We start from the raw sequence: 72,089 nt of genomic DNA on the forward strand, positions 1-72,089 counted from the left end.
AAAAAAGGAGGATGACCCCATGACAGCTAAAAATTGGCTTGATAGAACTGGAAGAGTGTTGAAACAGCTTCATTACACCCCCGAGCAAAATCTGGAGGGTGCTATGTCCCTATTTCAAGATGATGCATACCAGTGGTGGGACACAGTATCCAGTGAGGTGCAACCAGATCAGATTACTTGGGATTTCTTCCTCACAGAGTTCAGGAAAAAATATGTCAGTAAAGTGTATTTAGAAGAGAGAAAAAGAGAATTTATCAGTCTGAGACAGCGCCAATTATCAGTGGTAGAATATGAGCGTGAATTTGTCAGACTGAGCTGGTATGGGATGGGAGATAGTCCCTACAGAGGCTGAGATGTGCGGAAGATTTGAAGAAGGGCTAAATGACAATATCAAGGTCATGATAATAGTATTAGAGATTACGGATTTTGCCAAATTAATTGATGCTGCATTGAAAGTAGAAAGAGTCAAAATAAATGAGCAAAACAGAAGGGGAAAACAGCAGAGAGGAGTCCAGGTCAGTCCAGTTCATTCTTTGCTCCAAGTAAGAAGCTTAAGGGTCCTCCTGCTCAGAGTTCGGGTCAACCAAAGGTCGTGGTCGGTCCCGGGGCCTGCACCACGCTCACACCTAGGAGAGGCCAGTCCACACCATCAGTGGGCAGCTCTCCAGGGACGGTGTTTAGGGGACCAGCCCCAGCATCTTCTGCCTGTCCATACTACTAGAAGTGGCATAAGGGATAGTGTTGGCGAGTGATTAGTGTTTGCTTACGGTGCGGGTCTACAGAACATCAGATCAAAAATTGCCTGAAGAGGACTGCTACAGTTGCCCCAACACAAGCAGATAGGCCTGTCCTTGTACCACAAAGGGGTAGGAAGTCCTGTAAATCTAAGGCAGCTGGTCCATCACTAGGTCTACATCTAAGTCAGCCTAGAGGCCAGAGGCCAGAGTACTAGCCAGAGCTTATGCCATGAGAGTCCAAGAGGAGCAAGATGCCCCAGATGTTATCAGGGGTATGTTCTTTCTCTACACTTTACCTGTGCATGCATTGGTGGATCCAGGATCTACCCATTCATATATCTGCATCAAGCTACCTGTAGAGAGGGGAGTTTCAGTAGAGGAGAGTGACTAAGACATTCTAGTCACAAATCCACTGGGCCACAGTGTGGTAGTGAATAAGGTGTATAAAGGTTGCCCATTAAGGATTCAAGGGTATGAATTCTTAGCAGATCTAATTCAATTACCCTTCCACGAGTTTGACGTGATTTTGGGAATGGACTGGTTATCACGTTATCAGGCAATAGTTGATTTTAAACTGAAGAGGATTTCTCTGAAAACTCTTGAGGGTAATGAGATTTCAGTTGTGGGTGAAAGGACAGATTTTCTGTCCAATGTTATCTCAGCCACAGTTGCAAGAAGATTGATGAGAAAAGGCTGTGAAGCCTAACTAGCACACGTGATTAATACTAGACAGGCTAAGCTAAACCCGTGTGATATATTCACAGTAAGAGACTTCTCAAATGTGTTTCCTGAAGAATTGCCCGGTTTACCACTAGAAAGGGAAGTCAAATTTGCTATTGAGGTAATACCGGGTACAGCACCAATTTCTATTGCTCCTTATAGGATGGCACCCACTGAATTGAAGGAGCTGAAAATTCAGTTGCAGGAGTTACTAGATAAGGGGTTCATACACCCCAGTGTGTCACCATGGGGAGCTCCAGTGCTGTTTGTGAAAAAGAAGGATGGAACCTTAAGATTATGCATTGATTACTGGCAGTTGAATAAAGTAACTATGAAGAATAAATATTTGTTGCCCAGAATTGACATTTTTAAAGTCATTTATTCTTCAATAGATATTTATTTAAGTCTTAAAAATATTTTCCAGGGTTCCCCGCGGTACAGGGCTAGTCAACAGTCCACTCCGCAACTTCCCGGTGCGGTCACCCATCGCTACGGTTTTTAGCTCGTTTAACTTAGTTATATTTCATTGCTCTTATTTTTCCTTTATTTTTCTTGTATTTTTCTCTATTGTATTTTATTATTTTATGTCTCCTCACTCCAAGCATCCTAGCTGTCCGGACAGGCACCGGTTGTCACACCTTACCCCTCTGTAAGGCATAACATGATCTCGTAGAATACCTAATGAACTTCCGAACTTTACCTACCGATAACTCATTAAGTACCCTACAAGGGATTTTAAAACAATTTTCATACTTTTACAAGTGGTAAGCATTTTTTAATAGGTATTAAAATCATTTATTTAAAGTTGAGAACTAGTTAAAATTTTTTGCCCATTTTATTTTTTCGTAAATTTTATAAAAATTTGAAGGAACAGAAGCGTGAAAAATATAAGTTTATACCATTGAATTCAAAAATTTTCACCTAGGGTCACATGCATCATGCAAGATTTATTTTTATCTATTTGATTTCAATGATAAACAACATATTAAAACTCTTTTAATATGTTTTTGGATCTATATTTTCCATTTAAGATTTTAAAATTAATCAGATTAATTTTAGAACCCTAGATTAAATCAAGAACGATTACACTAACCTCTTAATGCAATCGCAAATGTCTGCCTTTGAGATTTGTCTTTAGGACACCAGATGTTGTCCCTCTAGTTTGTCCACACCAAGAACACCTATGGCAGCCCTTGAACAGCTTGTAAAGCTTTTTCTATTAATTAGAAATTCAAGTTCTGCCTTTTAAGAGATTAGAGATATAAATAGGACACTAGAAACAATTTCTAGTATTCTTAATTCAAGAGATTGATGGCTAATCTCTTTGAATTGATGAGAGATGAAGAAGAATAGATGGAGAGCCTCAAAATGGCGTGACAAAGGAGAGGAGTGGCTGCTGGTTGTTTTTCTTTTTCATAACAACACTTATATAGCTAGGTTAACACATTAAACCCTTGCCACATGTCACCATTTGATTAGCTCTAGGTTTAAGTGACTCAATCACATTGTGCCAAGTGTCAAACCTATATTTAATCTTGATTTTAATCATCTTACATGATTAAAAAAAAATTTGGCAAGCTTATGTGTAATCCCATGTGTCACCATCTCATGGTGCCACGTGTCACACTGTGAAATGACCAAAATGCCCCTGTGTCTTAATTTAGAGTTCTTAACCCAAAATAATTATTTTTTTTCGTTCTTCTAATTTATATCAAATATAAATTAATTAATTAATCTCCATTAATTAATTTCTCATTAATTAAATTCATATTTAAACACTTTAAATATAAATTTAACTTATGCTATACATCCAATAATCTAGATTTGGTTTCAAGTCATGCTAGGGACTTTGCAAATTAATTGCAAACCAAACCTATTTAATTAATCAATTAAACTCTTTAATTAATTAATTAAATCATATTTAATTAAGTGATAACTTGTGTATGTGTGTGACTTACTAGGCTCATCACTAACTGGCAATGAGACATGATATCAACTCTTAATATCATCAGAACTCTTTCTTACCATAAATGATTTCTCTAAATCATTTTATGAACCTCATAGACCATGGTTAACACCTAGCATAGCATGCCATGGCCACCCAATTAGTAATAAGATTTACCTTAAATGAACCTATAATCACATGTTACCATGCACTAGAATCTCTCTGTTATAAAATCCCAACTCAAGCTGGAGTCATGGTTTATGTCAAACTCCATTTGCTATGAATATTATGTTCTCTTTTAATTCCAGTTCTTGATTAAAAAGATTTCTCATCAGAAACTCTTTTCTCAATAAATCTATCTGTCCTGGCCAGGAACTTGAAACATCAAGAACAATTAAATGAACATAGGATTTTATCTCTATTTACTTAGAGGAATAGATTCCATCTTGATCAACACCTACCTCCATATATAACTAGTAGGAGCCAACAGATGCCCATATACCCATACACAGTACAAGTATGAAATTAGTATTAAACTCAAACTACCTATATACAAGATAACTATGCTATCTCAGGTCTAAAGATTATATGCACTGATATGATTTATGACAAAACATTGACAAGAGTAAACTCCATGTGCTTATCATAAGTGTCACTGGTTCGGCCTACTTATCATTTATAAGTGCCTATCATGTTTGTTATATGGCATGAGACTCACCATTCCATCTTATTTATATCTCATATAAATAACTTAGGAACAAACATGAATACAATCTTTCTGGATAAGTCATGTCCTTATTATGAAGTATCCTCGATTGTGAACCTATTTATGATACTTTGTGCTAGAAATATTGTCACTCATATTCTTAACAACTTAAGAATAATATTTCTAACAAAATATCAATGGACCTTTTCTATTACACATAAATATATTATGTAAACAGAAAAGTGGAAATACCTTTTATTAATAAAAATATGTACAAGATACATACTAAATGATATGCTCTAGGGCATAATACTAACAATCTGCCACTAGCACTAGAGCCATTCATTACAATATCTTAGACCTATCTTCTCAAGATGTCGGTCTAACTGAGTCTGTGACATAGGCTTAGTGAATGGATCAGCTGGATTTTCAGCTGATGCTATTTTCTACATGGCTACATCGCCTTGCCCAACTATTTCTCTGATAATGTGGTAGCGCCTTTCTATGTGTTTGGATTTCTGGTGAGACCTTGGTTCTGTAACACCCCTAAGTTCGGTAGTGCGTTCTACTGTTCCTATGACCAGTGTTGTCCGGACAGCTAGGATGCCTAGAACTACACTTTGATATGAGTGAGGAGACATAAAATAATGAAATACAAGAAGAAAAACAAAGGAAAAATAATAGCAAAGAAATATAACCAAGTTAAGCGAGCCGAGAACCCTAGCGATGGGTGACCACACCGGGAAGTCACGGCGTGGACCGTTGACTAGCCTTGGACCGCGGAGAACCCTGAAAAATATTTTTAGCAGTTAAAGAGACATCAATTGAAGTAGAAATATCATTAGAAATATCAAAGAAAAATTAAATAATTAGTACAAAGAAAAGCAAGAAATCGAAAAATGGACAAAACCCGGTGTTATCGAAAAATCGGGAATGTAACCCGAACAGGGGCATTGTGGTCATTTGACACCCCGAGTTATCTTTTTACCTAAATGTCCATTAAAAATAAATAATATTACACTTGGAAAATGTCATGAAAAATTAAATTGGTGGTACCTAATGTAAATAGCAAAAATTGGGAGTTAAATGTGGAAAAATGGAACCTTAGAATAAACAATGATTTAATTCTTATATAGTGGTCCACTAACTCATTTAAGTGGACAACTAAAGCTTCATTTGGACAGAATATACATCTTCATCTTCAACCTTAGAACCAGCAGAAAATTTGCTCCCAAAAAACTCCATTGACGCATGGTTGAAGCTCCATGCATATGAGATTCAAGCTTCTTTTCTTCTACCTTCCTTCATCAAAGTTAGTCTACACCACTTGGGCAGTAGATTGGCAGCAAGAAGACCAAGTTTTGGTGAAGATTTAAGAAGTCTCATCCATAGGTAAGTTTGAGTTTTTGATTGTTGCTTTGTTAAAGTTTGTAAGGGTGTTATAGGTGTTTGATTTATGGAGAAATTTTTGAGTTTTGATGTTGAATGGGAATGTGCACTTTTGGCAGCCATGGAAACACCTTGAAGGCAGTTTAATTGTGCTTGTAAATGGTGAATTAAATGATTGATTAAATGTATATTGTGCAGGAAATTATTTGGATAATGTATACTTAGTATATGTAAATGTAAAATGAGATTTAAAGCTTGGAAAGTAATGGAATGTAAGTGTACCATTGTGGCAGTTTGTTAACTCTTGAAGAATTCTGGAATTCATGCTTGGTTTATGGAATAATGATGTTAAAATGTGTTGGTTGTTATGGCAGTTTGAATGTATGTATAGTGGTGTGAAGGTTGGACATGTGAATGAGCTTGGTTATGGAGTTAAATTGTTGTAAATTGAGTTGGGCAAATTCTGCACTTGTTGGTGCACATTGAATGTAATTGTAAGCTGCCAAAATGACCTATAATGTGTTGTGAATTATGTTTAGGTCATGGTACAACCAGAATTAGTTTGAATGTTAAGTTTGGTGAGTGTTAAAAGTGATGTTTGATATGTATGCAAGAATTGCAATAAGGCAGTTCGTATTTTAGGCCTATAACTTTAAGTGTGTGGCTCCAATTGGTATGAGACCAATTGGAGGTGAAACTAGGCACAAAATGTGCCAACTTTCATGAAGGAAGCTTGCCAAAATTCTGCTTGCAAGGTAGCTTGAAAAATGACCAAATCCGGATTAAGTGCAAATGAGGCCTGAAAATTGACCATTTGGGCAGCAGTTAGTGTTTAGGCCATAACTCACTCAAAATAGGTCCAATTGACCTGAAATTTAACCATGAATAGTTAAGACCCATATCTACAAGTCTTATGAAGACACAAAAGCCCAGAAATGACCATAAGTAAGTCAAACAGCTTGCACAAGTTCGGGTCCAAAAAACTGGCCGAACCTAAAATGACCTAAAGTGACCTAAAATGACCAATTTTGGTGCAATTTGACCAGCAATAGTAAAATGACCATAACTTGGCCTACATAACTCAGAATGACCTGAAATTTTGCCCCGCATTCCATAAGACATAGATCTATAAGTTTGTAGTTTTGACCGAAATCCGAAAACTGAGGAAACTAGGTCGTCCAGCTAGGTCAAACTAGTATCTCGGAATCCAGCAAATTGCAAGAAAATGCAGTATACACGGAACTGTAATTGGTAACATGTACCAACCCTAAAAGACTATCGAATGTGACATATTAATGACATTAAAACCTAAATTACCTAGAATGTACCAAGGGTCGACATAGTCGGTTGACTAAGCGAATAAATGAATTCAGTGAATTAATTATCAAACATTATCGTTAGAGACAGTTTAAATGAGTACTGAAACACTTCAAATTGTGTTTCTCAGTTAGCAAAGACTCAGGGAGGGGAAGGAAACACTGAGTCAGAGCCAAGAGACAGTTATCAGAGGTTTGTGCACAATAAGTATTTTTTTTGAATTTTTCAATTGAAATAAATTACGATTATTTATATGTTATTGTTTTAAATTATGTTTGTGCATAATAAGTATTTCTTTTGAATTTTTCAATTGAAATAAATTATGATTATTTCTATGTTATTATTTTAAATTGTGTTTGTGCACAACGGCTATTTCTTTTGAATTTTTCAATTGAAATGAATTATGACTATTGTACATTATTGTTTTAAATTATGTTTGTGCACAACAAGTATTTCTTTTGAAATTTTCAATCGAAGTAAATTATAATTATTTGTATGTTATTGTTTTAAATTGTGTCCGTGCACAATACTTTTATATTCACTGCTTTTACTAGCAAATTTATTTGCAGAAATGAGTTATGAATAATTTTTGATTGCTTTGTTTTTGGGAATGTTATTTGGAACTTATTGTGTTGCCAACTTTGCAAATGGAAATTTTGAGATAAAATGTGATTTATGGTTTGTATGAAATATTGTGATTTGAAATTGTTTTGATTCACACTTGGCATGACACTGTTACTATGTTCCTCCTCCATTTATGGGGTGAGTGTGATATTCCTCCCTCTTTGACGTATCAGTCTGGGGTGAGTGTGATTATGTTCCTCCCTCTTTGACTTGCCAGTCTGAGGTGAGTGTGGATGGGTACTCATTATTCAGCTAGCTTCCTCCCTCATTGATTTCGATTATTGGGGTGAGTGTGTCTTGTCGTGGTGTACAACACGGCATGTGTAGAAAAAATTGTGTCATGGCCTAAATTATGTTATCGATTGGCAACATTGTATTATTCAGTTATTTGATCGAATTGTGTTATTGATTTGCAAAATGGTATTATTCAATTACTTGATCAAATTTGTGTTAGATGAATTTTGTAAATTGTGAAATGGAATTGTGAATCATTTGATTTGTGAATCACAATAAAAGATTTATATATCGCATTTCAAATTGTTATTGTGCACCATCGAGTAAATTTTACTCAATGATAGCTTTCATTCTTTGCCGCAGGTAGACAAACTGATAGGGCAGCAGACTAGGCTGCTAGTACATTCAGCGAGAAATCATCGGGTATATTGAGTATACCATATTCTGCATTTTATATTGTAATATATGTTCACTGTATGTATATAGTGTTCTTGGTTTTGAGCAGTTGTAAATTAAAATTGTACATTAAAGTTGTAAAATAAATTATGAGTTATTTGGACTTGTAAAAATTGTATTATATTTCTTGTATCTCAGTCTTTGAAAAATTATTGTGGATTTGTGTTGAATTATGCTAGAGTTTGAGATTGAGAAAAATATTGAAGTGCTTTTTACAGGTTTCTGAAGAACTGTTTTATCCAAAATACAGATGGCACTCTGCAAAAATTTTTACAGAAATTCCAAATAATTCAAATGTGTTAGTTTTATCACTTTAGTTCAAAAAGGTTTTTAACACCTGTAAATAGTGCTCACCACTGTAAAAGAAGTAAGAAAAGTTTTTAAAATCCCTTATAGTGTATTTAATGGGTTATCAGTAGACAGAGTTGGTAATTCATTAGGTATACTACGGGATCATGTTATGCCTTACAGAGGGGTAGGGTGTGACAGGTTCCTTAGCCTGTATGACTGCTCCATTGTTGTCACAGTGTAGTGTAACTGCTGACTCAATGGAAGGAACTACTGTAAGCTCTGTCACGAACTTCTTTATCCAAATAACTTCCTTTGCAGCATCTGATGCAGCAATATACTCAGCCTCTGTAGTGGAATTTGCAGTCGTGCTCTGTTTGGAACTCTTCTAACTGACTACACCTCCATTACAAATGAACACATATCCAGAGGTAGACTTTCTATCATCGATATCTAATTGGAAGTCAGAATCAGTATAACCATCCAATTACAAGTCTCCACCTCCATAAATTAAGAATAAATCCTTAGTTCTTCTCAAGTACTTAAGGATATTCTTGACAGCTATCCAGTGTTCCAAACATAGATTGGATTGATACCTGCTAGTTAAACTAACAGCATATGCGATATCCGGCCTAGTACACAACATTGCATACATTAAACTTCCAATATCCGAAGCATATGGAATCCTGACCATTTTATCTCTTTCTTCAGGTGTCTTTGGAGACATCTCTTTAGAAAGGTGAATACCATGTCTCACTGGTAACAATCCTCTCCTGGAATCAAGCATGTTAAACCTCTTTAACACCTTTTCCAAGTATAGACTTTGGGATAAACCAATTATTCTTTTCACTCTATCTCTATATATGCGAACCCCAAGAATATAGGTTGCCTCCCCTAAGTCTTTCATTGAGAATGTATTTGATAACCATACCTTTATAGTTGTCAACATACCTGTGTTATTACCCATCAACAGTATGTCATCCACATATAAGACAAGGAAAGTGATAGCACTGTCACTAACCTTCTTATATACACATGGCTCACCCTCATTTTTGATAAAACCAAAGGATTTAATGGCTTCATTAAAACGAATGTTCCAACTCCTCAAAGCTTGTTTCAACCCATAAATGGATCGCTTTAGCTTGCATACCTTGGAACCATCTTGGGATTCAAAACCCCTAGGTTGTTCCATGAAAATGTTTTATTCAATTTATCCATTGAGAAAGCTGTTTTAACATCCATCTGCCAAATCTCATAATCATAGTATGCAGCTATTGCTAATAAAATCCTAATTGATTTAAGCATGGCAACAGGTGAGAAAGTCTCCTCATAGTCGACTCCTTGCCTTTGGCGAAACCCTTTCGCTACTAGCCTTGCCTTATAGGTCTCTACCTTTCCATCAGAACCAATTTTCTTCTTGAAAACCCATTTGTTCCCTATAGGTACAATACCTTCAGGTGGATCAACAAGATCCCAAACTTGATTCTTATACATGGAATCAATCTCGGATTTCATAGCATCAATCCATTTTGAAGAGTCTATATCTGATATAGCTTCTTCATAGGTAAGTGGATCATCTCCATGATCTACTTCTTCATGAATAGACAACTCTTGTTCTTCTTCATGAAGAAAACCATATCTCACTGGTGGGTGAGATACCCTAGTTGTTCTACGAGGAACAGCTGTAGATGTTTCATCAGCGGTTATAGGTTGACTAGATGGATCTATATCCATCTGATCTATTGGTTGGTCAGAATTCTCCAATTCTAACTCTATTTGCCTTCCTTTGCCTCCTTCTTGAACAAACTATTGTTCAAGAAATGTGGCATCTCTACTTATCACAACCTTTTGTGAAGTAGGCAAATAAAAATAATATCCAAAACTATCTTTTGGATATCCAACAAATCGACCTTTTTCTGATCTGGTCTCTAATTTATCAGTGTTCAGCTTTTGATATAAGCTGGACAACCCCAAATCTTAACATGCTTAAGACTTGGTTTTCTTCCATGCCATATTTCATAAGGTGTGAAAGAAACTGATTTTGACGGAATCCTATTTAGAATATACAAAGCTGATTCTAATGCAAATCCCCAAAAGAAGATTGGCATATCAGTAAAGCTCATCATACTATGTACCATATCCAATAGGGTACGATTTTTCCTTTCAGATACACCATTCAGCTGTGGTATTCCTGGAGGAGTCAGCTGGGAAACAATGCCATGCTCTCTCAAGTACTCATCAAATTCAGTACTCAAATATTCACCTCCACGATCTGATCGAAGAGCTTTAATACTCTTTCCTGTTTGATTTTCTACTTCAGATTTAAATTCTTTAAACTTTTCAAAGGATTCATGTTTGTATTTCATCAAATACAAATACCCAAATCTTGATTTATCATCAGTAAAGGTAATAAAATAATGAAAGCCCCCTCTAGCCATTTCTTTAAATGGACCACATACATCACTATGTATTAGCTCCAAAATATTTTTAGCTCTTAGCCCTTGTCCAACAAAGGGTGATCTAGTTATTTTGCCCTGAAGGCAAGATTCACAAATTGGAGTAGGCTTAAAGCCCAATGAGGATAGAATCCCCATTTTCTCCAGTTTTGCAATCCTATCTTCTACAACATGACATAACCTTAAGTGCCAAATATATTTTGAACTTGAGTTGGTTTTCACAATGGCATTGCATTCTTTTTTATCACTTGCATTCAATTTGTGTTTGTCATTATTATCCAAATAATAAAGACCATCATTCATATAACCTGAACCAACATATTTATTTCCAAAATAAATATTGCAAACATCATTTGTGAACTGAAATTCATAGCCATTTCTAATCAAACTAGATATAGAAATGATGTTCTTAAAAGCATCAGGTACATATAAAATATTATCCAAACACAAAACATGTCCAAACATGTAAAAAGATTTAGATCCTATGGCTAAAGCTTCAACATTTGAGCCATTTCCAATCCGGACTCTAATATCTTGAGAACGCAAGCTGCTACTATTTGCTAGTTCCTGCATATCATTAGAAATGTGAGAACTGGCACCAGTATCTAAAACCCATGCTGTAGATGAACTATGAGTATCATCAGAATCTAAATAACAAGATATGGACACACCTTCTGAAGGTGTATCCTTTTTGTCCTTCAGAGAAGCAAGATACTCTAGGCAGTTCCTTGTCCAGTGCCCATCTTTCTAGCAGTGGAAACACTTTCCTTTGCCTCCATCAGCTTTAGTTTTCCTTTTCTGTTTAGCTATTTTCTTGGAAGGACCAGGAATCTGAAGTTTCTTTTTCTTATTGCCCTTCTTCTTGTTGCACTTTCCAGCAGAAGAAGATGCAATCAAAGCTACCTCTTTTCCTTTATTGCTCGGCATATTCTTTTGGGCAATAACCAGCATGTTGAGTAAACCAGCTAAGGTGCATTCCTGTTGAGTCATATGGAAATTTGTCACAAAATTCCCAAAAGACTCAGGAAGGGACTGAAGGATCAAATCCGTCTGTAGTTGGAAATCTATGTTGAAGTCAAGATGTTCCAACTGCTCAATCAGCCGAATCATCTTGTGGACATGATCCCCAACATTTTGTCCCTCAGATATCCTCATACGGAATAGTTGTCTAGATATCTCATACCTAGCATTCCTGTTGTGCTCACCATACAACTCTTGTAGGTGAAGGAGGATCTCACTCGCACTCAACATGTTCTCATGCTGCTTTTGTAACTCATTACTCATAGAAGCAAGCATGTAACACTTAGCTCTCATATCATGCTCCTTCCACTTATCTAAAGTTTCATGTTCCTCTTGTGTGGCCTCTAGAGGTAAGGGACCAGGAACATTTGAATCTAGAATATATCCTATATGTTCAAGGTTCAGGACAAGTTTCAAATTTCTTAGCCAATCAGATAGATTAGGTCCTGTCAACCTATTGCGATCAAGTATGCTTGCAAGGATATTGGATGGTGGTGGTTGTTCTGTGCTCATTTTTATTAGAAAATTAACTGCAGAAAATAACCAGATTAATTAGTAAATATATCATGTAATTAACCAAAATGATTATGGTCTTTTAATCAAATTGGTCCTCCCACTAACTTAGCGAATCCTACACTTCCAAAGTAGAAAATGGAAATCCTAGTTGGATGGATTTCTAGTGGGTGATTGAATTCTTATAATTCTATTGATCATCCTCAGGTACATCCATTATTGGAATTACAATAAACTATAAGTGAGCAACTCCTTGCCCATCACATCTCATGTGAGGTTCAATCCTTTACCTAGCCCCTAATGCTCAAAATCTCAGGTACATCCATTATTGACTTATCTTGCATTAGTTAAGTTGATCCCATTGAGCCAGTAATTATGCAAATAATTTTAATGTCCTCAGGTACATCCAATATTGGCCACCAAACCATTTACATATTTACAACATCTCATGCTTAACAATTATTCTTAAGAAAATCTCTTAAATTAATTACATCTTATGCAACTATTTAAAATTTCTTAAAATAATTGCCCCAATGGAGGGCCCATGTTATAATTACTTTAATTATAGTATTTCCAACTTAATTATTTGTTTGGAAGATTTTATAGCTATTCTAATTACTATTAAGGTCTCACTTTACACATTATCCATTTAGCATACATATATCATATAATTGCATACATTCTCATACATCTCATGCATTCATGGATAAGCAGTAAATATGGTATGATCATGGACTTTCTAAGGGATTCAATTCTGAGCCACCAAGAATTGAATCAGGGCATTCCGAGGTGCATTTCATTCATTCATTTTACAAGAATTGCTGAAGGAGTACATAATCAACACTTGATCTTGAATTCCTCCCACTGGTCCCACCAATGCTCTTGACCTCCTTGAACTTCTTGCAATCCAATATTACATAGTAATCCTTGGCATACCAAGGCGAATTTACAAGAACTTAAATAAATGAAATTACAACCCAAAAATTATTACAAACTTAATAATACATGCCCAAAATAAATTAAAATAAATTAATTAATTTACAATCCCAAATAAACATAAAAGAAATAAATCCAATCACATTGGTCTTTTATAGTCCATGATCACCCATCATGCAAATCACTATTTAACAATTAAATAAAACATACATACTTAAATTAAATTGAATATCTCATATTCAACTTAAAAATCCAGATTTGAATATGATTCAAATAAATTTAAAAATTCAGATTTGAATCTCATTCAAACAAATTTAAAAATTCAGATTTGAATCACATTCAAACAACTTTAAAAATTCAAATTTGAATCACATTCAAACATTTTTTAAAAAATCAGATTTGAATCACATTCAAACATTTTTTAAAAAATTAGATCTGAATTTTATTCAATCAATTATAAAAAAATTAGATTTAAATATGATTTAAACAACTTTAAAAATTCAGATTTGAATCACATTCAAATAACTTTTAAAATTCTGATTTGAATCACATTCAAACAATTTTTAAAATTCTGATTTGAATCATAATTTAATTGTGTGATAAAAATTCTAATTAAACAATTTAATTAGACATAAAATAGATCTTAGATCATACAACAATTGCACATTCACCATCCATTTACCTTTGCACACTATTGTGGTGCAACAACCATGCGCACCATGGTATTCATCATTTGTGCCACCACCTTGGTTTTGCAACCAGCAATGAACTTTTGATCTCATGACCAAACACACAATTAAATCATATAAACATCAATCTAAATGGCAAATATAGTGGCTCTGATACCAATTGAAGGAACGAAAGCGTGAAAAACACAAGTTTATACCATTGAATTCAAAAATTTTCACCTAGGGTCACATGTATCAAGCAAGATTTATTTTTATCTATTTGATTTCAATGATAAACAATATATTAAAACTCTTTTAATATGTTTTTGGATCTGTATTTGCCATTTAAGATTTTAAAATTAATCAGATTAATTTTAGAACCCTAGATTAAATCAAGAACGATTACACTAACCTCTCGATGCACTGCAGTGTGTCTGCGCCTTTGAGATTTGTCTTCAGGACACCAGATGTTGTCCCTCTAGTTTGTCCACACCAAGAACATCTATGGCAGCCCTTGAATAGCTTCTAAAGCTTTTTCTATTAATTATAAATTCAAGTTCTGCCTTTTAAGATATTAGAGATGTAAACAGGACACTAGAAACAATTTCTAGTATTCTTAATTCAAGAGATTGATGGCTAATCTCTTTGAATTGATGAGAGATGAAGAAGAATAGATGGAGAGCCTCAAAATGGCGTGAAAAAGGAGAGGAGTGGCTGCTGGTTGTTTTTCTTTTTCATAACAACACTTATATAGCTAGGTTAACACATTAAACCCTTGCCACATGTCACCATTTGATTAGCTCTAGGTTTAAGTGACCCAATCACATTGTGCCAAGTGTCAAACCTATATTTAATCTTGATTTTAATCATCTTACATGATTAAAAAAAAATTTGGCAAGCTTATGTGTAATCCCATGTGTCACCATCTCATGGTGCCACGTGTCACACTGTGAAATGACCAAAATGCCCCTGTGTCTTAATTTAGAGTTCTTAACCCAAAATAATTATTTTTTTTCCTTCTTCTAATTTATATCAAATATAAATTAATTAATTAATCTCTATTAATTAATTTCTCATTAATTAAATTCATATTTAAACACTTTAAATATAAATTTAACTTATACTATACATCCAATAATCTAGATTTGGTTTCAAGTCATGCTAGGGACTTTGCAATTTAATTGCAAATCAAACCTATTTAATTAATCAATTAAACTCTTTAATTAATTAATTAAATCATATTTAATTAGGTGATAACTTGTGTATGTGTGTGACTGTCATACCCTACCCCTCTGTAAGGCATGACATGATCCCGTAGTATATCTAATGAATTACCAATTCCGTCTACTGATAACCCATTAAATACACTACAAGGGATTTTAAAAACTTTTCTTACTTCTTTTACAGTGGTGAGCACTATTTACAGGTATTAAAAACCTTTTTGAATTGAAGTGATAGAACTAACACATTTGAATTATTTGGAGTTTCTGTAAAAATTTTAGCAGAGTTCCATCTGTATTTTGGATAAAACAGTTCTTCAGAAAACCTGTAAAAAGCACTTCAATATTTTTCCAAATCTCAACTTCAACATATTTCTCAACACAACATATTTATCAACTTAAATCCACAGTGATTTTTCAAAGACTGAGATAAAAGAAATATAATACAATTTTTACAAGTCAAAATAACTCATAATTTACCTTACAACTTCAATGTACAATTTTAATTTACAACTGCTCAAAACCAAAAACAATATGTACTTACAGTGGTCATACAATACAGTACAAAATGCAAAATGTTGGTATACTCATTATACTCGGTAATCTCTCGCTGGAGGTAATAGCAGCCTAGTCTATTGCCCTGTCTGTCACAACTCGCGACAAAGAATAAAGCTATCACGAGACAATGTCTCAAGCAGTACAACATTAAACAAATACATCTTTAAATCACAATTCATAAATCATACAAATAGTGGATATTTAAAACCATAGTTAATTTCAAGACAGTAATTGTCAACAAGAATTTAAACTCCATTTCTCAATATCACAATAAATTTCAATAAGTCAGATCATGGTTGAATTCAAAAGACAGTATATGTCAATAAGAGTTTAAATTCATTTCACAATCTCACAATACATATCAATAAATCACACACAGCTTAATCATGTTCCAAAGTTCAATTCGTCCTAAAAGCCGATGGCTAATGAGGTATTCAATTCGTCCCAAAAGTCGATGACTAATGAGGAATAACATAGCTAGCTAGCAAAAATATGAGTACTCATCCAATTCGTCCTCAACAGGCACACACCTCAACACTTCAGCCAGAGAGGGAATTCAATTCGTCCCACTAGACAAGCTAGCGAGGAATACAATCAATATACATGATAGCTGTGGTTTCAAACCATTTCCGATGCTTTTCAATCAATAAGTATCCATCAATATCATTCAAACAATTTCTCATAGTTTCAAACCATTTACAATGCTTTTCAAGCAATAAATATCCATTCAAACACATTTCCACAATTTAAAACAATAATGTACAAATAGTCATAATTCATTTCAATTGAAAAATTCAAAAGAAATAGTTGTTGTGCACAAACCTCGATGATCTCTCTGTCCGGACTCGGTGTTTCCTTCCCTTTCTCGAGTCTTTACTAACTGAGAAACACAATTTGAAGTGTTTCAGTACTAAATTAAATTGTCTCTATCGATAATGCTTGATAAGTAATTCACTGAAAGCTATTATTTGCTTAATCACCTAATATACTAACCCTCGATGCGTTCTAGGTAAATTAGGTTTTTGTGTCACTAATATGTCACATTCGATAGTGTTTTAGGGTAGGTACACGTTATCAATTTCATTTCCTTGTTTATTGTAACTTGCTGGATTCCGGTATACTAGTTTGACCTAGTAGGAAGACCTAGTTCCCTCGGTTTTCGGGTTTTGGTCAAAACTACAAACTTGTAGATCTATGTCTTACGGAACGCAGGGCAAAATTTTAGGTCATTCTGAGTTATGTAGACCAAGTTATGGTTATTTTACTATTGCTGGTCAAATGACATCAAATTAGGTCATTTTAGGTCAAATTTGGTCAACTTTGGTTCGGCCAGTTTTTGGACCCGAACTTGTGCAAGCTGTTTGACTTGCTTATGGTCATTTATGGGCTTTGGTGTCTTCATAAGACTTGTAGGTATGGGTCTTAACTATTCATGGTTAAAATTTCAGGTTAATTGGATCTGTTTTGAGTGAGTTATGGCCTAAATACTAACTGCTGCCCAATTGGTCAATTTTCATGTCTCAATTGTACTTAATCCGAATTGGTCATTTTTCATGCTACATTGCAAGCAGAATTTTGGTATGCTTTCTCAATGAAAGTTGGCACATTTTGTGCCTAGTTTCACCTCCAATTGGTCTCATACCAATTGGAGTTACACATTTAAAGTTATAGGCTAAAATGCATACTGCCCTTAAATACATTGCATAAACATGTATCAATTACACATTTGCCTTGCTACAAGTCCACTTCTCTTACCAATTCTGTTTTGGTACTTTACCAAAACCATATACCACTTCAATTTAAAGTCACTTTGGGCAGAATACAAATATCCTCAATACACCAAATAAAACTCTATTTTACAAAGTCCAAATACAACCACAAATACACATAAACACTACTCATTATTTCATACAATTTCCACAACTAATTTATATACATATCCATCATGGAGTCCCTAAACCCTAAACACTACTCAATGTCATAATTCTGCCAATATCTTCATGAATTCATAAATTCATCATGGAGTCTCAAGGCTGCCGAATTGTTCCACAATGCCAAAGTTTCACATACTTTCTTCAACTTCAATTTTAAATGCATAATCATCATTACATATGGAAATAACTTACTAGGACATCAATTCACCCTATTCAATATGAATTCTCATCAAACATATGTAAGAATATTTCATTAAACATACAACTCCATGGCTGTCCAAAAATGGATATATCAAGAACTCCTCAAACTTGAAAATTTTCTTCACAAAGCACACACCCATAACATGTATATAAAGTTTAACAAAGCAATTTCAAAAATACAAACTTACCTATGGTTGGGACTTGTTAAACCTTCACAAAACTTCTTAATGTTGGTATCAAACTCTTCCTTGTTATGTGGGGATAAAAATTAATTAAGACAAGTAAGGAAAATTTAGCTTGAAAATGGGTGGAGTGTGGCATGGAAGTGGGCAACCATGGGAGGATTTTGGAGGTTCATTTTGACAAGGTTGAGGGGATTTGGAGAAGATGAAGTGCAGATGGTGAAATGGACTTACACCTGCCCCATTAGTGTTTAATTAAATCCCTAGTGGTCCACTCACCAAATTTAAATCATATAATATGTTAAATGTGTTATTTACACAATTTTCACTCCACTTTTGGCTATTTACATTAGGTACCACCAACTTAATTTTTCATTTTATTTTCTAAGTGTAATATTATTTATTTTTAATGGACATTTAGGTCAAAAGACAATTCGGGATGTCAAATGACCATAATGCCCCTATTCGGGTTGTATTCCCGATTTTTCGGTAACACCAGGTTTTGTCCGTTTTTCGATTTCTCACTTTTCTTTGTACTAATTATTTAATTTTTCTTTGATATTTATAATGATATTTATACTTCAATTGATGTCTCTTTAAGTCCTATAAATATTTTCTAGGGTTCCCCGCAGTCCAGGGTTAGTCAACGGTCCACCATGACTTCCCGGTGCGGTCACCCATCGCTAGGGTTCTCGGCTCGCTTAACTTGGTTACATTTCTTTGATATTATTTTTCCTTTGTTTTTCTTGTATTTTCTTTTCTTGTATTTCACTATTTTATGTCTCCTCACTCATAACGAAGTGTAGTTCTAGGCATCCTAGCTGTCCGGATAGCACTGGTCACTGGAACAGTAGAACGCACTACCGAACTTAGGGGTGTTACAGTGACTTACTAGGCTCATCACTAATTGGCAATGAGACATGATATCAACTCTTAATATCATCAGAACTCTTTCTTACCATAAATGATTTCTCTAAATCATTTTATGAACCTCATAGACCATGGTTAACACCTAGCATAACATGCCATGGCCACCCAATTAGTAATAAGATTTACCTTAAATGAACCTATAATCACATGTTACCATGCACTTGAATCTCTCTGTTACAAAATCCCAACTCAAGCTGGAGTCATGGTTTATGTCAAACTCCATTTGCTATGAATATTATGTTCTCTTTTAATTCCAGTTCTTGATTAAAAAGATTTTCTCAATAGAAACTCTTTTCTGAATAAATCTATTTGTCCTGGCCAGGAACTTGAAACATTAAGAACAATTAAATGAACATAGGATTTTTTCTCTATTTACTTAGAGGAACAGATTCCATCTTGACCAACACCTATCTCCATATATAACTAGTAGGAGCCAACAGATGCCCATATACCCATACACAGTACAAGTATGAAAGCAGTATCAAACTCAAACTACCTATATAAAAGATAATTGTGCTATCTCAGGTCTAAAGATTATATGCACTGATATGATTTATGACAAAACATTGACAAGAGTAAACTCCATGTGCTTGTCATAAGTGTCACTGGTTCGGCCTACTTATCATTTATAAGTGCCTATCATGTTTGTTATATGGCATGAGACTCACCATTCCATCTTATTTATATCTCATATAAATAACTTGGGAACAAACATGAATACAATCTTTCTGGATAAGTCATGTCCTTATTATGAAGTATCCTCGATTGTGAACCTATTTATGATACTTTGTGCTAGAAATATTGTCACTCATATTCTTAACAACTTAAGAATAATATTTCTAACAAAATATCAATGGACCTTTCCTATTACAGATAAATATATTATGTAAACGGAAAAGTGGAAATGCCTTTTATTAATAAAAATATGTACAAGATACATACTAAATGATATGCTCTAGGGCATACTACTAACACAATTGACCAAATTACCCCTCGTCGGTTTAACCCGATTTGCAAATAATTCAATACTTCTTTCGGCTTCCTGACCTAATTATTTGACTGGCTTAACAACCTTTTTTCGTAATTTTCTCTTTTCCACTAGTTTTGTAATAGTCTTAAAGCCCGCAGCGTCACATTTTACAGTTCAAAATTTGAGTTTAAATCGACTTCGCAGTCCTTCCCGAGAAGGTCACCCATCATTGTGACTCTCGACTTGTTTAACTTTTTATGTTCCGTTTTTCTTATTTATACTTAACTAATTGACAGTTACTAATTATTTGTGTTTATGGCTTATTTAGTTGTTTTAAGTGTGGTTCTAATCTCCTTAATTGTCCGGACCGACTCCAGTCACCAGAATAGTAAAGTGTACCAGGCTATACAAATAGGGGTTTTACAATTCTCCCCCCCTTAAAATAAATTTCCTCTCGAAATTATACCTAGTATCAATCTCTGAACAGCTGTGGGTGCTGTCTCGTCATGTCCTCCTCTCATTCCCAAGTAGCTTCTTGGCCCGAATGATAGTTCCACAGCACTTTTACCAACGGTATCTGCTTGTTCCATAGCTATTTCACCTCATAAGCCAGAATCTCTATGGGTTCTTCTTCATATGTGAGGTCTGGATTCACTTCAATTTCCTCTACTAGTAGTACATGAGATGGGTCTGATCGATACCTTCTCAACATCGACACATGGAAGACATTATGTATCTTCTCCAACTCTGGAGGTAGCGCCAAACGATATGCCAAAGGACCCACTCTTTCCAAAACCTCATATGGCCCAATGAAACGAGGACTCAGTTTCCCCTTTCTGCCAAATCTCATAATTCTCTTCTAAGGAGAAACCTTAAGGAATACTTTCTCACCCACTGCATACTCAATATCCCTTCTCTTTAAATCAATGTAGGACTTCTGACGGTCTGATGTAGTCTTCAGTAGATCTCTTATCACCCTGATTTTCTCTTCAGTTTGCTGAACAAGTTTGGGTCCAATCATCTTTCTTTCACCCACGTCATCCCAACACAATAGGGTTCTACATTTTCTGCCATACAAAGCTTCATATGGAGGCATCCCAATGCTTGATTGGTAGCTGTTGTTGTAAGCAAACTCAATCAAAGGCAAGTGTGTGTCCCAACTGCCCTCAAACTCAATCACACAAGCCTGTAGCATGTCCTCCAAGATCTGAATTACCCTCTCAGATTGGCCATCTGTCTATAGGTGGAATGTAGTACTGAAGTTCAATCTAGTTCCTAGGGCTCTCTGAAGACTACCCTAGAATCTAGAAGTGAACCTAGGATCTCTATTTGATACGATGGATACTAGCACTCCATGCAGTCTCACAATCTCATCAATGTACAACTTGGCCAATCTTTCTAAACTGTAGTCCATCCGGACTAGCAGAAAATGAGCAGACTTGGTCAGTCTGTCAACAATGACCCAAATTACATCATGACTCTTCTGTGTCCTCGGATGTCCCATCACAAAATCCATCGTTATTCTCTCCTATTTCCATTCCAATACTGGTAGTGGATTTAACAATCCAGCGGGTACTTGATGCTCTGCCTTTACTTGTTGACAAGTTAGGCATTTGGAAACAAACTCTGCCACATCTCTTTTGATACCCATCCACCAGTAATGTTTCGTTAGCCCTCTATACATTTTTGTGCCACCAAGGTGCATGGAAAAAAGAGACTCATGTGCTTCCTTCAAAATGATCTGCCTCAAATCAACATCATTAGGAATACACATTCTACCCTGGTGTAGCAGTAGACCATCATCTCTGATTGAGAATTCTGGTTTCTTACCCTGTCAGACTTCTTCTAATAATTTCTGATACTTCTGGTCATTCTGAGCAGCCATTCTGATCTGATCAATCAACACTAGCTATACATGCCATGCAACTGCTGTCTGCCCCTCATCATTAATCTCTAAGCTGGCATGTAATGATCTCAACTCATATACCATAGACAAAGGAGTAACTCGTAGACTTGCCATAGTCTTGTGACTTAAAGCGTCAGCCACAACATTAGCTTTCCCTGGCTGATACTTTATTAGATAATCTTAGTCTTTTATCAACTCTAACCATCTCCTCTGTCTCAAATTCAACTCCTTCTAAGTACCCAAATACTTCAAACTCTTATGATCTGTGTAGATGTAACACTTTTCCCCATACAAATAGTGTCTCCAGATCTTAAGAGCAAACACAATAGCTGCAAGCTCCAAATCATGTGTTGGATAATTCCTCTCATGTGGTTTCAGCTGGCGTGATGCATAGGCAATGACATTTCGATCTTGCATCAATACACAACCTAACCCATTGTGAGAAGCATCACTATAAACTGTGTATTCTTTACCAAAGTAGGTAAAGTAAGGACTGGAGCTTCAGTCAAACATTTCTTTAATTCATCAAAACTCTGTTGGCATTTATCCGTCCACTGAAATTTCACATATTTTCTAAGCAGCTTGGTCAATGGAGATGCCAACATGGAGAATCCCTTCACAAATCGACGGTAGTATCCAGCTAAACCCAGAAAACTACGAATCTCTGTGATATTTCTGGATGGCCTCCAATTAAGGACAACTTCTATCTTACTTGGATCTACCTTGATGCCCTCTTCTGATACTACATGTCCCAAGAAAGATATTTCCTTCAGCCAAAATTCACATTTTGATAATTTTTCATATAGCTGTTTCTCCCTCAAAGTCTGCAGTACAATCCGCAGATGTTTATCATGCTCTTCTGCATTCCTCGAATAGACCAATATATCATCAATAAATACCACAACAAACTGGTCGAGGTATGGTCTGAAGATAGTGTTCATCAGATCCATAAAAGCAGCCGGAGCATTAGTTAACCCGAATGGCATGACCAAGAACTCATAATGGCCATAGCGGGTTCTGAAGACAGTTTTAGCAATACTCTGCTCTTGTACTTTCAGTTGATAATAACCTGATCTCAAGTCAATTTTGGAGAACACAGCTACACCCCTTAACTGATCAAACAAGTCATCAATGCGGGGTAATGGATATCTATTCTTTATTTTCACCTTATTCAACTGCCGATAATCAATACATAAGCGGAGTGTGCCATCCTTCTTCTTAACAAACAACACTGACGCTCCCCAAGGTGACACACTAGGGCGGATAAAGCCCTTGTCAAGCAATTCTTGCAACTGCACTTTCAACTCTTTCAATTCTGCAGGTGCCATTCTATATGGCGTTATGGAGATTGGGTCCACCCCAGGCATAACATCAATCTCAAACTACACCTCTCTTTCTGGAGGTAATCCTGGCAATTCATCAGGAAACACATCTAGAAAGTCACATACTTTAGGGATGTCCCTCAGTGCTAGGCTCCCCACTTGGGAGTCTATCACATGTGCCAAGTATGTTTCGCACCCCTTTCTGATCATCCTTCTGGCTAGTGCAGCCAAAATGATGTTTGATGGCAGTAAATGCCTCTCCCCATGTATTACCACATCACCATACAAAGGGAGACCAAAAGTGACTATCTTCAGTCTACAGTCAATCATGACGTGATGCCTAGCTAACCAATCTATGCCCAAGATGATATCATACTCTCTGAAGGGCATTTCAATCAAATCTAATAGAAAAACATGTCCTTGGATCACCAAAGAACAATCCTTATAAATTCTGTTGACCTGGACCTCTTGTCCTAACGGACTAGTTACTAGCACTTTCAAACCCATTTGGACACATGGAATAGCAAGTGAACTGACTATGCTAGCACTAACATATGAATGGGTTGAACCCAGATCAAACAACACAAATACTTCTTGATCAGAGATAGAAAATGTACCAGATATAATATCAGAAGTCTCAGCCTCTTCTCGCTGTCTCATTGTGTAGATTATGGCTGAAGCACTTCCTTGTGCTGGTTGACCAACCGTGCCCTGACTGCTAGAAGCAGTGCTTCTACCTCTGCCTCTTTCTCTGCCAACTGATTGTGAACTTCTGGAAGCAAGACTCTGAATAGATCCTTCGGCAGTAATAGGAGCTGAACCGTATCTCGGAGCACTAGTGTAGTCTTTAGCAAGATGGCCCTTGCCTCCATAGTTAAAAATAGGCTTCAGTGGCCCAATAGCATTCCCCCTCATGAATCTTGCCACAAGTCTCACAGGGGCGGGCAAGATATGAACCCCTGCTCGACTGCTAACCAGACCTAGGGGGTCTTTGTCCAGAGAATCGGCCTCTTCCAAATCTTCCACCTCGACCTCTGCTAGATCCACCAAATTTCTTTCTCTTCCCAGAAGTATCACCAGAACTTTGTTCAACTGATTTTTCCCCTTCGTCTTTCTCTGATTTTTCGACTTTTTCTTATTTTTCTTTTGTTGGGGTCGCTTCTGATTCAATTCTCTCTAACTCAAGTGCTTGAGACATGAGTTCTGAAAAATTGCTATGTCTGAATCCCACAACTTGCATTCTCAAACTGGGCTTCAAACCAATCTCAAATATCTTGCACCTTTCCTTGCTGGTAGAAAGGAGACTCCCAGCATAATGGCTTAAGCGGGAGAACTCCCTCTCATATTCTGCCACTGATTTACTCCCTTGCTTCAGACTAAAAAATTCTTACAACTTTTGATCCATATATGCGTCTGGGACGTATTTTTGTCCGAATTTTTTGATGAAGTCATCCCAGGTCAGTACTGGTGGTTCAGCTAAGTTGTGGGGGATGGTCTTCCACCAATCATACGCACTCCCTTGCAGTAGCGACACAGAATATTCAAACTTCAGTTCATCTTGGCAGTACAGATTCTTAAATACTCTATCCATCCTTTCAAGCCATTGCTCTGCCTCTAAAGGGTCCACTGTACACTTAAATTCAGTAGCTCCATACTTCAATAACTTATCATACTGTCTGGCTGGAGGCAGCAATTGTGCCACAAGTGTCTGGGGTGTAGATTGAGCAGGCATACCCCCAGCCATTTGTTGAAACATCGCAGCCATTTGCTGTGCAAACTGTGCAGGAAACTGCGGCATTTGTGGCGCTGGTGACCCACTGACATTCTGTAGAGCTAGGGTTTCCCCTTGTGCATCAGCTTCAATAGATTGATCGACTAAGCGATCCCCTTCTTCCATTTTAGGTTGAAGTTAGGGTATCTCCTGAACAAATAACACAAGGAGATTTCCCTCCGTTAGTTCATATTTATGATGTAATGCACTGTATGTAACAAATATGGACATTGAGCACTTGTACTTAACAAGGAAAGACACAAATTCTCAAGTTAAAACATACTTCAAAAATTTGCTCTGATACCACTAAAACATGTCACACATTACCCCTCTGTAAGGCATAACATGATCCTGTAGAATACTTAATGAACTACCAAACTTCACCTACCGATAACTCATTAAGTACCCTACAAGGGATTTTAAAACAATGTTCATACTTTTACAAGTGGTGAGCATTTTCTAATAGGTATTAAAATCATTTATTTAAAGTTGAGAACTAGTTAAAATTTTTGGCCCATTTTATTTTTTTGTAAATTTTATAAAAATTTCGACAGAGTGCCGTCTATATTTTGAGAAAATAGTTCTTCAAATACCTGTAAAAAGCACTTCCAATTATTTATTTCAACAATTTCCACAACTCCACAGCAATCCCAACTAATTTCTCAAGTTTCAAAATTCAACAATCATCAAAATACTATCAATCAATTTCATTCATTCATATTTCATTAAAGATAAACAATTTATATATACATCATACTTCAAAAATTTACATTTGGAAAATCCAAACTAAAATTTATTACAAACGTTATACAAACTTTGTACAAGCTGCTCAAGACCAATTTTACATGTCCATACATTTACGTACATTATATACATCAAAATAAATTTTTACAATCAGGGTATAAAATATACCCGATAGCTTCAAGCAGGTAGCTCCTCAATCCTTAGCAGCTCAGTCTGCTGCTCCTCTAGTCTCTAAATCTGCGATAGCATTAACAGCCATCGCTGAGTACTAAGATTTAGTGGTGCACAACATACTATAATAATCTTTATGTAGAATTTAAATCATATTTATTAAAAAATTTGACTGAACATAAGAATTAAATGCAAAATATGAATTATGAGATTTTAATCCAAACAATTTCATTTCGAAATATCAAAACACATTTCATAAAACCCACAGTTATATCATGCTATTCAAAACAAATATAATCTCAATAGCCAGAGGCTAAGGAGAAGTCACATCACAAGGCTAGCTAGCTCAAATATATGGATATCCATTCAATTTCTTCTTCTACTGGCACACACCTCAACACTTCAGCCAGAGAAGGAATCAAAATTAAACCGACACCCCACTAGTCATGCTAATGAGGTGTTCAAATATATGGTCATGACACTGTGGTTTCAAAACTTATCTTAATAATTTACTAAACATTGCCATTTCAAATATGCACAAATAACTTTCAACAATTTAAATCAAAAGCATCATAATAATGTCACCATTCAATATTTCAAATTATTCAAAACAATAAGTAGAAGATAATTTACAAAAATTATACGTTGTGCACAAACCTTAAGCAAGTCGCCTCTTGGCCTTGACTTGATTCCTCAAGTTCTTTTCCGGTGTTATTTTTCACTGAAACACACAGTTTCACAGTGTTTCAGTATCATACCTCATAATTAGTCCAAAAATAAATTTACATTCACTTATACCTAGCTCTAATGTGTTAAACTTGACGTTCTTTAAATTTTATTTTTCGGGGTTACTATTCACTACATTATTCAAGTCAATTTGTTGACTTTCTAAGGCTTAATAGGTATGGGAATTCCAACTTCACCCACATACCACATTTTGGTCACTAAATTTGTTGATTTGGTTGTTTACTCAAATTCTAAGTCTTTTAGGCAAATTTGCAAATTTTCAGTTTTGGTGTCTTAAGTTGCACTGTTCCATTGGTCATTTTACTGTTAGAATTTGGCAAAACTTTCTTCATAGAAAATGTTCCCTATTGTCTTAAGTTTATTATCCTTTTTGAATCACTCCAATTGGAGTTTTGTAGCTCTAGTTATAGCCATTTGAACCATGGCTGCCGGATTAGACTTAACCCAGATTTCTGGGCAAATTTTGGTTCTGGCAGTTTTAGGTCACCAACTTGGGGTGGCCAAATGACTTGGTTAATTGCATAATTTGGGTTTTTGTTCTTCATAAAAGTTTTAGGTCTATATCTCTTCTATCCACTGGTAAAATTTCAGATCATTTAGACTTGCCTAGCTCAAGTTATGGGTAAATAAAAAAATACTGTTCATTTGGTCAGTTTGTACAGGTCAGACTGAGAATTTTCAGATTTGGTCAATTTGTTCACTAGGTTTTGGTAACTTTTTGGGCATGATTCCCAAATGAAAATTGTTTCATTTTGTGTCTATTTTCATTCCCAATTGGTCTCATACCAATTGGACTTGTAAATTTTCATTTTTGGTCCCTCAAAGGTACCTTGGTCCTGCTGCCTGCAGCATGACCACATTGAATCCGAATTTAACCTCAATTCAAACACTTCCAACACACTTCATTTGGTCACAAATAACCATTTCTCACTTCAACCTAGGTCAAACACATCATTTCACCATTTCTCCAAATTTTTTCTCCTAAACCCTAAGTGCAAAATCCTAATTCACACTAATTGTTACATTTGATTGATTCATCACATCTTAACATACTCTTACATCTCAATTAAGCATTCTAACAAGTTTAATGCAATCAAACTCATGCAATTCATCCCCCTTCATAGGCTGGCCGAAATCCTTATGATCCCTTATCTTATCATTTTGTTTCAACTTTCATCAAATACCAACTTAATACAAGTATTTAATCATTAAAATAAAGAAAAATTTAAGGGACAAACACTAACCTTGCTTGGAGGGTTTCTAAGCTTTCTTTTCTTCAAGTCTTTCTTCTTCTTTTTGCTCTCTAATGCTTCCTCAACTTGTAAAGAGAATTTTTAATGTTGGGACTTTGTGATATTAAGGAAGAAAGTAGGGAAATTCAAGCTTTCTAATTCTTAAAAATGGTGGAACAAGGTGAGTGAGAAGGAAGAGAGAGATGGGGCGGCAACATAGATGAGGAAGAAGAACTTTTTTTTTTCTTTTCATTTATGAATTTTTATGCTCTTGGAAGACCAAAAAATTAAATTAATTAAATTTATTAATTATACATTTATTGCATCATGCATGATGATTTTAAAATTAATTAGATTAATTTTAGAACCCTAGATTAAATCAAGAACGATTACACTAACCTCTTGATGTACTGCAGCGTGTCTGCGCCTTTGAGATTTGTCTTCAGGACACCAAATGTTGTCCCTCTAACTTTTCCACACCAAGAACACCTATGGCAGCCCTTGAACAGCTTCTAAAGTTTTTTTTATTAATTAGAAATTCAAGTTCTGCCTTTTAAGAGATTAGAGATGTAAACAGGACACTAGAAACAATTTCTAGTGTTCTTAATTCAAGAGATTGATGGCTAATCTCTTTGAATTGATGAGAGATGAAGAAGAATATGTAGAAACAGAAGCGTGAAAAACACAAGTTTATACCATTGAATTCAAAAATTTTCACCTAGGGTCACATGCATCATGCAAGATTTATTTTTATCTATTTGATTTTAATGATAAACAACATATTAAAACTCTTTTAATATGTTTTTGGATCTGTATTTACCATTTAAGATTTTAAAATTAATCAGATTAATTTTAGAACCCTAGATTAAATCAAGAATGATTACACTAACCTCTTGATGCACTACAGCGTGTCTGCGCCTTTGAGATTCGTCTTCAGGACACCAGATGTTGTCCCTCTAGCTTGTCCACACCAAGAACACCTATGGCAGCCCTTGAACTGCTTCTAAAGCTTTTTCTATTAATTAGAAATTCAAGTTCTGCCTTTTAAGAGATTAGAGATGTAAACAGAACACTACAAACAATTTCTAGTGTTCTTAATTCAAGAGATTGATGGCTAATCTCTTTGAATTGATGAGAGATGAAGAAGAATAGATGAAAAGCCTCAAAGTGGCATGAAAAAGGAGAGGAGTGGCTGCTGGTTATTTTTCTTCTCATAACCACACTTAAATAGCAAGGTTAACACATTAAACCCTTGCCACATGTCACCCTTTGATTAGCTCTAGGTTTAAGCGACCCAATCACATTGTGCCAAGTTTCAAACCTATATTTAATCTTGATTTTAATCATCTTACATGACTAAAAAACATTTGGCAAGCTTATGTGTAATCCTATGTGTCACCATCTCATGGTGCCATGTGTCACACTGTGAAATGACTAAAATGCCCCTGTGTCTTAATTTTGAGTTCTTAACCCAAAATAATTATTTTTCTTCTTCTAATTTATATCAAATATAAATTAATTAATTAATCTCTATAAATTAATTTCTCTTTAATTAAATTCATATTTAAACACTTTAAATATAAATTTAACTTATACTATACATCCAATAATCTAGATTTGGTTTCAAGTCATGCTAGGGACTTTGCAATTTAATTGCAAACCAAACCTATTTAATTAATCAATGAAACTCTGTAATTAATTAATTAAATCATATTTAAATAGGTGATAACTTGTGTATATGTGTGACTTACTAGGCCCATCACTAATTGGCAATGAGACATGATATCAACTCTTAATATCATCAGAACTCTTTCTTACCATAAATGATTTCTCTAAATCATTTTATGAACCTCATAGACCATGGTTAACACCTAGCATAGCATGCCATGGCCACCCAATTAGTAATAAGGTGTACCTTAAATGAACCTATAATCATATGTTACCATGCACTAGAATCTCTCTGTTACAAAATCCCAACTCAAGCTGGAGTCATGGTTTATGTCAAACTCTATTTGCTATGAATATTATGTTTTCTTTTAATTCCAGTTCTTGATTAAAAAGATTTTCTCATTAGAAACTCTTTTCTGAATAAATCTATCTGTCCTGGCTAGGAACTTGAAACATCAAGAACAATTAAATGAACATAGGATTTTATCTCTATTTACTTAGAGGAACAGATTCCATCTTGATCAACACCTACCTCCATATATAACTAGTAGGAGTCAACAGATGCCCATATACCCATACATAGTACAAGTATGAAAGCAGTATCAAACTCAAACTACCTATATACAAGATAACTGTGCTATCTCAAGTCTAAAGATTATATGCACTGATATGATTTATGATAAAACATTGACAAGAGTAAACTCTATGTGCTTGTCATAAGTGTCACTGGTTCGGCCTACTTATCATTTATAAGTGCCTATCATGTTTGTTATATGGCATGAGACTCACCATTCCATCTTATTTATATCTCATATAAATACCTTGGGAACAAATATGAATATAATCTTTCTGGATAAGTCATGTCCTTATTATGAAGTATCCTCGATTGTGAACCTATTTATGATACTTTGTGCTAGAAATATTGTCACTCATATTCTTAACAACTTAAGAATAATATTTCTAACAAAATATCAATGGACCTTTTCTATTACACATAAATATATTATGTAAACGGAAAAGTGGAAATGCCTTTTATTAATAAAAATATGTACAAGTTACATACTAAATGATATGATCTAGGGCATACTACTAACATTTTGTATTGGTACATGTTACCAAATTTATTTTCATGTATATTGCATTTTATTGCAATTTGTCGGATTCTGGTATACTAATTTGACCTAGCCGGATGACCTAGTTTCCTCGATTTTCAGGTTTTGGTCAAAACTACAAACTTGTAGGTCTATGTCTTATTGCATGTGGGGCAAAATTTTAGATCATTCTGAGTTATGTAGACCAATTTATGGTCAATTTACCAATGCTGGAAAGAATGTACCAAAATAGTAGGTTTAGGTCATTTTTAGGTCATTTTTGGTTCGGCCAGTTTTTGGACCTAAACTTATGCAAGATATTTAGCTTGGTTCTGGCCATTTCTGGGCTTTGGTGTCTTCATAATAATTGTAGATATATGTCTCAACTATTTATGGTAAAAATTTCAGGTCAATTGGACCTGTTTTGAGTGAGTTACGGCCAAAAAACTAACTACTGCCCAAATGGTAAATTTTCAGGCTTTCAATGCACTAATATGGATTTGGTCATTTTTCAAGTCACCTTCTAGGTAGAATTTTGGTAAGCTTCCTTCATGAAAGTTGGCACATTTTGTGCCTAGTTTCACCTCCAATTGGTCTCATACCAATTGGAGTTACACCAAAACATACACTGCCCTATTGCACATTATTCATCCTTACCAATTACACATCCAACACTTACCAAATTCACTTTTTCATGTCATTTCTGGTTTGTACCATAACATAAACACTTACATCAACACTTTAATCTACCATTTACATGCAAAGATAAACTACTATTATTGAAGTTCCATGGCTGCCAAAAATGTACCTCTCCCTTAACTCATCAAACTTCAAAAATCCTTCCATAATTCAACTACCCATAACATCCATTCAAGGTTTAATGAAACAATAATTAAAAATACATACTTACCACTTTTGAAATTCTTCAAAACCTTCACTAAACTTCTTAAAATTGCTATCTAAGTCTTCCTTGTAATGTGGGGAGCAAAGTTAATGAAGCAAGCTTTGGGGTTTAAGTTGAAAATGGTGAAGAATGTGGAGCTTTGGAAGGTTTTGGCTATGGAGGAATTTGGGACCTCAATTCGGCATGAAGAAGATAAGCAGAAACTGAATAAATTAGTGGACATACACATGTCCCTTAATGAGTTTAAACACCTCGTAGTGCTCCACTTTAATTTAATTAACAATATTATATGTTAAAGTTTAGTTATTCAAATTATACCCCATTTCTTGCACTATTATTATAATATACCACAATTTAATTTTTCATGACATTTTCTAAGTATAACATCATTTATTTTTAATGGAAATTTAGGTCAAAAGACAACTCAGGATGTCAAATGACCACAATGCCCCTGTTTGGGTTGCATTCTCGATTTTTCGGTAACACTGATTTTTGTCGTTTTCTCGATTTCTCATTTTTCTTTATACTAATTAATTAATTTTTTTTTGATATTTCTAATAATATTTATGCTTCAATAAGTCTTCAATTATGTCTTAAAATATTTTCCAGGGTTCCCCGAGGTCCAGGGCTAGTCAACGGTCCACGCCGCAACTTCCCGATGCGGTCACCCATCGCTAGGGTTCTCGGCTCATTTAACTTGTTTACATTTCATTGCTATTATTTTTCCTTTGTTTTTCTTGTATTTTCTTTTCTTGTATTTTATTATTTTATGTCTCCTCACCCATAACTAAATGTAGTTCTAGGCATCCTGGCTGTCCAGACAACACTGGTCATCGGAATAGTAGAACGCACTACCGAACATAGGGGTGTTACACCTTATCCATTCTCTCTAACCATTGTTCTGCCTCTAGTGGATCTACTGTCCCCTTGAACTTAGTAGCCCCATATTTAATCAGTTTGTCATACTACCTAGCTGAAGGCTATGGTTGTACCACTGATGTCTGCAGTGGGGCTTAAGTAGGCATGTTTCCAGCCATCTGTTGAAACATGGCAGCCATCTGCTGAGCAAACTGAGTAGGAAACTGCGCTACTGAGGGGATTGGTGCGGCTAATCCACTCACATTGTGAAGGGCTAGGGCTTCCCCTTGTACCTCAGCCTCTATTGATTGATCAACTGAACGGTCCCCTTCTTCCATAGTCAATTAGAGGATATTATACCTTATGAACAAATAACACAAGGAGATTTCATACCGTTAGTGCATATTTATAATGTAACGTACTGTATATATCAAACAATGACATTGAGCAGTTGTACTATGAAGAAAGAATATTCAAATTACAAGTCAAAACAAAATTTAAAAACTAGCTCTAATACCACTAAAACATGTCACACCTTACATCTCCGTAAGGCATAACATGATCCCATAGTATACCTAATGAATTACCAAACTACGTCTACTGATAACCCATTAAACACACTACAAGGGATTTTAAAACTTTTCTTATTTCCTTTTACAGTGGTGAGCACTTTTGACAGGTGTTAATTTTTTTTTTTAACTGAAGTGAAACCAAATAACAAATCTAGAGTATCAATAATTTCTATAAAAATTTCGGCAGAGTGCTGTCTGTATTTTGAATAAAATAGTTCATCAAAAATCTGTGAAAAAAAAACACTTCCAATATATTTGTTCAATCCCAAATAAATTTCTCAACATTTGTCAAACTCAATTCAACATACATTTTTAGTATTTCCAAAGATAGACAAAAAAATGATTGAGTAGTTCAAAAGCTGAGATGAAAAATAAATATATTACAACTTTAGTTTACAACTACTCAAGACCAAGTACAATATATAAATACAGTTCACATACATCACAATAAAAATTCAAAAAATATGGTATACTCAATATACCTGGCAGAATCCTAAAATGTAGTACAAGCAGCCTACTCTCCTGCTCTGTCTATCTATCTACCTGCAACAGAAATGAAAAAGCTATCGCTGAGCCAATGTCTCAGTGGTGCACAACATTAAGAAAATGCAATTTAAAATCATAAACCATAAATCCTATAAACTGTGGATACTTAAAATCATAGTTAAATTCAAAAGACAGAGAATGTCATAAAGAATTAAACTCCATTTCACAATGTCTCAATGAATATCAATAAATCACACACACAGCTTAATCATGATTCCAAAGTTCAATTCGTCCCAAAAGCCAGTGGCTAGTGAGGAATAACATAGCTAGCTAGCAATTATATGAGTACTCATTCTATTCGTCTTCAACTGACACACACCTCATCACTTCAGCCAGAGAGGGAATTCAAAGCCAATTCGTCCCACTAGACAAGCTAGCAAGGAATTCAATCAAATATACATGATAGCTGTGGTTTCAAACCATTTGCAATAATTTTCAAGCAATAAGTATCCATCAAATTCCATTCAAATAAATTTTCCACAATTTAAGCAATAACATACAAATTGTCATAATTTATTTCAATTGAAAAATTCAAAAGAAATAAATGTTGTGCACAAACCTCTGAAGAGTAGCCTCTTGGCCTTAACTCAGTGTTTCCTTCCCCTTCCCTAAGTCTTTGCTAACTAAAACACACAATTTAAAGTGTTTCAGTACTCAGTTAAATTGTCTCTAATAATAAGGTTCAATAATTAATTTATTTAATACTATTGCTTTCATTAGTCAACCTATAATATTGAACTTTGATGCACTCTAGGGGAATAAATTTTAATGTTACCAATATGTCACATTTTATGGTCCTTTAGTGTTGGTATATGTTACCAATTTCATTTTCAAGTGTATAGCATGTTATTGCAATTTATCGGATTTTGGTATGTTGTTTTAACCTAGCTGGATGACCTAGTTCCCTCGGTTTTCGAGTTCTGGTCAGAATTACAAACTTGTAGGTCTATGTCTTAGTGAACTTTTGCCACAAATTTTAGGTCATTTGGAGTTTACTAGACCAAGTTATGGTCATTTTACTATTGCTAGATAGATTGCATAAAAATGGCAAACTTAGGTCATTTTTAGGTCATTTCCTATTCTGGCAGTTTTTATATCCGAAATTGTGCAAGCATTTTGACTTACTTATGGTCATTTCTGGGTTTTGTGGTCTCTACAAAAGATGTAGCCCAATGTCTAAGCTTTCCAACCATATAAATTTCAGGTCATTTGGACCTGTTTTGAGTGAGTTATGGCCAAAATACTGACTGCTATTCAAATGGTCAATTTTCAGGTATGCAAAGTCACTAATTCAAATTTGGTCAATTTTCATGTCACTTTCTGGAGAGAATTTAGGTAGGCTTCCAACATGAAAGTTGACACATTTTGTGCCTAGTTTCACCTCCTATTGGCATCATACCAATTGGAGTCACACAATTCCATTTATAGCCTAAAACACATACTGCCCTTAACACATTTTTAAAGCATTAACCATTCATACATTCAACTAACTATAACTTCACTTCCCAAATAATTTTGCATTTGTATCATACCACAACCATTTATTACTTTACATTATAGTAACTTTGGGCAGAATATAACCAATTTACAATGCACCAATTACACTTCCAATTCATAATATCCAATTCTAAACAATACATACACATGAATGCTCCTAACCACTACATATAATTTCCATCCTCAATCATACAAACTGCCCCTACATCATCAGCACCATAATTCATCAACAAGTTTCATGATATCATACATAATTTCATGGGTTTAAAGGCTGCCCAAAAATGGCAGTTTACTTAGACATTAAATTTCTCTTATAAACCCTTAATTTCAATTGCTTAATTCACACATACACATACAATACATTGGCTAAAACATCTTATACATTTAAGCACTTAAATAAATACCTCAAAATACCATTTACATGAAGAAATAATTCATTAACCTTGATATTCTATGGCTACCAAAAACAGCACCCAACAATTACTTAAGTAATTCTTTCAATTTTTCAACCAAAATACTACCCACAACATCAACATAAACTTTAACAAAGAAAGGATGAAGAAATGGACAGTTACCACTTATGAAACTTGTTAAAAACTCACCAAATCTTTTCTTTCTTGCTCCCTATCTCTTCCCCAAGGTGTATAGACAACTTTTAATGAAGGAGACTTGAGGTTTTTATGGTTGGATCATGGATGCATGGAGCTTGGTTGAGTTTTGGCTATGGAGGTTCCATGGAGGATGAATTCGGCTGGTTTGAGAGGAGGTTGAAGATGAACCATTTCTATCCACTTTAGCTTTTAGGTGTCTCAAAATTCTAAGTTAGTGGAGCACTAACCATAGTTTAAGATTTAATTAATCAAAGTTTTTTATTATTTCAAATTCTACCCCTTAATTTCTCTTAATTGTTCTACCCATGTAATTTTATTTTTTTATGGCATTTTCAAAATTTAATATCATTTATTTTTAATGGACATTTAGGTAAAAAGATAACTCGGGGTGTCAAATGACCAAAATGCCCCTATTCGATTTATATTCCTGATTTTTCGGTAATACTGATTTTTGTCAATTTCTCTATTTTTTATTTTTCTTTGTACTAATTAATTAATTTTTCTTTGACATTTCTAATGTCATTTATACTTCAATAGATGTTTATTTAAGTCTTAAAAATATTTTTCAGGGCTAGTCAATGGTCTATACCGCAACTTCCCGGTACAGTCACCTATCGCTATAGTTTTTGGCTCGTTTAACTTAGTTACATTTCATTGATCTTATTTTTCATTTATTTTTCTTTTATTTTCCTCTATTGTATTTCATTAGTTTATGTCTCCTCACTAACATTTAAGTATAATTCCAAGCATCCTAGCTGTCCGGATAGGCACTGGTCATTGAAATAGTAGAACGCACTACCGAATATAGGGATGTTATAATTCTGCCCACCTTAATATAAATTTCGTCTCGAAATTTTACCTGGCATCAGTCTCTGAACAACTGTGGGTACTGTCTCCTCATGTCCTCTTCACGTTGCCAAATAGCTTCCTGGTTTGAATGATGGTTCCACAGCACTTTAACCAGGCGCATCTGTTTGTTCCTCAGCTGCTTCACCTCATGTGCCAGAATCTCTACGGGTTCTTCCTCATATGAAAGGTCTGGATTTACCTCAATCTCTTCAATTGATAGAATATGAGATGGGTCAGATCTGTACCTCTTTAACATGGACACATGGAAGACACTGGGTATCCTTTCTAGCTCTGGAGGTAATGCAAACCGATATGCCAAAGGACGCATTCTTTCCAGAACCTCATATGGTCCGATAAAGAGAGGACTCAGTTTCCCCTTTTTGCCAAATCTCATAATCCTCTTCCAAGGAGAAACTTTGAGGAATACCTTATCATCCACTGCATATTCTATCTCTTCTCTTCAAATCAATATAGGACTTCTAACGGTCTGATGCATCCCTGAGTCGATCTCTGATCAATCTGATCTTTTCTTCTGTCCGCTGAACAATTTCTGGGCCAATCATCTTTCTTTCACCTACTTCATCCCAACACAGGGGAGTTTTGCACTTGCTGCGATACAAAGCTTCATATGGAGGCATCCCAATGCTTGATTGGTAACTGTTGTTATAAGAAAACTCAATCAAAGGCAAGTGTGTATCCCAACTACCTTCAAACTCAATCACACAAGCTCATAGCATATCCTCCAAGATCTGAAGTACCCTTTCAGACTGGTCATCTGTCTGTTGGTGGAATGCTATGCTGAAGTTCAATCTAGTTCTTAGGGCTCTCTGACGACTACCCCAGAATCTAGAAGTGAACCTAGGATCTCTATTAGATACAATCGATACTAGCACTCCATGCAATCTTACAATCTCATCTATATACAATCTGGCCAATCTTTCTAGGCTATAGTCCATCTGGACTGGCAGAAAGTGAGCAGACTTGGTCTGTCTGTCAACTGTAACCCATACTGCATCATGGCCCTTCTGTGTCCTCAGAAGTCCCATCACAAATCCATAGTTATTCGTTCCCATTTCCACTCCGGTATTGGCAATGGATGTAACAAACCAGCTGGTACTTGATGTTCTGCCTTCACTTACTAACAAGTTAGGCATTTGGAAACAAAATTAGCTACATCCCTTTTCATACCCATCCACCAGTAATGCTCTTTCAGCCCTCTATACATTTTAGTTCCACCAGGGTGCATAGCAAAAGGAGACTTATGTGCTTCCTTCATAATTATCTGTCTCAAATCCACATCATTAGGAACGCACATTCTGCCCTAATATAGTAGTAAACCATCATCTCTCATAGAAAATTTAGGTTTCTTGCCCTACTGGACTTCTTTCAGTAGCTTCTGATATTTCTCATCATTCTGAGCAGCCATTCTGATCTGATCAATCAACACTAGCTGTACATGCCATGTAACTACAGTCTGTCCCTCATCATCAATCTTTAACCTAGCATGCTGTGCTTTCAATTCATGTACCATGGACAAAGGAGAAACTCTGAAACTTGCCATAGTCTTGAGACTTAAGGTGTCAGCCACCACATTTGCTTTCCCAGGTTGATAGTTTATTAAGCAATCATAGTCTTTAATTAGTTCTAACCATCTCCTCTGTCTCAAATTCAATTCTTTCTAAGTGCCCAAATACTTCAAGCTCTTGTGATCTGTGTAAATATAACACTTCTTCCCATATAAGTAATGTTTCCAGATCTTCAAAGCAAAAACAATAGCTGCTAGCTCCAAGTCATGTGTCGGATAGTTCCTCTCATGCGGTTTCAGCTGGCGTGATGCATAAGCAATGACATTCAGATCTTGCATCAATACACAGCCTAACCCATTGTGAAAAGCATCACTATAAACTGTGTATTCTTTACCCAAGGTAGGTAAAGTAAGGACTGGAGCTTCAGTCAAACACCTCTTCAATTCATCAAAACTTTGCTGGCATTTATCCGTCCACTGAAATTTCACATCTTTCCGAAGCAGCTTGGTTAGTGGAGAAGCCAATATAGAAAACCCTTTCACAAATCGGCAGTAGTATCTAGCTAAACCCAGAAAACTATGAATTTCTGTAATATTCCTAGGTGGCTTCCAATTAAGGATAGCTTCTACCTTGCTGGAATCTACCTTGATCCCTTCAGCTGACACAACATGTCCCAAGAAAGAGATTTCTTTCAGCCAAAATTTACATTTTGACAATTTGGCATATAGCTATTTCTCCCTTAAGGTCTGTAGTACAATCCGCAGATGTCTGTTATGCTCCTCAGCATTCCTCGAATATATCAAAATATCATCAATAAACACCACCACAAACTGGTCAAGATATAGTCTGAAGATAGTGTTCATTAGATCCATAAAAGCAGCTAGAGCATTAGTTAACCCGAATGGCATTACTAGAAAATCATAGTGGCCATATCAAGTTCTGAAAGCAGTTTTTGGAATACTCTACTCTTGCACTTTCAATTGATAATAACCAGATCGCAAATCAATTTTGGAGAACATAGCTGCACCCTTCAACTGATCAAACAGATCATCAATGCGAGGTAATGGATATCTGTTCTTTATTGTCATCTTATTCAACTGCCGCTAGTTAATACATAAGCGGAGAGTGCCATCTTTCTTCTTAACAAATTATACTGGCACTCCCCAAGGTGACACACTAGGGCACATGAAGCCCTTTTCAAGTAGTTATTGCAACTGTACCTTTAACTCCTTCAATTTTGCTGGTGCCATTCTATATGGTGTTATGGAGATTGGATCCACACCAGGCATAACATTAATCTCAAACTGCACCTCTCTTTCTGAAGGTAATCCTGGCAATTCATCAGGAAACACATCTGAAAAAGTCATATACTGTAGGGATGTCCCTCAATGCTGGGCTCCTCACTTGGGTGTCTACCACATGTGCCAAGTATGCTTCACACCCCTTTCCGATCATTTTTCTGGCTAGTGCAGCTGAAATGATGTTTGATGGCAATAGCTGCCTCTCCCCATGTATTACCACATCACTGTACTGAGGGAGACCAAAAGTGACTATCTTTAGTCTACAGTCAATCATGGCAAGATGCATAGCTAACCAATCTATGCCCAAGATGATATCATAATCTCTGAAGGGCGTTTCAATGAGATCAGACAGAAAAGTATGTCCTTGGATCACCAAAGGACAATCCCTATACATTCTATTGACCCTAACCTTTTGTCCTAGTGGACTTGTTACTAGCACTTCAAAGTTCATTTTTGTACACGGAACAGCAATGCAATCAATGATGCTAGCACTCACATAGGAGTGGGTAGAACCCAGATCAAATAACACAAACACATCTTGATTAAAAGTTGAGAAGGTACCAGCCACAATATCAGATGTCTCAGCCTCTTCTCTCTGTCTCATTGCATAGACTCTGACTGAAGCACTGCCTTGATCTGACTAATTCACTATGCGTTGGCTGCCTGCTGGACTACCTCTACCCCTGCCTCTACCTCTGCTAGGTGGTTATGAACCCCTAGTGGCAGGATTCTGAACTAACCCTTCTACAGTAGTAGGAGGTGGCCCAACCCTATGGGCACTGGTGCAGTCTTTAGCAAAGTGTACTGTGCCTCTGCAGTTATAACAGGCTCCTGTGGCCCTATAGCATACCCCACCATGATTTCTACCATAAGTTTCACATTGACGGGGAGGGTAGGAACTTCTGGTAGTCTGCTGACCAGATAGAGGAGGTTTCTGTCCCGAATATACTCCCGTAGTACACCCAATGAATTACCGTACTTCGCCTATCAATAACCCATTACATATGCTACAAGGGATTTTAAAACAATTTTCATTCATTTTTAAATTGGTGGGTAAAATTTTTTTCAGATATTAAAAACCTTTATTTAAAGTCCTAACATAAATCAAATTTTTCAATATTTAAAATCTCCGCAATTTTTATAAAAATTTCGGCAGAGTGCCATCTGTATTTTGAAAAAACATTTCTTCAAAACCTGAAAACAGAGACACTCCCAATATATTTCTCAATCACAACTCCATTATTCAATCTCATTTCACAAATCAGCGCAAACAACTCAGTACACCATTTAAATTAAATCAAACATTGAAACATCTCGTTAAGGTAAGAAAATTAATATTTATATTCATGGGATCATTAAAAATTTAGTAGTGCAAAACTTTATAAATACATAAAATCTCAAGATAACCTTACAATAATTTGTATTTGATTACAATCCAAGAATATATTACAAAAGAGTTGGTACAACTACTCAAAGGAAATTTCATACATATAATTACAGAATTACATCAAAATCTAAAGTACAAGGGTATACCTATGATATACCCGAAGTTAGTCTCACTATGTTTTTTCAGAAATCTTGCTCTGCTGCTTTATTATTCCTTTCACCTGCGACAGCATACAAAGCTATCGCTGAGTGGTGAACTCAGTGGTGCACAAACTAATTATTTAAAACTTAATACAAGTTATGTTTGACAATTCATAACAAATAAAAATTTAAAATTTCTAAATTCTTCAAAATCCATGACATTCATAAATCAATATTTTCATTCATACAAATTATTCATTTGAATAACATTTTGATCAAATAGTAACTATTTGTTTACATTTCTTTTAAATCTCGAAACAATACAAAAATATTTTGAATCACTGATAAATTATTTATTTCAACCACAATTTATCAAACTATGCATAATTTAAAGGGCGTTGTTAACAATTCACACAGTTGAACCCATGACCCAAAATTCAAATAGATGTCGTGTTGTATACTATGACATTTCAAATTCTCCCAATAACCGAGGCTAAAAGGGAGAAACAAAGACTAGCTAGTATAAATGAGTACTTATTCAAACTCTTCCCCAACTAGCAAGCCAGAGAGGAAGGAACTCACTCCATCTAGTGGAGGAGATATCTCACTAGACAAGCTAATGAGAATTCATAACATATATTGCCATGTCAACTATGGTTTCAAATCATATTCAAAACAATTTCTATTTACCAAGTGTTTACAAACCATTAGCATATTGAATCATCATAAATTCATGCTCAAGGTTGGCAACACATCAAACTTAAAATTTACAATCCTCAAAACCATGCAATAAATCCTCAAGTGCATAAGAAAATTTATATTTAAATGATACAATTTCATTCAATAAGTTAAAATTCTCAATACAACAAAATTATAAGTCATAAAATAAACTTGTTCAAATCAATTTAGAAGTGAAAAGTAACAAAATAGTTAGTTGTGCACAAACCTTATATGAGTCGCCTCCTGGCCTTGACTCGATATCTCAAGTTCTTTCCCAATATTCTTTTCCATTGAAACACACAGTTTCACAGTGTTTCAGTATCACAATTTATCATAACTCCACAAATAAATTTAACTCTACTTATACCTAGCTTTAATATGCTAAACTTGACGTTCTTTAAAATTTGTATTTTGAGGTTACTATTCACGACACTATTCAAGTCAATTTGTTGACTTTCTAAGGCTTTATAGGTATGGGAATTCTATTTCCACTCACATACCACATCTTGGTTACCTAATTTGTTGGTTTTGGTTCTTTTCTCAAATTTTAAATCTTTTAGGCAAAATTGCAAATTTTCAGTTTTGGTGTCCTGTTTTGCACTGTTCCATTAGTCATGTTGCTGTTAGAATTTGGCTAAGGTTTCTTCATAGAAGTTGTTCCTTATTGTCTTAGCTTTATTTCCCTTTTTGTATCACTCCATTTGGAGTTTTATAGCTCAAGTTATAGCCATTTGAACATGGCTAGTAGGATTGGTCTAACCCAGATTTTCTGGGCAACTAATTTGGTTCTGGCAGTTTTAGGTCACTAACTTTGGGTGGCTAAATGACTTGGTTAAGGGCATAATTTGGACTTATGTTCTTCATGAAAGTTGTAGGACTATATCTCTGCTTTCTACTGGTAGAATTTCATGTCATTTTGACCTGCCTAGCCCAAGTTATGGCCAAATGAACAAATTGTTCATTTGGTCATTTTTGTACAAGTCAGTTTGCCTAATCTAGATTTGGCCAATCTGTTCACTAAGTTATGGTCACTTTTTGGGCATGATTCCTAAATGAAAAATGTGTCATTTTGTGTCTAGTTTCATTCTCAATTGGCCTCACACCAATTGGGTTGGTAAATTTTCAGTTTTGGTCATACTGCCTGCAGAATATCCAAAACCAATCCAAATTTCCATTTGATTCCAACACTTCCAACACACTACAATTGGTCATACATGACCATTTTTCAACTCAAACAAGGTCAAACACACCATTTAACCAATTCTCAAAATTTCATCTCCCAAACCCTAGGTCCAAAACCCTAACTTTCATAAAATTAAAATCTAATGCATTTTAAACACCTATCCATAGTCTACATACATAATTCAACCTAAACAACTATTCAAATGCATTAAATTTACTCATTTCAAGCCCTAACCTACTGCTGGCCAAATTTCAATTTGGTCCCCCATAATAGTTTTCTTTTGAATTTAAGTTAAAATCTAAGTTAAATTAACTCAAAACATATGTTTTAAATTAAAATTTTCAATTTAAATTCTTACCTAAACTTTGATATTCAATCTTCAAATTTTCTCCTCTTTTCTTCTTTCTTTTTTGCTAAATCTCCTTCTCAAAGGATGAAAATAAGGTTTTATGAAGTGATTGGGGAAGAAATTAGGGTTTAATGGGGGATTTAAAGCTTGGAGCAAGCTTTCATGGAGGTGTGGTAATGGTGGTGTTAAGGGAGAGGTGGGGCAGTTGAATGAGTTAGGGAGAGAGATGAGTGATTTTTCTTTTTTTTTTTTTTTGGTTATTTTATGGGTAATTAACTTGAGTTGACTTGGTCAAAAATGTCGGAAAATTAAAATAAATTTTGACATCATTTGTGATGTCATCACATGATGTAATAAATCAACTTTGTAATTCTTTTTCTTTTTTCTTTATTTTTTTAATAGTTCTTTAATTTAATTCTAAATCCCAAAATTTTCTTTTCTCCTATTTTATTTGACAGTTAGGTCAGGAGTCAACTCTAGGAGTGAATTGACCAAATTGCCCCTCGATGGTTCGATCCGATTTGCTAGTTATTTGATATTTCTTCCGGATCCCTAACCTAATTATTTGACCTGTTTAACAATTCTTTTCTGTGATTTTCTCTTTTCCACTGTGTTCGCAATGGTTCTAAGGACCGCGGCGTCACATTTTACGGTTTAAAAGTTGAGTTTAAATCGATATCGCAGTCCTTCACGAGAAGATCACCCATCGCTGTGACTCTCGGCTCATTTAACTTCTTGTGTTCTGTTTTTCTTATTTATACTTAACTATTTAGCAATTACTAATTATTTGTTTTTAGGACTTATCTAGTTGTCTTAGATGTGGTTCTAATCCCCTTAATAATCCGGACTGACACCGGTCACCGGAACAGTGAAATATTCTAGGCTATGCAAATAGGGGTGTTACACAGTAGATACAAGATGGGCAGAAGGCAGATGAAAAATTAATGGCTATTATGGGTAAAATCTCAGAGAGGAAGGAAACTGATTATGAGGTGAAAGCATATGGGTATCTGTACTACATAGGGAGAGTGTGTGTACCAGATAATGGGGAAATGAAGATCAGTATTCTGAAAGAGGCACACACTAGTGTTTATGCTATGCATTTGGGGAGCACAAAATTGTATAATGATTTGAAGCCTCATTATTGGTGGCCTGGTATGAAGAAGGATATAGCTGACTATGTTACTAAGTGTTTGACATGTCAGCAAGTTAAAGCAGAACATCAAGTTCCATCAGGATTGCTATAGCCTATAAGCATACCTGAATGGAAATGGAACCGAGTCACTATGGATTTTGTTAGTGGACTACCTTTCACCTAGAAAAAGCATGATGCAGTGTGTGTGATAGTGGATAGATTGACGAAGTCAGCACATTTTCTGCTAGTTAGGACTGACTACTTACTGGAGAAGCTAGCAGAATTGTATATCAGTGAGATATTTAGATTGCATGGAATCCCACTTTCCATCATATATGATCAAGACCCAAGGTTTACATCGAGATTTTGGAAGAAGTTGCAAAAAGCCTTAGGCACACAACTCCACTTTAGCACGGCTTTTCATCCTCAGATGGATGGACAGTCAGAACAAGTAATCCAGGTAAACTTAAAAACCAAATGAATTCTTATAAATAATAATTGAAATGATAGTAACAATGTGAATTATGTGATAGGTCCTTGAGGATATGCTGAGGAGTTGTGTCATTGAGTTTGAGGGGAGTTGGGATAGATATTTCCCACTGGCAGAATTCGCATATAACAATAGCTACTAAGCTAGTATTCAAATGGCCCCGTATGAAGCATTATATGGGAGGAAGTGTAGAACCCTAGTATGTTGGACTGAATTGGGTGAAGATAAGCTGGTAGGACCAGACCTGGTGAAACAGACTGAGGAGAAAGTAAAGATAATCAAAGCTAATTTGAAGGTTGCCTCAAATACATAGAAATCTTATGCCGACTTTAAGAAAAAAGAGATAGAGTATGCAGTTGGTGACAAAGTGTTTCTCAAAGTCTCACCGTGGAAAAAGGTAGTAAGGTTTGGAAGAAAGGGCAAGTTAAGCCCTAGGTTCATTGGCCCACATGAAGTCATTGAACGTGTGGGACCAATGGCCTATCAGCTAGCTTTACCACCAAAACTGGATAAGATCCATAATGTATTTCTTGTTTCTATGCTAAGAAGATATCGCTCAGACCCTTCACATGTCATCTCCATGGAAGAGATTGAAATTCAATCGGACTTGACATATGTAGAAGAACCTATACTGATCCTAGCTCAGAAAGTGAAGGAACTGAGAAATAAACAAATTCCACTGGTGAAAGTACTTTGGAGGCATCATAATACCGAGGAGGCAACTTGGGAAAGTGAAGAGATGATGAGGCAGCAATTCCCTCAACTGTTTGCATCAGGTAAATTTCGAGGATGAAATTTTTATTAGAGGGGAAGAGCTGTAACATCCTCACCTTAGCTAGTCCGTATATTCTACTATTCCGGTGACCAATGTTGGTCCGGGCAGTTGGAATATCTGGAATTATAATTAGACTAGAGTGAGGAGTTATAAATAAACCAAATAATAATCAGAAAAATTAAGGAAAATTTTTATAAATGAAATGCACTAAGGTTAAATGAGCCGTAGCCCCAGTGATGAGTGACCCTAACAGGAAGTGACGGCGAAGGCCGTTAGTAACCCTAGACCCGAGGAAAACTTTATGAAATAATTTTTGGGACCTCAAGGAAGGATTATTGGGGTTTCAATGACAATAAAATGCTAAGAAAACACAAGAAAATTTTAATCAATCGGTACACACAATTTTAGCTCATTAAGCCAAACGGAGGGCATTTTGGTCATTTCGTCTTCAAAGATGATTTTTGACCAACTTGTCCAATTAAGTATATAAATTATATGATATCAAATATGAATAAACATTGCTAAAAATGAAATTAAAAGTGAGTAGTAAATAGAAGAAAAGAAATAAAAATAATATTGATTTATTAGGTAAGCATGAGGTCATTTAAAATTTTTAGCCAATCGAAATGCAATAAAATTGTTTATTATACAATAAAAAGGAAAAGAAGAAGTCAAAAATCTAGAAAAAACCCATCAGCCTTCTTCCTTCTCTTGTGGCCGAAACTTGTTCCTCTTCCCTCTCTACCATTTTCATGGTTACCAAATCTTATGTCTTTGGTTTTTCTTCAACTAAACCCTGAGTTTCTAAAACAAAACCTTAATATTTTATCTTAGAGAAGATTTTGGGAGCAAAAAGAAGTAGAAAATAAGAGTTTTTGTAAGCTTGGAATTAACTCCATTAAAGGTTAGTGACCAAACTCTTTCTTTATCTTTAAATTCATGTTGAGGGAGAGGAATGGAGTGCAAATTTACAAGAAAATTGAATAAACATCATATGTATACCTTCCCCAAAATTTCGGCAACCTTGGACTTGGTAGAGTTTTGAAGATTTCTTTAAATTAAAATGGTATCATCGCTACCCTTAATACTAATCTCTTGATTAGGATAGTGAAGTGAAAGTTAATGCATAATTTGAAATGTTAGAGTTAGGGTTTGGGCACAAAGTTGAGACTTTGTTCATGTATTAGTGAAAGAAAGTTTTAATGGTCAATTACTGACCATTTGGCTATGTGTGATTAAGAAATGAAGTGATTTTTTCCATGGGAATTGAAGTTAGGTATGCTGCCCTTGGTGACCAACAGGACTGGGTGTGAGTCTAGCAGGTTTGGGTAGCTATAACTGGAGTTGTGTAGGTTCAATCGGTGCAAGACCAATTAGACATGAAACTAGACACATAATGGCACAACTTTGGTGAAGAAACCCTACCCAGAAAACCAAACTAAGTTGACCTAAAAACTACCTTAATCCGGGTGACCAATATGCAGTCCCTGGAAAATGACCAAATGAACAGTGTTTGTTCAAATGGTCATAACTCAATGTAGAAAAGTTCAATTGATCTGAAATTTATATCAATAAAAAGCTTAGACAATTTTGAACAACTTTCACGAAGAACACCAAATCAAATTCTGACCATAACCCATCTAAATTGCTAGCTAAATTTAGGGTATCAAAATAGCCAAAACCATTTTTGCCCAGAAATTTTGGGTAGATGCCAATCCAGCCAGTCCTAAAGAAATTAGTATAACTTGAGCTAGAAAACTCCAAATTGGGTGATTAAAAAAGTGAAATGTAACTAGACACAATAAGGAACAACTTTGATGAAGAACATTTGGCCAAATTCTTACTGTAGAATAGCCTAATAGAACAGTGAACTCTAGTACTCAAAACTGAAATTTCTGATTTATTCTCCATTGGTTTTAAGTATTGTTTGGCAACTAATGCCAATACTATTGTAAACCAAAATGTGGTATCTTGGTGATCTTAGGTTCAACAAATCTATTATAAATTAAAAAGTCAACCTTAGAGTGAAAATAGTCAAGTGAATAGTGACCTCTACATTATAAAAATAAATAATAAAATCATTAACTGTGTAAAATGCCCTAATATGCCTAGAATGATTGGTTTGGATAGGGTGGCATGCCAATAGGGTTCTGTCAGTAGTACTACATATGGCTTCATGCCATTCTGTGTTTTATGGCCTTAAGTGCCATTTTGTGATATAATAGCCTTTGGTTATTTTGATTGAGTTTACTATACTTGGGTTTCATCCCTAATAATTATTACAGCTTATCAATTATTCTGATGCACTCCGAGAGACACAATGTGACCGATGGTATGATGGCCCGAGGTACTTGGTACCCAGTGCTAGTTTACCCATTTATCCAGTCCAGTCGACTAGTATAAGTTACTCGGGCAATCAAAATAAATCTTACTAAATTTTAATCAAATAATAATACAATAATTGCCAGGAACTTAGTCTATATAAAATGTCAGCATACATTCTACACATCCATTTTATTTTAGCTATTTTATTTTATATTGGCACCACTAAGCAGAATTACTTAGTGCGTCGCTTTTTCCACGTGCAAGTACTGGAGACATAGCTGGGGACTCCAGCAGACATCAGACCGGGTGATTAGTCAGATCTGCACAAAGTCCTGAGTCATCTCATATCTACAGTGCACTTGGTAGGATATTAGGATTTTGGGTCGTATTTTATACTTTGCATTTTGTACTAGTTCTTGATTGTAATTACAAACTCATGAAATCATATGATAATGTAAATATATGAAATTTCATGTTATTGTAATTATCAGTATATTTTGTTGAAAAATAAAATGTTGGGGAGTTATTCATGAAATTAATTCAAATTGTGATGTGAACAAGAATTTTGAAAAATTGTGTTGAGATTTGGAGATTGAGTTGATATGTATGTATATTGGAGTTCTGGATCTGAAAACTATATTGGAAGTGTTCTTTAATAGTTCAGAAGAACTATTTTTCTAATTTACAGCCGGCACTCTGCCGGATTTTCTATAAAAATTCACGAAAAATTCAGATTAATCAAATTTGTAAATAATGATATAATTTGTAAAATTTTGCACTTGGTGAATAAATAAATAAATAAATTAGGAAACGTAAATTGTTATATGGTGCTCAAGCACACTGTATGGCATATCTTGCTCGGCTACACTGTAGACGAGTAAGGGGTGTCGCATGCATGATGTCATAATTAAGCTTTTTAATTTCATTTTGTTTTCTTTCTTTTCTACTCATTTTTAATTAAATTTTTAGCAATATTTATTCATATTTTATATCATAAATCTCACTCACTTAAATGGACAAGTTGGTCAAAAATCATCTCTTAAGAAGAAATGACCAAAATGCCCTTCGTTTAGCTTATTGAGCCAAAATTATTTGTACTGATTGATAAAATTTTCTTAGAATTTTCTTGGCATTCTTTTGTTATCTAAACCTCAATAACTCTTCACCGGAGTCCCAAAAAATATTTCACAGGGTTTCCCCATGGGTCTAAGGTTGTTAACTGCCTTCACAGTCGCTTCTCATTAGGTTACCCATCGCCGGAGCACCGGCTCATTTAACCTTAGTGTATTTCATTACTTAAATTTTTTCTTAATTTTTCTTATCATTATTTGAGTTATTTATGACTCCTCACTCTAGTCTAAATATAGTTCCATACATTCTGACTGTCTGGACCAATATTAGTTACCGGAACAATAGAATGTACGAACTAGCTAAAGTGAGGGCGTTACAGAAACATTTGTAATATTATTTTGAGATTTTATTTACTTGTATATTGTTGTAATATCAATGTCATTACTTCAATGAATGTAAACATCTAAATTTCTTTTTGAGTCTTGTGAATGATCAATTATTTTTATTATGATGAGGTTTGTTGATATGAAATGAGACAATTTGAATTGATTGAGTTCCAATTGAATAAAATACATTTGTAAATTGTTTGCCGATAGGTTTTGAAGAACTGTTTTGATATAGTTTTAACCGTAACTACGTAGATTTTTCGCAAAATTTTAAAAATGCCTATTTATTTCTAAATAAATTTTATAACACTTACCAGAATTGAAAATACTTAAATTAATTTTAATCACCATGCTAAACTTTAAAACGATTTTTTTTTGCTAAAATCCCTTATAGTATATTTAATAGATTATCGGTAGGCAAAGTTCGGTAATTTATTAGGTATACTATAGGATCATGCCACATCTTGCGGAGGAGTAAGGTGTTTGGAAGTTCGACAGCCATGATAGGATGTAGGGTTTGATGGTTTTTGATGGATTTAAATGGTTTAAAAATGGTGTTTGATGTGTAGACATCAATTAGAAATTGATTAGTATGCCTAATGTGATATGTGTTATGTGAATCTTGAATTGAAGCTAGGGTTTGATATAAAAGTTAGGAATTTAATGATATGTTGATAAATTATTGATGTTGAGACCAATTGTGGACTAATTGAAGTGCATGGAATGTGAATTGTGGATGGTAGTAGCGTAGGAAGGAGGTATTGGGAGTGTTGTTCTTGTGTAGGAAATTCTGGACCTATGAGTCCAGTGTGTTTAAATGAACATAAGTAGAGCTAGATAGCTCCAATTAGTGTGAGGCCAATTGGAGATGAAATTTAAGACCTTAAGATACATTTTTCATGAGAAACTTTGCTAAGAAAACAAACTTAGAATACCCTAAAAATTGACCAAATCCGGGTAACCAACCTGCTGGTCCTGGAAATTGACCAAATGAATAGTGTCTATTCATTTGGCCATAACTCAGTGTAGAAATGTTCAAATGACCTAAATTTTATATCAATAGAAAGCTTAGAAAATTTAGAACAACTTTCATGTAGAACATAAACTCAAATTCTAGACTTAACCAAATGAAATTGCTAGGAAAATTTGAGCTACCAAATCTAGCAGAACCGGGACTACCCAGAATTCTGGGTACAGGTTAATCTGCCTAGTTATGGTAAAATGGCCATAACTTGAGCTACAAAACTCCAAATGGAGTGATTCAAAAAGGGAATCAAAGAAGACACATAAAGGAACAACTTTGATGGAGAAAAGTTTGCCAAATTCTCACTGTAGCATTGCCTAATAGAACAGTAAACTCTAGCACCCAAAACTGAAATTTTTGATTTATTTTCTATTGGTTTAAAGTATTGATTGGCAACCAATGCCAACACTTTTGTGAACCAAAATGTGGTAATTTCATGTGGTTAGAACCTATGTAACTATTATGTATGAGAAAGTCAACCTTTGAAGGGAAATAGTCAAGTGAATAGTAACCCCAATGGTATAGGAAATGGTATACTAAATTAGAAAAACTATTAGGATAGTTAATATAGATAATGTGATTAATGAATTTAAATTTTTGAAGTTGAGTGACTCTAGGATTTAAGAAAAATTTAGTTAAATTTGAAATCCATGAAATTTTCATGGATTACTTGAAATATGAATGATAATTTATATAAATAGTGTAATAAATAATTGGATCATGTTAATGTATGAATGAGACATTAGTTCTCATTATTGTAGAAAGGAAAAGTACTTTGAGTACAATGGTATATAGGAACCATTATTGTGAATTGTGATCAACACGAATGATATAATGAATAAATATATGAATTATGATGAAGGCAAAATTTATGTAGAAATGTATTTTAAATATTTATACTTCTGTTAGGAATAGAATTTAAATGTTATAAATTATAATTGAAATTTTTCATGAAATAATGAAGTCATAAAACACAATATATTAACATTTAATGATATTATGTGCCCTTGTATAGCCTAGACATATGTGTCAAATTGGATAGATTGGCATGCCAATAGGGTATTGTTTTAGCAGTACTGCATAAGGCTTTATGCCTGTACTCATGGCTTTATGCCCGTACTCATGGCTTTTATGCCCGATTACTTGTTATCATGGCTTTTAGCCATACTGATATGTTATCATGGCTTTTTAGCCATACTGACTGCATACGTGGTTGACGTACTGAGCTTACACGTCCCATGGTATGACAGCCCGAGGCACCGCGGTGTCTAGTGCCAACGACCCGTTATCCAGTTTAGTCAGCCTGTCATAAGTTACCGAGGCAGTGTAAATTATTGAAATTATTTAAGAATATTAGTAACTAAAAACATTAGAAAGTGTTGAATGAAATGAGAAAAAAAATTAGCGATAGAAACATAACTGAATCAAGTAGTACAAATGAAATTTTCAAAATTGTAGGAGTCGAAAATACAATACTCCTAGAATTAATCTGTATATTGAATATTATTACCATATAAACTTAGCACTTCCAAAGACGGACAAAATAGAATATAAGATAGTTGATATTAGAAATATCATACCAAATTTAATTGATACCCAAGGATTTAAATTACACTTTACAATTATACTTCAGTCTTTCTTATTTGTATATATTATTTTCTTGTTATATTATTGCACCACTAAGCAGAAATACTTAGCTCGATGGATTTGTTTTCTTCGCGTAAGTACTGAAGCTAAAAACCCAGTGGACATTTGACTGAGATTTTTTGAGTCCAGATCTGCAGAAGTGTCAGAAGTGTATAAGGTTGTCACCTCTTCAACAATGCATGTAGATAGAGCTCACAAAAAGTCATATTATGTATTGTGTGTATTATAATTAGTTATTATGTTCAAATGAAAATTATGGAATTGTAATATATTTTTATATTATGTAAACTTCAATTTTATTTAATTAGTTTGTAAATTATGTAATTAATGGAAATTTGAAAATTTTGATATGCGAAATGAGCATGAATGAATTTGTACAAATGAGTATGGATTTGAATTACATAACGATTTTTGAAATGATGATATTAGTATTTTGAAATTATTGTATGGAAAATATTGTTGAGATTTTTAAGTAGGTGAATAGTGAAATACGTCAAATGGTAATAGAAACAGGGGAAACTCCGCTGGTTTCTCCTTAGAAAAATAATTGATATTAAAATATAACGAGAACAAATTATTAAAAGAATAAAGTAAGATAAGATAGGGTGCTTCGACACCGAGTGTGACATGTCTTGCTCGGCTACACTATAGAGGGGTAAGAGGTGTCACAAGAACCAAAACTGACCTAAAATTCTGGATAAATGGCCATCCGACCAGTTTTGGCAAAAATGCCATAACTTTGACCACAAAACTGAAAATGTAGTGAATCCAAAGCCAAAATCTCCATAAGACCTAGAACTACAATTTTGGTGTTTTGACCAAAATCCAGAACCTAATGGAACTTGGCCAATTTACTAGGACAAGTCAGCATTCCAAATCCTAGAATTAATAAAATTGAATTAAATAGCCATTTGACCCCAGGATAGTAATTAGACTATAAATTTCACTAGAAAATTTCAAATGGGATGAGCCCAAATGAACTAAAAACCTAAGACTTAGGGATACAACTTTGATTTAGAAACCTTGCCCAAATTCTGAGGATAAGGACCTCAAATGTGAAATGCAAAACAGTGATCTGAACCTGAAATCCTGATACATAGGGTTTATGAGTCCAGGTTAGTTAAATTGCCATAACTCACCATACACAACTTGAAAAATTATGATTTTGAACTTGTGTGATCAGGACACATAGGGAAATAACTCATATGAAGAACATTAGGCTAAAATAAGATTATAGCTAGTCCGATTGGTTAGGCAAAATAAGATTCCAGAATCTACCAGGTTCTGGAACAGTATTGATCACTGGACCAGTACTTGATTAATTGACTATAACTAGAGTTACAAAACTCCAAATGGAGTGATTAAAATTGGAAAATGAAACTAAGACATAGAGGAACAACTTTCATTAAGATCATGTCATTAAATGAGGACTAGAAGTAGGTCGAATTTGGGTTCTAAAATTAAGGTTCAAAACTGTCCAGAACCCAGGATCAACTAGAACTTGGGAATTCATTAGAATTTTGTTTAGTTAACTATAAATGGGACTTAGAATGAGTATTAAAGTTTGATAATTATGTGATTTCAGTGGACAAAGAGACTTCCAAGTAAAGGAAGGCTTAAGACAAATAAAGAGATCCAATTGAGATTTGTGCACAACTAGTACTAATTTAATAAATGGTTTGCATATTTCTATTGATTTAATAGTTTTATTGTTACATGTTTTATATTCGCCAAGTTATGATTTTATTCAATAACTATTTGAGTATTGTTATTGTTATAACGAATTTTATTTTGGAAATTGTGATTTGAATTGTGGTTTGCATGGAAAGTATTGATTGTTAAGATTTACATAAAAATGATTTTATATTGTGATTATATGCTCACAAAAGGGAAATGAGTTTTATAATGTTACTTTCATATCTCACAACTAATGCTTGATATGGTTATTACCCGTCCCTCATTTGTTGAGGTGACATTGGTGTTTGCTTTGTTTTGTTTTTGATATCATGGTATGTGCACATTGATATGACTTTGATCTCCCTCATGTATGAGGTGAGATAAAAGCTGAAGATGACCCTTTCAGAATATATTTAATTATGGTGTTATGGATAGTATGTGCACAATGATTTGATTTGATCTCCCTCTGGTAAGAGGTGAGATGAATTTTGGAGATGGCCCTTACGGATTTGTCTTGCATTAGATTGGTGAGAATAAGAATGGATTTTGAAGTGAGCAATTGTGTTTTAAAGAGGAAATTTTATGCATAAATGAACTAAAAGAAATTGGTTACAATAATTGATTCGTAGTTTTGTGTTTCCTTTTGAGTGAAGTTAAATATTTATTCCCATAAATTATTGTGAATATTTGAAATGTATATTTATGATTTGGTAAATTTTGATTGTTTGGTCAAATGACATTAAAATAAATGATTTACATTATTGAAAATATTGACTTGATTTTATGAATCATGAAGAATTTGAATATTTCCAATCTCTTGTTATGATTTATCAAAGTATATTTTGTATCACATTTTAAATTATTAGTTGTGCACCACTGAGTTCACCGCTCAATGATAGCTTTGTATGCTATCGCAGGTGAAAGAAAATATAAAGCAGCTGAGTGAGATCACTTGAAGCTGTGACTTGAAGACTTATTGGAACTATCTTCGGGTATATTGTAAGTATACCCTTGTACATTAGGTCTTGATGTAATCATGTAGTTATATGTATGTAATTACATTCGAGCAGTTATACAAAAGTATTCGTAATATTATTTTGAGATTTTATTTACTTGTATATTTTTGTAATATTAATGTCATTACTTCAATGAATGTAAACATCTAAATTTCTTTCTGAATCTTGTGAATGATCAATTATTTTTATTAAGATGAGGTTTTGTTGATATGAAATGAGACAATTTGAATTGATTAAGTTCCAATTGAATATAATACATTTGTAAATTATTTGCCAACAGGTTTTGAAGAACTGTTTTGATATAGTTTTAGCCATAACCACGCGGATTTTCTATAAAATTTTAAAAATGCCTATTTATTTATAAATAAATTTTATGATACTTATCAGAATTGAAAACACTTAAATTAAAGTTTATCATCACGCTAAACTTTAAAACGATTTCTTTTTTTGCCAAAATCCCTTGTAGTATATTTAATAGACTATCGGTAGGCGAAGTTTGGCAATTTATTAGGTATACAACGAGATCATGCCACATCTTGTGGAGGGATAAGGTGTGACATTTGGTTCCTTTTTTTTCCCCTATAGACCTGAGTGGTTAAATAGAGAAGGTTTTCTGTTGGTGTATGGTGTTCGACTGTTTTCTACAGGTCTAGCTTCAAGGGTATTCCCTGTTGGCTAGTAAATTAGGGAATGTAATGGCACCAAGATGTTGGTCCTTAGTCTTTCAAGCTATATGAGAATGAGAAGCCCGAGCTTTGCCATGCCTCATCTAGTTCTCTGGCTTCTCCATAGTCTTGAAGGAGCGAAAACATGAAAAATTATTAGATTAATTATGAAAAATTTTTCTTCTAAGGTCTCATGCATCATGCAAGATTCATTATTTACCTAATTGATTTCAATGTTAAATAGCATATTAAAACACTTTTAATATGTTTTTGAATCTACATTTGCCATTTAAGATTTTAGAATTAACAGATTAATTCATTAGAACCCTAGATTAATTCAAGAACATGTGCACTAACCTTTTGATGCACTGTAGTTGTGTTTGGTACCTTTGGGATGCACCTAGGACACCAGATGCTGTCCCTCTAGCTTGTCCACACCAAGATCACCAATGGCAGCCCCTTGAATAGCTTCTCAAGCCTTTCTAATCAATTAGAAATTGAGGTTTTGCCTTTTAGAGAAGTTGCAGATGTATAAAGGACACTAAAAACGATTTCTAGCAATTTTAATTTAAGAGAATGTTGGTAATTCTCTTTCCATTGATGAGAGATGAAGAAAAAGAGATGAAGAAGAAGACAAGGGTGGCAACACCTCTTTGAGAAAATCAGATTGCATTTTTGTTCTTTCATCTTTTCCCTTATATAGCTAGGTCATTACTTAAAACCCTTGCCACATGTCATCTTCTAATTGGCTCTTAGTTTAATTGACCCAATCACATTATGCCAAGTGTCAAACTTAAATTTAATCTTGACTTTGATCATCTTACATTATTAAAAGACAAATGGCAAGCTTATGTGTAGTGCCAAGTGTCACCATCTCATGGTGCCACATGTCACCCTGTGAAATGACCAAATTACCCTTATGTCTTAATTTTGAGTTCTCAACCCAAAATAATTATTTTTCATCTTCTAATCAATTTATATCAAATATAAATTAATTAATTAATCTCTATTAATTAATTTCTTATGATTAAATTCATATTTAAACGCTTTAAATATAAATTTAACTTATACTATACATCTAATAACCTAGATTTGGTTTCAAGCCATGCTAGGGACTTTGCAATCTAATTGCAAACCAAACCTATTTAATTAATCAATTAAACTCTAACTAATTAATTAAATAACATTTAACTTGGTGATTACTTGTGTATGTGTGTGACTTACTAGACTCATCACTAATTAGCAATGAGATATGATATTAACACTTAATATCATCAGAACTCTTTCTTACCATAAATGATTTGTCTAAATCATTTTAGGCACCTCATACACCATGGTTAACACCTAGCATAGCATGCCATAGCCACCCAATTAGTAATAAGGAATACCTTAAATGAACCTTTAATCATATGTTACCATGCACTAGAATATCTCTGTTACAAAATCCCAATTCGAGTTAGAGTTATGGTTTATGTCAAACTCCATTTGCTAAGAATATTATGTTCTCTTTTAATTCCAGTTCTTGATTAAAAAGATTTTCTCATCAGAAACTCTTTTCTGATCAAATCTGTCTGTCCTGGCCAGGAACTCGAAACATCAAGAACAATTAAATGAATATAGGATTTTATCCCTATTTACTTAGGGTAACAGATTCCATCTTGATCAACACCTATCTCCATATATAACTGGTACGAGCCAACACATGCCCATATACCCATACACTGTACAAGTATGAAAGCAGTATCAAACTCAAACCATCTATATACAAGATAACTATGCTATCTCAGGTCTAAAGATTATATGGACTGATATGATTTATGACAATGCATTAACAAGAGTAAACTCCACGTGCTTGTCATAAGTGTCATTGGTTCAGCCTACTTATCATGCATAAGTGCCTATCATGTTTTTTATATGGCATGAAACTCACCATTCCATCTTATTTACATCTCATATAAATAACTTGGGAACAAACATGATTACAATCTTGCTAGATAAGTCATGTCCTGTGTGAAGTATCCTCGATTGTGAACCAATTTATGATACTTTGTGCTAGAAATACTATCACTCATATTCTTAACAACTTAAGAATAAAATTTCTAAAATAATATCAATGGACCTTTTCTATTACACATAAATATATTATGTGAATGGAAAAGTGAAAATGTCTTTTATTAATAAAAAATGTACAAGATACATACTAAATGATGTGCTCTAGGGCATACTACTAACAATTTCCCACTAGCACTAGAGCCATTCATTACAGTATCTTAGACTCATCTTCTCAAGATATCGATATAACTGAGTTTGTAACATAGGCTTAGTGAATGGATCAGCTGGATTTTCAGCTGATGCTATTTTTTGCATAGCTACATCGCCTCGCTAAACTATTTCTCTGATAATATGGTAGCGCCTTTCTATGTGTTTGGATTTTTGGTGAGACCAGGGTTCCTTATATCTAAACAGCCTCTTTTGTAGCATCTAATGCAGCAATATGCTCGGCCTCTGTAGTGGAATTAGTAGTCGTACTCTATTTGGAACTCTTCCAACTGATTGCACCTCCATTATAAATGAACACATACCCAGAGGTAGACTTTCTATCATCGATATCTGATTGGAAATCAGAATCAGTATAACCATTCAATTGCAAGTCACCACCTCCATAAATCAAGAATAAATCCTTAGTTCTTCTCAAGTACTTAAGGATATTCTTGATAGCTATCCAATGTTCCAAACCTGGATTGGATTGAAACCTGCTAGTCAAACTAACAGCATATGCTATATCCGACCTAGTACACAACATTGCATACATCAAACTTCCAATAGCCAAAGCATATGGAATCCTGGCCATTTTATCTCTTTCTTCAGGTGTCTTTGGAGACATCTCTTTAGAAAGGTGGATACCATGTCTCACTGGTAACAATCCTCTCTTGGAATCAAGGAAGTTAAACCTCTTTAACACCTTTTCCAAGTATAGACTTTGGGATAAACTAATTATTCTTTTTGCTCTATCTCTATAGATGCGAATCCCAAGAATAAAAGTTGCCTCCTCTAAGTCTTTCATGGAGAATGTATTTGACAACCATACCTTTACAGCTGTCAACATACCTATGTCATTACCCATTAACAAATTGTCATCCACATATAAGACAAGGAAAGTGATAGCATTATCACTAACCTTCTTCTATACACATGGCTCATCCTCATTTTTTGATAAAACCAAATGACTTAATGGCTTCATCAAAACGGATGTTCCAACTCCTCGAAGCTTGTTTCAACCCATATATGGATCGCTTGAGCTTGCATACTTTGGAACCATCTTGGGATTCAAAACCCCTAAGTTATTCCATGAAAATGTTTTCTTCAATGTATGCATTGAGAAAAGTTGTTTTAACATCCATTTGCCAAATCTCATAATCATAGTATGCAGTTATTGCTAATAGAATCCTAATTGATTTAAGCATGGCAACAGGCGAGAAAGTCTCCTCATAGTCGATTCCTTGCCTTTGGCGAAACCCTTTCACTACTAGTCTTGCTTTATAGGTCTCTACCTTTCCATCAGAACCAATTTTCTTCTTAAAAACACATTTGTTCCCTATAAGTACAATACCTTCAAGTGAGTCAACAAGATCCCACACTTGATTCTTATACATGGAATCAATCTTGAATTTCGTAGCATCAATCCATTTTGAAGAATCTATATCTAATATAGCTTCTTCATAGGTAAGTGGATCATCTCCATGATCTACTTCTTCATGAGTAAACAACTCTTGTTCTTCTTCATGAGGAAAACCGTATCTCACTGGTGGGTGAGAAATCCTGGTTAATCCATGAGGAATTACAGTAGATGTTTCATCAACAGGTGTAGGTTCACTGGATGGATCCATATCCATATGATCTGTTGGTTGGTCAGAATTCTCCAATTCTAACTCAATTTGCCTTCCTTTGCCTCCTTCTTGAACAAACTGTTGTTCAAGAAATGTGGCATCTCTACTTACCACAACCTTTTGTGATGTAGGCAAATAAAAATAATATCCAAAACTCTCTTTTGGATATCTAACAAATCGACCCTTTTCTAATCTGATTTCCAATTTATCAGTGTTCAGCTTTTTGATATAAGCTGGACAAACCCAAATCTTAACATGCTTAAAACTTTGTTTTTTTCCATGCCATATCTCATAAGGTGTGGAAGATACTGATTTTGATGGAATCCTATTCAGAATATACAAAGCTAATTCTAATGCAAATCCCTAAAAGGAGATTGGCATATCAGTATAGCTCATCATACTACGTACCATATCTAATAGGGTATGATTTCTCTTTTCAGATACACCATTCAACTGTGGTGTTCCTGGAGGAGTTAGCTGGGAAACAATGCCATGCTCTTTCAAGTATTCATCAAATTCAGTACTCAAGTATTCACCTCCACGATTTGATCGAAGAGCTTTAATACTTTTTCCTGTTTGATTTTCTACTTCAGATTTAAATTCTTTGAACTTTTCAAAGGATTTATGTTTGTATTTCATCAAATACAAATACCCAAACCTTGATTTATCATCAGTAAAGGTAATAAAATAATGAAAACTGCCTCTAGCCATTTCTCTAAATGGGCCACGTACATCACTATGTATTAGCTCCAAAATATTTTCAGCTCTTAGCCCTTGTCCAACAAAGGGTGATCTGATCATTTTGCCCTGAAGGCAGGATTCATAAGTTGGAGTAGGTTCAGAACCCAATGAGGATAGAATCCCCATTTTCTCCAGTTTTGCAATCCTATCTTCTGTAACATGACCTAATCTTAAGTGCCAAATATATTTTAAACTTGAGTTGATTTTCACCATGGCATTACATTCATTTAGATCACTTGCATTCAATTTGTGTTTGTCATTATTATCCAAATAATAAAGACCATCATGCATATATCCCAAGCCAACATATTTATTTCCAAAATAAATATTGCAAACATCATCTGTGAACTAAAATTCATAGCCATTTCTAGTCAAACTAGATATAGAAATGATGTTCTTAAAAGCATCAGGTACATACAAAATATTATTCAAACACAAAACATGTCCAGACATGTAAAAAAATTTAGATCCTATGGCTAAAGCTTCAACAGTTGAGCCATCGCCAATCCGGAGTCTAACATCTCGAGTATGCAAGCTACTACTGTCTGTTATACTCTGGGTAGTTCCTATTCTAATGCCCATCATTCTGGCAGTGGAAACACTTTCCTTTGCCTCCATCAGCTTTGGTCTTCCCTTTCTGTTTAGCTATCTTCTTGGAAGGACCAGGAATTTGAGGTTTCTTTTTCTTATTGCCCTTCTTCTTGTTAGACTTTTCAGCAGAAGAAGATGTAATCAAAGCTACCTCTTTTCCTTTATTTCTTGGCATATTCTTTTGGGCGATAACCAGTATGTTAAGTAAACTAGCCAAGGTGTATTCCTGTTTAGTCATATGGAAATTTGTCACAAAATTCCTAAATGACTCACGTAGGGACTAAAGGATCAAATCCGTCTGCAGTTGGAAATGTAATAACCTATTTACATAGCCTGGTATATTTTACTGTTCCAGTGACCAGTATCGGTCCAGACAATTAAGGGGTTTAGAATTACATCTAAGACAACTAGATAAGCCCTGAACGCAAATAATTAGTAATTGTCAAATAGTTAAGTATAAAGAAGAAAAACAAAGCATAAAAAGTTAAATGAGCCGAGAGTCACAGCGATGGGTGACCTTCCAGGGAAATGACTGCGAGGTCAATCGTAACCCTAATTTGGGACCGAAAAATGTGACTTTGCGGTCCTTAGGACTATTGCGAACACAGTGGAAAGGAGAAAATCACGAACAAGAGTTGTTAAGCAAGTCAAATAATTAGGTCAGAGATCTAGAAGAAATATCAAATAACTTACAAACCGGATTGAACTAGTGAGGGGGCAATTTGGTCAATTCACTCCTAAAGCTGACTCCTGACCTAAATGTCCAACAAAATCGAAGAAAAGAAAATTTTGAGATCAAGAATTAAATTAAAGAAACAAGGAAAAAGAAAGGAAAAAGAAAATGAAAATAATAAAGTAACATCATCATGCATGACATAATGCATGACATAATAAAACTATAATTTTAAATTTGAAAAATGGGATAATCATTTACTTAAGTGACCAATTAAAAAAATTAAAAAAAAAACAAATAAATTGAGTCTTCTTCTCAAGTTGGCCGCCCCATCCTTTCTCCTCTCTCTCTCTATTTTTCTTCCTTCCACCATGAAAGCTCATTTCAAGCTTTCATGACCCTAAAATTTGTTACCAATTTCACAAATCCCTACATTAGAACTTGTTTTTAAATCTTAATTTGAAGATTTAAAGTGGAAGAAAAAGGAAAATTGAGGAGTTTAAGAAGTTAGAAAACCTCTAATTGAGGTAAGTTAATTTAATCTTTTTCTTTAGTATAATTAAGTGAAGTTGAGTTAAAATGAATAAATTTATGTAAAGAAATTGAAAAATTTGCATGAGGAGAGATTCAGTGAAATTTGGCCAGCATATGTAGGATTAGGGTTTGGTGAGGTTGTTGGAATTAATGGTATATTCATGTTAAATTGAGCATGTAGATGTTAATAGGACACTTAAATTGCATGTATTGAACAAATTGTAAAATTAGGGTTCTTGGTAGTTAGGGTTTAGGACAAAAATTGTAGAAAATAGTCAATTGATGCAAATGACCTTACTTGAGTTGAGAAACGGTCAATTGTGACCATTTGTGATGTGTGTGAATCGCTAGAACCAAGTTACAATTCGGATTGGTTAGGGTCAGTATGCTGACAGCTTGACCTAGGTCCCTTTCAGGGACCAAAACTAAAAATTTACTAATCCAATTGGTATGAGGTCAATTGAAAATGAAACTAGACAAAAAATGAACCATTTTTCATTAAGGAATCATGCCCAGAAAATGACCATAACTTAGTGAACAATTAGGCCAAATTCGGATTTGGGCACACTGCCCTGTATAGAAATGACCAAATGAATAGTAGTTACTTAAATGACTATAACTTGATCTAGGAAGGTTAAAATGACCTGAATCTTATACCGATGGAAAACTGAGACATAGCCCTACAACTTTCATGAAGAAAACAAACTCAAATTTTGACCATAACCTATCTGAAAAGTTACCTGTAGTCAACCTACCAAAGCTGCCAATATCCAGAAAATGCCCAGAATTCTGGGTAATACCAAATCCGACCAGCCTTAGAAAAATAAGCATAACTTGGGCTACAAAACTCCAAATGGAGTAATTTAAAAATGGAATTAAAGCAAAGATAATAAGGAACAACTTTGATGAAGGACACTTAGCCAAATTCTCACAGTAACCAGGCCAATGGAACAGTAGAAATAGGGGACCAAAACTGAAAAATTGTAATTTCTCTTAGGAGACTTAGAAATTGAATTGGCAATCAATGCCAATAAAATTTACATCCAAAATGTGGTATATGAGTGCAATTAGAACTAATAAACCTATTCAGTGTAGAAAAGTCAACATTTTGACTTGAATAATGCCACCATACACAAAAATGTGAAAGACCCGAAATTTATAACCGTAATAGGTAGGATAAGTCTGCAAAGAAATTATTAGAATTTAAGTATTAGAAATGGATACTGAAGCACTTTAAATTTATGTGTTTCAATTAGAAAGGGATCTTCGAAGGAGAAATGAAAGTTTGAGTAAATTGAGTCAATAAAAGAGGTTTGTGCACAACTAGTTTTTAATTGAATTGGTTTTGAATATTTTACGTAATTAAATGATTTTATTTTTCCTTATGCACTATGTTTATCAATTATGGGATTTATTTTAATGATTATTGAAATTGGTATAGCAAGCATGAGTTTAATTTTGTGAAATATTATTTCAACAATTATTGAATATTGTTTGGACTGGATAAATTATGTTTGGAAAATTTCGTTGGAATTATGCTTTGAATTGTGACGGGCAATTTGCATGAATAAAATACAAAATTTTGTTTTGGATTGTGATGAGCATAAAAAATTGTGGAATATTAGAATTGATCTTTAATTAATATTGTATTGTGATTTATGCTCATAAAAAGGATAAAGAAATGCATGATATGGTTTTATATCTCACTATAGATGCTTGACTAGGTTATTACCCGTCTCTCTCATTTGTTGAGGAGACAATGGAGTTAGCTTTATTTTGTTTTGAATACCATGGTATGTGCACAAGCTTAGATTCTCCTCTTATTAGAGGTTAGATCTAAGTTATTCATTGGCCCTTTCTGAAGTTTCATTATTGTGTTATGTACTATGCACGATGATTCGACCTCCCAGAGCATAGGGAGTTAAAATCCCGATTCAACCTCCCCTACCATAGGGAGTTAGAATCGCCCCCGAAAATGGCACTTTTGAATTAGTCTTGCATAGTTAGTGGGATAAAGAATGGGTTTTGAATAGTAAGGAATTATGATTTTAAATGAGATTTATGCATAAGTGATTGCACTGAAATTAATATTTAGTTCCATAAATTGTTGAAATTACTTTAAATGTTCAATTGTGATTTGATAAATTGAATTTCTTGACCAAGGTCATTTTAATAAATGATTTACATTATTGGCAACAAATATTATGATTTTTGGAATTTGATGAATATTCAGATTTTCGAATTCTTTGCTGTGATTTTGTTAAATTATATTATACTATGTTTTAAATTATAGTTGTGCACCACTGAGTTCACTACTCAGCGATAGCTTTGTATGCTGTCGCAGGTGAAAGTAAAGACAGAGCAGCTGAGTGAGATTTCTTATAGCTGCGCCTTGAAGACTCATTGAGATTAGCTGTGGGTATAGTATAGGTATACCCTTGTATGTTTGATTTTGATGTATGCATGTAATTATGTATATGTAATTTATTTGAGCAGTTGTACAAAAACTCTTGTAATATTATTTTGGTATGTAATGAAATGCAAATTATTGTAATGTTCAAACTTATTTTTGTGTTTTGTAATGAATGTAAATTAATTTTTCTTTAGTGAAATATGAATGAAGTTATTTAATATTATTTTTGAAGACAATTGAATTGAGAATTGTTTTGAATTATGGAGTTGGGAGAAATGATTTTGTTTTGTGTTGTGGTAGTGGTTAATTTTGATGAAATGAATTATTGGAAGTGTTTTTAGAGGTGTTTGAAAACTGTTTTTCCCAAATATAGACGACACTCTGCCAAAAATTTTCCAAAATTTGCGTAAAAATAAAAATGGACAAAAATTTTAACTAGTCTTTAAACTTTAAGTAAATGTTTTTAATACCGGCTATAAAAGTTCACCACTTTCAAAAGGTAAGAAAATTATTTTAAAATCCCTTGTAGCGTATTTAACGGGTTATCGGTAGACGGAGTCGATAATTCATTAGGTATACTATGGGATCATGTTGTGCCTTACAGAGGGGTAAGGTGTGATAGGAAATCCATGTTAAAGTCAAAATGTTCTAGCTGCTCAATAAGCCGAATCATCTTGTGGACATGATCCCCAACATTCTATCCCTCAATGTAACATCCCCACCGTATGTATTCTGTACGTTTTATTGCTCTAGTGGCCAAATAAAAATCCAGGCAAGTCAGGATGTTTGGAACTACACTTCAGTGATAGTGAACAGACATATAATGATGAAAAAAATAAAAAGAAAATACAAGAAAAATCAAAGAAAAATGAAAGAGAGAAAATGAAACTAAGTTAAACGAGTCAGCACCACAGCGATGGGTAACCGCACCGGGAAGGCCGTTGTCGACCCCAGGACCGTAGGGAACCCTCAGAATTTAATTTCGGGACATAAGTAAAGGTCTATTGAAATATAATTGACACTAGAATTATCAAAGAAAAATTAATAAATTAGTACAAAGAAAAAATGAAAAACTGAGAAACAGATAAAAATCGGTGTTACCAAAAAATTGGGAATATAACCCGAAGTGGGTCATTTTAGTCATTGATAACTAGAGTTGCCTTTTGACCTTAATGTCCATTAAAAATAAATGATATTGCACTTAGAAAATGTCATGAAAAATTAAATTGTGATACATTATAAGAATAGTGAAAGAAATGGGGGGTAAACTTAGGACAATTAAAAGTTTAATTATATATATATATATATATATATATATTTAGTGGACCACTAGGGGAGTATTTTAAAAACCTAAATGGACATTTGTAATCCCATAACATCTTCTTCTTCCTCATAACTCACTTTGGCTGAATTCCATCTCCTCCCAAAACCACCATTAACGTCCCAAGCAAAAGCTTCACATCCACCATGAATAGGCCATAGTTTTCTCAAGCTCCTTCACTAAAGTTGGTCCAAAACTCTTAGGCAGATTATAGGGAACAAAAAGGAAGAAATTTGGTGAAGTTTTAATAAGCTTCAAAAGTGGTAAGTGTCCAAAACCTCTCCCTTGCTTTAGTAAACTTTATGTTTAGGTTGAGGTGAGTATTTTGGTGAAGAGAAATGAAGAAAACCTTGAGAAATGAAATGGTCCATTTTCGGCAGCCATGATTATGTGTTCTATTTGAGTTTTTCTTACCTCTAATGGATGGAAATTATGGTTGATTAACTCAAATGGAGGATGTAGTAAGTTAAAATCTAAGTATGTGCATGTAGTGCTTGAATTAAGGGTGTGAAATGGAACCTTAATGCTTTGGGCAAACTGCCATGTTTGGCAGCCTATTAAACCATAAATTTGTGTGTGAATATATAGTTATTAATGAAATATGCTAGTGTTAAATTGTGGGCAGCATGTGTAATTGATATTGAAGTATGATTATATTGAAGTGTATGTGTAATGTTGACATTGAGATATGTTGAATTTTGGTGGAAGTGAATGTTGAACTTAATGGTGAATTGTGTGCATTAAGCACTTGAATGTTCTGCCCAAAATTGTTGCTGGAATTGTGTACAATATATATATATATATATATATATATATATATATATATGCAAGTGTCATTGATTGAATATTGAAGTAATGAGGAGGAGAAGGAATATAAAATTGGAAGTGTATGTGTTTTGTGCAAGTTGTGTATTGATGGCAGTACATAAATTAGGTCATAAGTGCCAAACTGTAAACTCAATTGGTATGAGGCTAATAGGGGGTGAAACTAGATACCAAATAGGCCAACTTTTATGTAGAAACGTTGCCAAAATTCTGCCTAGAAACTGACCTTAAAAATGACCAAATCCGGAATAGCAACCTTGCAACCCAGATTTTTGACCATATGAATAGTAATCATTAGGATGAGCATAACTCACTCAAAACAGGTCCAATTGACCTGAAATTTTTACCATGGTTAGCTTAGACATAGAGCTACAATTCTTATGAAAACACCAAAGCCCAACAATGACTAGAACCAAGTCAAATAGCTTGCACAAGTTCGGGTACCAAAACTGCCAGGACTAAAAGTGACCTAAAATTGACCAAATTTTACACTAAAGGTGCAATCTGTCCAGCTTTAGTAAATTGACCATATCTTGGTCTATACAACTTGGAATGACCTGAAATTTTGCCCTGCGTGCAATAAGACATAGAGCTACAATTTTTCTTCTTTGACCAGAAGCTAAAAACGAAGAAAAATAGGACTTTAAGCTAGACTAATCTAGCACACCAAAAATTGAGAATTTGACATTTACATACAATGATGCTTGAAGTAATTTGGCAATGAATGCCAACTTGTAAAAATGGTAAATTGCACTATATTGATAGCATATTGAATTACAATATGTGACATGTTGATGTTAGAAACAACTTATGCATAGTACCTAAAAAGGTCAACATATGCATTGACTTATGAATTACATAATAGTTAGTAAACTCTAAAAATTGAAGAATTAAGCATTTAATTTCTTATGTGCCCTAGTTTGCCTAGTTGACTAGTTTGGATAGGTTGGCAAGCCAATAGGATTCTGATAGCTGTTCTGTAAATGGCTTCATGCCATACAGTGTTTTTATGGCTTATTATGCTGCACTGTGACTTTAATAGCCTACGGCTATACATATTGTGTATTTATTTTTGGCTTATCGCCAAATTGACTATATGGCTTTTTAGCCATGCTATTTGCACACCGGGAGACACTTTGTGACCGATGGTGTGACGGCCCAAGGTACTAGGTACTCAGTGCCAGTATATCCATTTATCCAGTCTGGTCAGTATATAGGCTACACGGGTAGTAATTCAAGTACTATTAAATTCAAATAGCTAAATCCAGTCTACTGACATACAGCACCACCAAAAATTCATAAACACTTTATTTACTTTATTTTAGTGTATATTTCTTTATATTTGGCACCACTAAGCAAAATTGCTTAGCGCGTTACTTTTGTAATGCATAGGTATTAGAGACACAACTGGGGAGCCCAGCAGACCTACAACCGGGTGAGACATCTGATCTGCACAGGAGTTCAGAGTCATCTGCACTGTATTGCATACATGGTAGGACTTAGGATATCTTTTATTTTGTACTTTTATTGTATTTTTGAAATTCAGCCCTGTATTTTGTAATGTTATGAAAGCTCTAAAGTTTGTAATATTTTGTACATATTAAATAACATGAAGATTTTTTGGATATATTTAAATTATCATGGACTGTATTATGAAACTTTTTAATGACTGTAAAAGTCTATTGACTTTACTGAGAAATAGAGATCGTAAAATATTTGAGATTTTGATATTATCATATTAAATTGTTTTCAACAGGTTTGGAAGGACAGTTTGTAAAAAATACAGACGGCACCTTGCCAAATTTTTATTACCATTTTTGAAACACTGATTTTATCAAAGTATGAAAATAGTATCAGCATGATATGAATATTACATAAAAGACTTCTTAAAATCAAATTTAGCTTAGGTAATGAAATAATCATAGACTAGGTGTTCCGGCATGCCGTGTAGCATGCCTTGCTCGGCTATTCTGTAGATGGATGAGGGGTGTTACATTTTGTGGTATCAGAGCACGGTTTAGGCATTTCTGAACCTAGATAGTTTGCATATCATGCATTACATTGTAAGTGTTAAGATGACTCTAATGCAGATCTTTTGATTTGTTATTTTGATCAGAATATGGACTCCACATCGCAGAGAGCGGTCGATGAGGAAGTGGAAAGTCATGCTCTATCTATGACTGAACCAGGAGACAGGAGGGAACCTGCTCCACCAATACCAGGTGCACCAGCCACATTTTAGCAAATAGTTGAGTTCTTTAGACAGATGGCAGGAGTTATGCCACCACCACCACCTCCATAACAAAAATCTCATATGGAGAGACTCAGGAAGTTCGGAGTAGTGGATTTTCTGGGCAAAAGGGAAGATGATTCTGTCACAACTAAAAAGTGGTTGGATAGAACTGGAAGAGTTTTGAAACAACTTCATTGTACTCCAGAGCAGAATTTAGAAGCTGTTGTATCACTACTGTAAGATGATGCATACCAATGGTGGGATACAGTCTCTAGTGAGGTGCCACCATAACAAATAACTTGGGATTTCTTTCTCACTAAGTTCAGAAAGAAGTATGTGGGCAATGTATACCTGGAAGAAAAGAGAAGGGAGTTTATTACCCTACACCAGACACAGCTGACAATGGCTGAATATGAAAGAGAATTTGTCAGATTGAGCCGCTATGGGCGAGAAATAGTCCCTAATGACGCAGAGAGATGCAAGAGATTTGAGGAAGGACTCAATGATAAAATTAAAGTAATGATTACAGCCTTGGGGATTATAGAGTTTGCCAAGTTAGTGGAAGCTGCACTGAAGGTTGAAAAAGTTAGAATGAATGAGCAGAACAGAAGGGACAGACAGCAGAAAAGAGGTCAGGGTCAGACCGGTATATCTTCTGGCCCTAGTAATAAATTTAGAGGTTCGCCTACTCAGAGTTTCAGTAGAGCACCAAGTCAGGGTCAGTCACAGAGGCCCAAATCTCAGTTTGCACCAAGGAGAGGCCAGTCTACACCTTCAATGGCTAGCTCTCCAGGGACAGGGTACAGGAGACCAGCCCCAACAGTATCTATTGCTTGCCCACATTGCCAAAAATGGCATAAGGGCGAAGGTTGGAGGATGATAGGTGCTTCTTTACGGTGTGGATCTACAGACCATCTAGTCCGAGATTTTCCTCGTAGAACTACTACATCCACTCCGGTATCAACTGATAGGCCTATCCCTCCAGTTCCAAGGGGTAGAAAGCTGGGTAAGGCTGAGGTAGCCGATACTTCACAGAAACCTGAGTCAGAGTCTGTAGAGAGAGAATAAGGTAGAAAACCAGCCAGAGCCTATGCTATAAGGGCACAGGAGGAACAGGATGCTCCAGATGTCATCAAGGGTACGTTCCTCCTCTATAATACTTTTGTGCATGCATTAGTGGATCTTGGATCTACTCATTCTATATTTATATCAAGCTGCCCGTAGAAAGGGGAATACTAGTAGAGGAAAGTGATCAAGACATCCTGGTCACAAATCCGCTAGGCCATAGTGTGGTAGTAAACAAGGTGTATAAGGTTTGTCCATTGAAGATTCAAGGGAAAGAATTCTTAGCAGACTTAATCGAACTGCCTTTCCATGAGTTTGATGTGATTTCGGGAATGGACTGGTTATCCTATCATCAAGTAATAGTAGATTGTAAATTAAAGAGAATCTCTCTAAAAACTACTGAGAACGAAGAAATAACAGTTGTGGGTGAAAGGATAGATTTCTTGTCCAATGTCATCTCAGCTATAGTTGCAAAGAGATGGTTGAGAAAAGGGTGTAAAGCCTATCTAGCACACGTGGTTGACACTAGGCAGGGTAAACTTAACTTATCTGACATACGCACAGTAAGGGATTTCTCTGAGGTATTTCCTAAGGAATTGCCTAGTTTGCCACCAGAAAGGGAAGTTGAATTTCCTATTGAGATTATGCCAGGTATAGCTCCGATTTCAATTGCTCCGTGTAGGATGGCACCTGCTGAATTAAAAGTGTTAAAAATCCAGCTACAAGAATTACTAGACAAGGGGTTCATATGCCCCAGTGTGTCACCGTGGGGAGCTCTGGTACTGTTTGTAAAGAAGAAAGATGGGACACTGAGGTTATGTGTTGATTACCTACATTAAGCGAGTAATGATGAAGAACAAGTATCCGTTGCCTAGAACTGATGATATGTTTGATCAGTTGAAGGGAGCCGGTGTGTTTTCTAAGATTGATCTCTGATCAGGATATCATCAACTAAGGGTTTAGGATGCAGATGTGCCTAAGACTGCATTTAAAACCTGGTATGGGCATTATGAATTCCTGGTGATGCTATTTGGGTTAACAAACGCTCCAGCAACATTCATGGACCTTATGAACCATATCTTCCATCCATACTTAGATTGGTTCATTGTGGTCTTCATTGATGACATCCTGGTGTATTCCAAGGATAAAACAGAACATGATGAACATTTGAGAATTGTTCTGCAGACTCTGAAAGAGAAGAAACTGTATGCCAAATTATCCAAGTGTGAGTTCTGGTTGAATGAGATTGCATTCCTTGGACATGTAGTATCAGCTAAAGGGATTAGAGTGGATCCCAAGAAGATTGAAGCAGTGATGGAATGGAAGCCTCCCAGAAATACAACTGAGATCAGAAGTTTCTTGGGGTTAGCTGGATATTATAGAAAATTTGTAAAGGGATTTTCCCTGATAGTTGCTCCAATGACCAAATTACTACACAAGAATATGAAATTTGATTGGAATGATAAGTGTCAAGCCAGTTTTGAGAGGCTGAAGGCTATGTTGACAGAGGCACCAGTGTTAACACAGCCAATGTCTGGAAAAGACTTTATAGTCTACAGTGATGCCTCACACAATGGGTTAGGGTGTGTACTTATGTAAGAAGGGAAAGTGGTCGCATATGCTTCCAGGCAGTTAAGGCCACATGAAAAGAATTACCCTACTCATGATTTAGAGTTAGCAGTAATTATCTTTGCATTGAAGATATGGAGGCATTACTTGTATGGAGAAAAATGCTACATATATACAGACCATAAGAGTCTGAAGTATCTGCCAACCCAGAAGGAACTTAATTTGAGACAGAGGCGATAGATAGAATTCCTGAAAGATTATGATTGTGTGATTGACTACCACCTTGGAAAGGCAAATGTAGTTGCTGATACTTTAAGTAGAAAATCTATTGTAGCATTAAGATCTCTGAATGCCCAACTGTCCTTAACTCATGATGGAGTTATTTTGGCTGAGTTACAAGTGAAGCCAAATCTGTTACAACAGATATAGAATGGGCAGAAGACAGATGAGAAATTAATGGCTATTATGGGCAAAATCATTGAAAGGAAGGAAATTGAATATGAAGCGAAAGAAAATGGGTGCTTGTATTATAAAGAAAGAGTGTGTGTTCCAGATGATAAAAAATTGAAAACCAGTATTCTAAGAGAAGCACATAACAGTGAGTATGCTATGCACCCAGGAAGCACAAAAATGTACCATGACTTGAAACTCCGATACTGGTGGCCAGGTATGAAGAAGGACATAGTTGACTATGTAACTAGATGCTTGACATGTCAGCAAGTCAAAGCAGAACATCAAGTTCCATCAGGTTTGTTACAGCCCATAAACATTCCTAAATGGAAATGGGATCGAGTCACTATGGACTTTGTTAGTGGTCTACCTCTCACTCAGAAGAAGCATGATGCAGTATGGGTGATTGCGGATAGGTTGACGAAATCAGCACATTTTCTACCTGTCAGAACTGACTACTCACTGGAAAAGCTAGCA

Source organism: Hevea brasiliensis, chromosome 12 (assembly GCF_030052815.1).
Source record: "Hevea brasiliensis isolate MT/VB/25A 57/8 chromosome 12, ASM3005281v1, whole genome shotgun sequence".
Classification (NCBI taxonomy): domain Eukaryota; kingdom Viridiplantae; phylum Streptophyta; class Magnoliopsida; order Malpighiales; family Euphorbiaceae; genus Hevea; species Hevea brasiliensis.